General features: G+C 53.8%; 1 protein-coding gene across 3 annotated transcripts; it reads left to right on the forward strand.

Annotated features, from left to right (window-relative positions):
• Positions 1–13584: 13584 nt before the first annotated feature.
• On the forward strand, positions 13585–54519 carry LRFN5 (leucine rich repeat and fibronectin type III domain containing 5). 3 transcript variants are annotated; one of them, XM_071557138.1, is made up of 4 exons: positions 13585–14113; positions 44447–45854; positions 46852–47552; positions 54109–54519. In XM_071557138.1, the coding sequence occupies exons 2-4, from the start codon at positions 44467–44469 to the stop codon at positions 54216–54218; spliced, it is 2199 nt and encodes a 732-aa protein (XP_071413239.1). In that variant the 5' UTR covers positions 13585–14113; positions 44447–44466; the 3' UTR covers positions 54219–54519. The 3 variants fall into 3 exon arrangements, with proteins under 3 accessions (XP_071413239.1, XP_071413238.1, XP_071413237.1); XM_071557137.1 differs by lacking the exon at positions 54109–54519 and having other exon boundaries at positions 13585–14125; positions 46852–50874; XM_071557136.1 differs by lacking the exon at positions 54109–54519 and having other exon boundaries at positions 46852–50874.
• Positions 54520–69939: the final 15420 nt, after the last annotated feature.

The following is a 69939-nucleotide window of genomic DNA, read 5'->3' on the forward strand; positions in this document are numbered from 1 at the left end:
AACATTTACTCTTCCAGCTGCCTCCCAGGGGAAGGCTCCATTCCCACTCAGAGATGTCAGAAGCCATGGGAATGGAGAGCACCAGGTGCAGCTGTGCCTGGAAACCTGCTGGGAGGTGAAGGTGCTCCAGCACCTCAGCCTGACCTGTGGAGCAGCACTGCCACAGCTGGGCATGGGACTGGGAAAGAAGCACCCTGAGCCTGTGGAGGTCTGCAGGGAGAGGAGAAAGCTGGGGCACCCAGCAGGTGGGCACCTGCACAGGCACCCCCGGGCCAGATCACACCATCGGGACCAAAAGCACCACTGGGAGAGAAAGCTGGATGTGGGCACGGACGGGAGCAGTGCCTGGGGCACATCCTGGAGCACTTCCTCACAGCACATCCCCATGGAACATCCTTGTGGCACATCCCTCTGGCACAGCACCCCAGCCCAGCACAGGCAGTCCTTGTCCTCCCCCTGGAGAGGTACTTGGCAAGGAATTCAAGTCCTAGAAGGCTGAGAATGGATGAGTCCCTGTGGCCTCAGTGGCACCTGTGCCACCCTGTCCCTCCCCTGAGGGATGGCAGGGCATTCTGCTGGGCTGTCCTGCCGGGACCATCCTGCCAGGATCATCCTGCTGGGGCTTCCCAGGCTGCAGGTTCTGCAGGAGGGGACTTCCCACAGCCCTCCCACAGCCCCTCACCTCCCAGAAAGCACCATTTATCACATGCAGACACTATTTGAGTTTCCAGCTGGTGACATAATTAATGGCACATGGAGCAAACCATGTATCACATGATACATCATACACACCTGATACACTGCACATGTCAGAGAAATGATTCCTCATTGCAGACCCATCCTTCACATTTCCTAACCCTACAGCCCAGTGTATGAGCCTCAGTCCTGTGGGGTTTGGCCTGTTCAGGTGTCCCCTTCATGATTTATTTATTTTTCCTGTTTTCTATACATTTATTCAGTCTGTGCTGAATAGTTGTGGTTATTATCACTGGACCACCTGATAGTGAGCCCTGCCTGGCATTTGGCTCTCTGGAGCTGCCTCATTTGTCTTGTGCTTGCCTTGAATGTAAGTAATGAGCCACCAGGGCTACTCAGAAACGCCCCATTTTTCTGTGAGGAAAATAATTCTGCAAACTAAACACACAAGTAAGAGTAAATTGTATGGGGTTTGCACGGCCAGGTTTTGGTTAGTGGGGAGGCTGCAGCGGTGGCTTCAGGGAGAGGCTGCCAGGAGCTACTCCCATGTCTGATGGAGCCAATGCCAGCAGCTCTGAGATGGACCCACCTCTGGCACCTGCAGCGTTCAATCCTGTTGCTTCTCTCCTGTTGATGCTAATGGATGTATCTCCACACTGAGCACTGAACAGGATAAAATGCAATTTTCAGGGAAGAAACTGACATTTGGTTTTTGACACAATGAAAGGAGAAATCAAACAGGAGAGAAGGGAGAAGGACAACCTCAGGGCTGGATTTCTTTTCTCTATTAGTGCTGGGGTTTGGGAAAGTGGAAATGATAAACCATCTAAATTTAAGTTTTATTCAACGTCAAACTTCTCACCATCAAAGAACCGTAACAATGTTGGTGGATTGTTTAAATAAACCACAAAATGCCCACAAACTTGCTCTGAGGAGTTAATGGGGAATCTGGTGTTCCCAAGCCATGGCTTGAGAAAAACAAAACCCCAGGGTGTAATAGTGTTTGGAGTGCCATTTGCTTCAGGAATGTTGCCCTATTTGCTTCTACAGGATTTTCTCAGACGTATTTCTATCCTCACCGTCTCAGCCACGGGTCTGAACTGAGATTTTCTCACTAACAAGGAGGTGTCAGTCATTGAATTTGACTTCGAGATTGAAATGCCAGCCCATTCCAGACCCAAAGAAAGCAACTGGAAAGTGAGTGCACAGATTGGTTTTTGTAATGCAAAAAAGATCTTCATAAGGCCTCCAAATGGAAGCCCTCCAGAGCTGTTACACAAGTCTTAAATTCATTATCAACAGTGTAGAACTGCTAATTGCACAATTGTAATGTAGAATTTGGTAATTGGTCACTATACAAACAGTGTAAGGCCTTAGAGAATGTATCTAATTACAGGCTTTTGACAGAAAGAAGGCAGCCCAGGGCTGGTGAAGTGAGTGGCTAAGCACGCTCATGCTAGTGGAGCATTGGCAGATGGAGTTACAAGGCAAGTGGGTCCACCTGCCAGTGCCCACTGAAAGGGGGGACCTTACTCACCCCCTCACACACGTCCTGCTTCCCCTTCTGGATGTGCTGTGCTACTTCTGCAGCAAAGAGCTGAAGGAGATTCCAGGAGGCATCTGCTGGTACCATTTTCTGGCTATAGTGGAGGGTTAACTTAAAAATGAATCCAGGAATTGCTTTTACCAGTTGCATGGAAGCAGTGCTGAGCATTATGGAGTAGCTGTGGGTTGGTTGTTGTGCTGAATTTTTGCTGGGTTAGAGTTCACTTTCTCCCTGGTAGCTGGCCTGGGGCTGAGGTTTGGGATCTGCGCTGGAAGCAGTGTCGATCCCACAGGGATGTGTCAGTCCCTTCTGGGTAGAGCTTGCACATCACCAGGGGCTGTTCTGCTCCTCACCAACTCCACCAGTGAGGGGCTGGGGGACACAAGGAGCTGGTGGGACAGGGACACAGCAGGGACAGCTGATCCCAACTGCCCCAGGGGCTGTCCCAGACCACAGGATGTAATACTCAGCATATTAAGCTGGGTGAAGAAGGAAGGGAACACATTCAGAGTGGTGGTGTTTGTCTTCCCAAGTCACTGCTGTGTGTGCTGTAGTTCTGGGGATGGCCGAACAACTGCCTGGCACAGGAAGCAGGGAATGAATTCCTTGTTTTGCTTTGTTTGTGTGCATGGTTTTTGCTTCACATGTTGAATTGATTTTACCTTGACCCACCAGTTTTCATGCTTTTCTCTTCCCATTCTTTCCCTATCCCACTGGTGGTGATGGGGTGGCTGGATGTGCCGAGCTGTCAGCTGGAGTGAGGCCAGAGCACCACAGGGACTGGCAGCAGCAGGCACAGCCCTGGGTCCCTCTATGCCCAGGCACAGCTCCTGGACCAAGGGACTCCTCCAGCCCAGCCAGCACAGCCCCAACACAGTTCTGGTGCTGGGGGTCAGTGGGAGGGGCCCCAGGGCCTGAGCCCTCACCCAGTCACGCTGCCCTGAGCATCTTCTCTCCAGAGCCCGGGGAGCAGCACGGCTGTGCTTGTCCAACAGGGCAGTTCTACACATTTCTCATCAAACTCATGTTAAATATGGAAATAATGCAGAAAGGAGACTTAATATTTCATGTGTGAGTTCTTTTGCATATTTCAGTGTTTCTCATGTTTGGTGATAAATACAGGATCAAGAAAACTTTCTTCCAGTTTTCTGCTGGAAATGTACCAAGCTTTGCTGAATCGTCATGATAACTTTGCTTTAAAGAACTCATCTAATATGAGGTGGAGTGAACAGAACCTCTACAAATGCTTTTCTAGTCAGATGAGCAATGTAGAAAATTATTTTTTTTTCCTTAAGAAAATTAATTCACTGTTGTTGTTTCAGAGCCAGAGCTCTGCTTGGAATCCTGCTCTCAGATGTGACCAGCAATACAATCCTGCCCTGGACTGTGCCAAGGGGTTGACAAACTGTTTCAGACATGACAAGATATTTGCTGGTCATACATGGAACAGATTATGGGTCCTACTGACTGAGAGCATCTTATCCATGAGTATCTGTAGTTTACCAAAAGGTAAAAAAGCTTTTCTGGCAGCAGTACCCTTTGCTTGTAGTTTCAAACTGGAGAGGGGAGTGATTGAGAGGGAAGTGATGGAGACACAGCACCAACTTCTTTATCGTGTGTGAGATCTTTCCATTGGAATGCTGTGCCTGCCTCAGATGCACCTGTCTCAGATGTGTCTATGCCATCTTTCTGTGGGACCTGGAAACTGGAGCACACTGAGCACCTCTGGGGCTTTACTTAGAAGAGAAATCTAAGGAGATCCAAGAATGTGTATTCTCAAAGCAGAAGAACCCAGGATGCCCCTGGATGTGCTGACAGTCAGTGATCTGGGACCTTCACCCTCTCCCAGCCCCGCGCCGCCCACCCGGGCTGTGTGAGGCTGTCCAGGCAGAGATTCCTGCTCTGAGCACTCGTGTCCCGGCGCCAGCAGCCTCAGCTGCCTCCAGCCCAGAAGTGAGGACAGCAAGTTGGGAGCACGGCAGCTCCTGCGCGGCCCACGGGGAGGATGCTGAGCGCGGGCGGGAGGTGCGGGCAGCGAGGGGTTGGCGGTGCGGGGCTCTCACCGGGCTGCAGCAGCACACGGGGCTGGGCGAGTGCAGAGCCTGAGCCAAGGGCGGGGACACTGGGTGAGGCATTTCTGAAAGGGACAATGGGAGAGGCATTTCTGAAAAGTGCTACCCCAGCACAGAGGTGAGAGTTCCCAGAGCTGCCTTTGGCTTGACGCACAGGGACAGCTGCTGCTCCCTGAAGTTCTGGTCATTGCCACACAAAGGACATTCAGTGGAAATATTTCCTGGATATTTTCATGTTCTGTACACACTGAATTCCCATTCCATATTCATATTGCTCCCGACCTCCCAAGGGCACTGCTGCTTTGCAATCTCACCTCCTAAGGCTGTGAAATAGCTGTGGTGAAGGTTTGGGGTGGTTTATTTAGCCCTTAGAGAACCTGATTAATTGATTGATGTTCACACACCTCCCCCTGGAGAGCAGAGCCAGGCGGCCAGCGCTCTGCTGGGCAGGCAGGGAACAGGACTGGGAGCAGAGGAGGGAGATGCTCAGAGCAGAGAACACGGTGGCAGCTCCAGCCCTCCCTCGGAGCCAGGCTCAGGCCAGTGCAGGCAATCCAAACATGGAACCAGACCTTCAGCAGGGAGGATGGGGCTGATCCCGCTCTGGGGGGTGCAGGGGGTCTGTGCCAGCACGTTGGCACCCCTTTGAGCCCCCAACCTTCTCAGGCAGCTCTGACACAAGGGGAAAAACACCTGATAACAAATTTCTTCCTGTTTTCAGCATTTCTCAACCTGTTCAGATGACCAACCCTGTTTTTGCAGCCACATTTTCTCAAGCCCATATGGCAGTAAAAGTCTTCATCCCTCACTGTCCCATGTGAATTCCCACAGCCAACAGAAGTGTGGCCCTGCAGGGCAGGGGGCTTGGGAGTGGAAGAGAGGAGTTTGGGAAGGGACGGATTTGGGCTGTGGATGGCAGGACAGCTCTCAGAATCCCCTGACCCTCCTGTTAAATCACAGCTACTCCCAGCACAATAGCAAACATCTCCCAGGGCCTGAGAAACACAGGCAAAGAAGGACAACATTCCTCTTTAGGGACTGAATATTAAAAAAGGTAAAAACCCTGTGTTCAAAGCTACAGTGGGAAACTGAAGAGCAGAAGTAAGACACACATTTTTAACAAGGACAGCCAGGCATTGGAGCAACTCACCCAAGGTGCTGATCAAATTCTGCCTATTGAAGTTTCTTTTCTGTAACCCAGCCTGGGTTCATTTCCAGAAGAACTTCAAACAGTAGCAAAACCCATGAGCCTGTGGCTCTTGGCCCATGCCCTGGGGAAGGTCAGAGTGGGATGATGCACCTGCCACCTCTCCTTAAGGAATGAAGCCCTGCAGGACTGTGGATTCTGTCCTTGAGAAGTGACACTGGCAGGAACTGCAGAGCTTGTGTTAACAACAGGACTGAGAGGGTAATTAGCAGTGACAGGTCCTGACCTGGGCGTCCCTGATCTCCCTGACTGCTGTAAAGGAGTTATTAATAAAATACTGCACCTACGTGAGAAACAATTACCTCTAATTACTGCTGAGCCATGGCATCCTGAGACTTCAAACACAGCTTGGAAGTCTCGTGCGATTAGAGACCATCAGGTGACTGTTTAAGGGGTTTCCATGCAGTACATTCCTGAAAATGCAAGATGGTTCCTACTAAACAGGTGACTTTCCATGAGGTTTAATGATTATATAATATTAAAAATACAGCAGGCTGGCAGACTGAGACACAAGCAGGCAGCCTGAGCCCTCCCTTTGCTCCCCTCAAAAACCAGAATAGATGAATAGATGGTGATACCTGGCACCTTGTGACTATTCCTGTGACTCCCACTCAGATTTTGGGTAATCCAGGCCATGGCCCAGCCTCTGTGCACTGGGAGCAGGTCCCTGGGTCGGAGCCAAAGCCCCAGCGTGGCAGGATGTGTCTAGAAGGAGATGAAGGTCCACAATGCAGCCACAGTCCTCCATTCCCACAGCCAGTGCCTTCTCAAGTCTGTTGACTTTTGGGAATAGGACAGAGCAAGCTGGGAGGTGTAATGGTCAGCTCATCCCAACACCTGCTGCGATGAGTGGAACCCACAGCAGTGGAACTGCTGAGGCTTCCCTGCCTCATGGTGTGCTGAAGGGCATGTCTGCTCCGTCAGTGAGGAGGAGGGATGGGCACTCACATTGTGATCTACTCTGCTCACAAGTGTGTGACTTCAGTTACAAGTAATACATTATGCAATCTCTTGGTTTGAGTGGTGAGTGAATTCGTGTGAATCCCTTGGGCAAAGGGAATCGAGCTACTGTTTGTTGTGCTTGTTTGCTGGATCTCTAATGAGCTCATAAAATACAGTGCAATTTACAAAGCACTTTTTCCTGCCCATTTGAGAGATCCAGCGACTGAGATACCTCTGCTGGCTCTTCCTGCCATCTGCCAGCTGTGAGAAGGCATGTCTGTGGCCAGGCAGGACACTGGCTACAGGGAAGCATGTCCATGGCCAGGCAGGACACCAGGGAAGGCTGGAGCAGTGGTGCCTTCCCAGGAGCAGTGGCTGCAGTGGAATGTGTGGGACAGCTGGGAGGGCCCCACCTGCCCAGAGAGGGGCTGCAGCAGCCATGAGCACGCAAAAGGAAAGGAGGGTGAGCACCAGCAGCAAGGAAGTGATTTTTACCCCTTCTAACTCTGAGAAAAGGGTTAAATCCAAGTCTGACTCAGGACCTTGAATCTGGTTTGTCTTATCAACATACATGAGACCCCAGTAGCGAATGTGCTGACCAGAGAGAGGAGCAGATCCTGGGCTGGAAATACCATGTCATGTTAAACCCAGGAATCTGACACTTGGAAACTGTCTCTGCCTTATTAGATTATCTCACTGCTCTTCTTTCCTCCTCTGTAGGGTTCTTTATTCAGAATTTGCTCAATTATTTTCCTTCAGAAGATTTAATATCTCCAAGTGCAAATATCCAAACCCTGTATCATTTTGTAATTTCGTACTCTGTGGTTCTTTCATATGCATATCACTCATTTGCCATCCTTTTGAAGGATGCAGCTTGAGTAATGGAAGTGAAAGAAAACCCATTCAGTGTTGATTTTAATTGAACAAGCTTGGAAGTGGTGGGGATCCATGCCAGACTCCAGTTCAGTCTCTTTTGAACAGTTATTACTAGAATTCTTTTGCTTATGCGCCTCTATTTTTTTTCCAATTAGCAACATCTCAAAAATATTAGTTATCTTATTATTTGCCTGGTTCTGCTTGTTGGGAATGCCTAAGCCTAATCATCACTAAATCTGCTTTCTCCTCCAGTTCCAATGTCATGTTGCATTCCTTTTCTGGGTAGCAACACTGGGGAGCTGCATTCAGGAGTAGGTTTTGGTGCAGCCTTTTCACTTCAGTGTGGTTATGGCAGTGATGTGCTCCTGTGGGCTCTCAACTGTGACTGTAGAGACTGTAAACATTGTAAATTAAGGACTCTAAAGACTGTAAATAAAAGATCATTCTTTCTTCTGTGTATAAATGAGGTCTCTGGTAGCTCCTCATTCTCCTACTCCAGTGAGTTGAACATGAGCCTTCAGCTTGCTGCTTGGATATAAAATAGGAGATGGGACATCCAGAATTATAGTTTGAATTGTTGGACACTCTTCTCCATGAAAAATTTGGCTTAAGGAAAATACTTAAATCAGCAACTGGTAGGAAAAAAAATTCCAGTCTATTATAGAAATGAATTCTGCACATGGCTCTGACATGCTGAGGGAATTGGGGCAGGCTGGGGATGGCGATTCTGCTGTTTTCTACTAAGAAGTCATCTCAACAAAGAGGGAATAAATTATACAGGAAAGAAATGTGAGCAAAGAAGAATTTTAAAAGACTGAGACCCAAAACCCCAACACGAAGAGAGTGCAAGTGTTAAGGGAGCACCTTATTAAAACTCCAGAAGCAGGGAGGAGACAGAGAGCACATCTTTGGCCCCATCCCTGGCTTTAAACAGGTAGGGAGGGTGTGCTGAGCCCTGGGGATGTAGGACAAGGTGCCCATGCTGTTTGCAAGGTGAAGCCCATTCCATATGCAGGACACCCAACATTTCCCTCTGCTGGAATCATGGAATCACAGGATTGTTTAGATTGGAAAAGCCCTCTGAGAGCATTGAGTCCAACCTTTCCTGCAGCACTGCCAAGATTTTCAGTGACAGGAAGACACATTCAGGGCTGGGCAATCCCTGTTCTTGGATCCAGCACGGTTAATCTCACCTCAGGAAATAAAATTGAGAGAGGTTTTCCCCCAAACCAGCTCAATAGATCACAGGACTGCACCACAATGTATCCCCAAGTCCTTCTCTGGGGCACTGTCTTTTTTACCTTCTGTCCCCAGCTGTGTTGGTCTCCTCAAAAACACAAATAAGTCTGTTTATAGATGGAAAAATGGGTTTGCCCGTGGTGTCAGCAGCCACCTTCTCATGCAAGTTCTGCCTCAGCTCCATCCCACCCATCGGTGCTGTGCCAGCTGCAGTGAGACCCTGGCACTGCCCAGCTGCTCCAGTCTCTGCCTGCACTGGGTACACTGGTCCCAGGACCTGGATGTGACAATGACACTGGACAGAAGGAAACAGTCTTTTGTAGGTAATAGAGTTTTTTTGGACAGGCTGTTTTTCTAAATTGTGACTGGGCTTATTCTCTATTTTTGATTCCCAGTCCTGCAATAAATCCCTTTCTTCCCATTTCTTGTGCAAGGTCTCCATCTGCCATATTTTCGCCACCCCTGTATCCAATTAAACAAGTCATGCTCTGGATAAGCTCAGGTCCCCACCAGGTCACCATGGGGGTGAGCAAAGCCATTGTGTGGGGCACAAAGCTGACCAAAGACAGAGCCCTGGGCTCATGTGCTGGCTCCAGGGTGGGCAGAGCCTGCTCATGAGGTCTGGGGCCGAGGGGGAAAAAGCTCTGTCAGCACAGCAAAATTTTCCCAGTTGTGCCTCAAGGTCTTTCCCAGACAAAACTGTGCTCATGGGATGCAGAATTGTGGCAGGTGTGAGGCCACTGCAGGACACCCAGAGGTCATCCATGTTCATCCTCCAGCCCATGTCTAACAATTAAAGCACATCAGGTACCAACTTCTAGAAATCTTCATATACCCATGTAGGAGATTTAAAAAAAAAATCAGTGCCTTATTTTATTCCTTAAAAGGCAAATCTGTTAAAAGATTAATCAAACAGGCTCTACAACTACTGTAATCCTGACTTTAAGCTGTTTTCTAATTAAAAAATGTAAAAAAAGGATGCACTAGAGCTACTAAGTATCTATTACTTGATTTGGTTCCACGTGATGAACCAAGTCTGTCTGAGGATAAACCTGTTGCCAACCCGTCCTGCCCTGCAGGGAGGTCCAATTCACCGGCACTGCCAGTGGTAGGGACAGGCAGCACAGGGCTGGCACAAGAAGGACAGGGAATCAGTCTGTGCCAGGGCTTTACCACCTGCCAATGTACCCTGGGGAGAAATGCCACGCCAGTTTGCCTTAAACAAAATAACTAACGCTGAGGGAGCTGTTTGTCTGGGCCAGGATCAGCACCGCTCACCCAGAGCCTCCCTGGCCACTGAGGCAAGAGCTGGGGGCACCAGGGCAGCTGTGGGGGGTTCTCAGCCCCAGCCTGGTGACAAGGAGATGCAGCACTTGGGAAGGAGCAAGATCAGTCCCTGCTTCTATTTTGTACAATGCAACAGCTCCCCCATCTTACAGATTAAAGAACTTAAAATGGAAAAATATCCCCAGGAAAGGACAACCCAGGTAACTCCACACTTTGCCCCTTCTTCTGGAGGGAGAGACCGGTGTGCACTGTGGTGTTGCTGTGTCCCAGGTGCTCTGGGCAAGGGGAATCCACTGCACGCAGGGCGGCACTTGACACTTGGGGGATTAGGGCAGTGAATTTTCTCCTTCTAAGGACGAATGAACATTGCTGGTTTCAAACACTTTTTGGTGAGGTACCAGAGTCTCTCTTAAGGAGCCCCATGTACCACCTCGACCCTGGTTTGTGCAGGCCTGTCAGAACCTGCAGTGCTGCTCCCCTGCACTGCTGCCTGTCTCCTTTAGGGTGTACACACAGCACACGGTACCAGCACTCGGTGCCTGGCGAGAAAGGACTCCTGTGCCCATGGAAAGCTGCGTGCTTGGTGTGCAGTGACGTTATGCCTGAACAGTCCCTGCTCCAGTACCCGGCACAGCCATCACCACCACAGACACGGGGCATCCTGCTCCTCCTGCTCTGCTGAGTGCCCAGCTCTGCTGCCCCACCGGTCCAGCAGCAACTCCCAGGGATGCTGCGGGCTCCTGTCACAGATCTAGGGATGGCTCTGTGGTGAGTCTGGGGAGGAGATCTGAAGGGATGAGGGGTAAGCAGCCCTGTGACACCATGGGTGGTGTGGGCAGCAGCTGGGTGAGCATGGCACCCCAATGCCAGCCGGCTACAGGGCGGTGGCACTGTACCCAGCCCCCACGTCCCTCCTTCCACAGGTGGCTAAGGGTTAGAAATTGCATAAAAGCAGTTCTGTGTGTTATTTGAACAAAGCACTTTCCTCAAGAAGCTCTTCTTATTGCAGCCAAAAAAAGCAAAATGATGAAATTTTAAAATGATACCTGTGAAAGGAGAAAGATTTCAGGTTAAGGAGTTATCGGCTTTATCAGGAAAAAAGCATTTTAACACTGCTTGGAGGTAAGAGCAAGACAAAAACCCCAGCAAGGGCTTGTTTAGAAGGGTAATGGGGGAGGAGGCTGAGCCCCAGCAGCACTGAGGGTCCCCAAAGCAGGGTGAGTCCTGGCTAGACCTAAGTGGAAGCTCACCTGAGTAAATCCCCAGTGTCAGGGTCATGCAGGACAGTGCCATCCATGGGGTACACTGCCAGGCACTGGGGTAACTTTGCTATGACACAGATCTGTCCCTTTCCAGGGCACTGAGGTTTGTCCCTAAACAGCCCAACCCTGGGCTTTGAAGGCAGTGTTCAGGCACAGACACCCCTACCACAGTGACACAGGTTTGGGTCCAGGGTCAGACAGGCAGGCTCTCCATCCCAGCCATCAGGGAGCAAACCTCCCCAGCACACCCAAAGCTCCCACAATCCCAAACACCCCAGGGAGGAGCAGTTGTCCCACTGGGTACATTAACAAGGCAGTGGTGTCATCTTGGTCTCATTTCATGTCCAAGAGGGACTTCAGGCTGGCAGAGAAGCTGCACCAGCCCTTGCCAAGACCCCTGAGGCCAGAGGGTGCACGACATTGTTGCAGCTGTGAGGATGTGGAGCTCCTGTGCTCTGCTGTACTGGTACCAGTTCAGAATGGTCCTGAACCAGCCCTCATGGTGTGCTGGAAGGTACAAACCATTGCAGCCTCCAGTACACACCGGGCTCTGACACAAGCTTCCACTGAGTTCCCACTAAGCTTCTCCATGTCCCTGTGGCCAGGGAAGCAATACTCAGCTGCTTGCCACCCCTCCCAAGTGATGCCACACCACTGGCATCACTGGCATGCCAGTCCCCTGTTCCTAAGGCAGCAGAGAAGTGACAGAGTAGCAAATGCTTGAAACTGAAGCCCAAGACACTGGTGGACACCAGCCAAGACCATGGATATTTTATCAAGGAGCATCTCCTCTTCTCTCTGCAGAGGGGAACACACTGTGAACGCCGAATCAGGGCTGAGCATGACACTGTGCCCAGCTCCAAAGAAGACCCATGATAGAACAGAGGGTGGGCAGAGCAACGGCAGAGCCCACCCCAGAAAAAACAGCTGACATGAATTTCCCTCAAGAGAGCAGAAGATTTATACTTATTCCGCCCTACCAGGCTGTCTGTCCCCGTAACAGCTTGAACCAGTTCCATGAAATAGCTCCTGTGACTGGAAGATAAGACCTAACTGAAAGGCCCAGCCCAGCTGCCCAACCCTGGGCAGCTTCCGAGACTGCCAGAAGGGCAGAGGATGCTGTGGCTCTGGGAGTTGTGTTCCTCCTGAGACCAGGGCCAGAGGCTGCTGTGGAGACCACAGAAACAAAATCTCTTTCCACTTCAGTGTTCTCAGGTCACATGGGTAGCCCTGAGCCCTGGAGCACTGACGTGTTCCCTCTTCTCACCCATACCAATGCCAGACGCTGGATCCCAAGGCACAAAAACTTGCACCGTGTCAGCAGAGAGGTGTGAGGACTCCCACTGCATCTTCCCTTTTCTGGGACAGGGTTTCCCCCACGTGCATCCCCAGTGAAATGCCGCCGGTGTATCCCAGCAGCATCGCTCCCACTGCCTCCAAGCACGCGGAGCAGTTGATGGTTTCTCCCCCGCACCCTCAGGACAGCGGCCCCACGGGCGGGTTCGGCTGCAGGCAGACCCGGGGCACCCGGGAGCAGCAGGCAGCTGCCTCCCATCCCGGCGGGAGGGCGTCGGGGGAAACGGGCCGCTGCCCAGCGGTGGCACCACACGTGCCACACATCCCTCCAGGTGCGGGATCACTGGCCGCAGACGACGTTCGTTAATTAGCTCCTCTTTCAGTCTCTCCAGGCAGCGCTCCTCTGATTCGGGTCCTGCAACATCCCCAGAATTTTCCCACGAAACAGCGTTAAAGAAGGGTGTTAGTATTCCGTAGCACGAAATGCACTCTCCTCCCCGTTAGAGATTCAGGAGGCAGGTAACGATCCCGAAAAACTCTCCAATTTACTGCCCCCAAAGATGAGCCAGGCTTTGCTTCTCCTGCCGGGATCATCCCTCCCGCAAGTACGCTGCTGTAGCCCCTGTCCTCGGTTCGGGCAAGGGTGCGGACAGCTGCGTGTCCCGGGGGTGGGCAGAAGTCCTCGCCAAGCCGGGCAGCGCCGAGCGGAGCCGCCGCTCCACGGGACTATTCTGACGGTGCATCTGCAGTATCGATCATCAGGTCAAAGCCCCGCGCACCCCTCGCGGCCTCACCGGCCCCGCCCGCTCCGGTCCCGGGCGGAGGCTGGGAGGGTTGGGAGTGCCCCGAGGGCCGGGACCGCTCTCCGTCCCCGGCGCTGCAGCCCGGCCCCGGCGTGCCGGAGCAGGCGGAGGCGTGTCCGTGTCCGTGTCCGTGTCCGTGCTCGCGCCCGTGCCCCTGCCGGTGCCGGAGTCTGGTGCGGGTCCCGCCCGGCGGCGCGCATCCCGGAGCCTGAGCGCATCCCGGAGCCTGCGCGCATCCCGGAGCCCGGCGTTCATCCCGGAGCCTGCGCGCATCCCGGAGCCCGGCGCTCATCCCGGAGCCCGCGCGCATCCCGCAGCCCGGCGATCATCCCGCAGCCCGGCGCGGCGGGGGGCGGCCCGGGCGCACGTCTGCGCGGCGGCGGCCGGGCGGCTGCGGCTCAGCCGTGCGTGCGGCGGGGCGGGGAGGGCCCGACTGCTCCAGCCCGCCCCGGCGCGGCGCGGCGCGGGGGAGGCGGCGGGTGCTCCATGCGGCAGCGAGCGGCGCGGCTGCCCGCGGCCGGGGCCGGGCGGAGGCCGGCGGCGCGGAGGATGGGCGCAGCAGCCGCCGCCGCGGAGGGCCGAGCCGCGGGCGCCGCGCTCCCCGCCCTGCCCCGCCGCAGCGCCCGCCGCCGCGGCTGCTCCGCCTGAGCGCGCCCGGCGCGGAGCGGCGCGGAGCCGCATGGCCCTGCCGCCGGCCGCCCCGCGCTAGCGGCATCCGCACCTGGGAGGCGCCGGCCCGGCGGCGGGGCTGCCCGCGCCCCGGCCACGTCCGTCCATCCCTCTGTCCGTCCGTCCGTCCGTCCGTCCGTCCAGCGCAGCGCCCAGCGCGCAGGATCCCGCAGCGAGGCGCGGAGCGGCAGTGCTTGGCGAGGATTAACCTGGCGCAGGTACACGGCAAGGTCAGCGCCGGCGGGCGCGGAGCGAGGCGGAGCAGAGCGGGCTGTCCGGTGCGGGGCGATGCGGACGGCTGATGCGGGCGAGCTGCCCCGCGCACCGCGTCCCCGCCCGCGCGTGTGTGCGTGTGCCGCCGCCCGCCCGAGGCGCCGCGTGGGGCCGTGCCCGGGCCGCCCTGCCCGCCCCGGGCGCGGGCAGCCCCGCCGCGGAGCCGCGGTAGGATGCGGGTGGTGAGCGCCGGCTCGGGGCGGAGCGGCGGGCAGCCCGCCTGCCGCCAGCGCCCGCAGCCCGCCGGGGCCCGGCCGCGGCCGCACCCGCAGGGGCCGCGCTCCGGCCGCCGCCCGTCCCCGGAGGCGCCAGGTAACGCGGGGCGGGTCGCGCCCGGCACATCTGCATTGCACCGCGGGGCCGGCCCGGGGGACGGAGCGCGGGGGGGGGGCGGCTCGGCGGGTCCCGCACGATCCGGGCAGGGCGAGCCCGCGGCGCGGCGGAGGCGCCGGGACGGGGGCGGCGGCGGCGGAGGGGGGACGCCCCTCCGGGAGGGCGGCGGCCGCGGGGAGCGCGGAGCGGAGCGGAGCGGCTGGGCGGGCACCCCGCGCACGGGCCGGGCCGCGCTGCCGCCGCTGCCCGCGGGACGGCGCCGGCGGCCGCCCGCGTTGGGCTGTGCTGGGCTGGGGATGCTGCGGGGCCGGTGGTGCTGCGGGGCCGCCCGTGCCGCGGCCACCGCCCCCGCCGCGGTGCTGCCGCCGCCGCCCCGGTACCCGCGCCGCTGGCGCTGCGGCGCTACCCGAGCGGGCGAAGGCGCCGCTGTGCCCGGAGCCATCTCGGGACGCTCCCGCGGGGCCGGGGCCACGGCTCGGGGGGTGCGGGGCTGTGCCGGAGGGAGCAGCAACCCCGCGGCTCCCCCCGCCTCCTCCCGCCGCCCCTGCCCGCCACACGCACACCGCACTCCCCCTTCCCCTCCCTGGGGGTAGCCGCGGTCCCCCGCGTCCCGGGATGCGGGTGCGCTCCCTTCCCCTCCGTCTCCTTCGCTCTGTCCGTGGCCAGCCAGCACCGCTGTCTGTGGGAGAGCGAATGTAGGACAGGATGGATCTTCCCTGCCGGAAGGCTCCCGTTGGGGAGATGGCTGAGCAGCGGCGGAGGAGCCGGCGGAGCCTCGCAGCCATGTTGATGTCGGAGCGTCAGCCCTCCCGGCTCCAGGAGCGGATGCCGAACCGCACAGCCCTCCTGGAGCCCAGCAGCAGCTGGCCGCGAGCACTGGGTGCACGTGTAGGCCGGTGTGAGTTGGGCACAGGCACATCTGGGCCAGGAGGACTGGGGAAGCCCCTTCCAGAGCTGGTCTTTGCCAACATGGGCTGGGGAACGCCGGCTCTGCCGTTCCTTTTCATTCCGGGACAGCACCGCTTCCCCTTCTGCACCTTTGCCTCATTTCTCCCTCCTGGTCTGTCACGTCTCCAGGGCAGGGACTGTTTCTCATTACATTGCGTGTCTGTAGCAGAGGAAGGTGGTCCCAGCTGTGGTCATGAACGTGGCCTCACCAGTCCTGGAGACCAGGGGTGGGACAGCAGGTGCCCTCAGCCAAGCCTAGCCCTGTGCAGCCTCCAGCTGGCTGCTGTGGAGCCGGACAGGCCGGGATTCCCTGCCCTTGGCCATCGTGCTGTCGTGCTGGTGATCCTCCCCCCACACTTCCATTTCACATGTTCTGTGTGACACGTGGTGTCAGCTCGTGCATTCTGAGCATCCTCGGGCGAGCGCTGCGTGTCCAGCGCTGCTCCGGCCAACGGAGCCAGGCGGCACAGCACGGCGAAATGCATCCATCCTGGCAGTGAAGCCCATTTGGTTCCAGCTGCACATCAGCAGGTGGCTCTGGCAGCACGGATCCTGGCCATGACTCTGTCTGGGAACTGGGGGTAGAACTGGCCAGAGAGACTGCCCGTGCTGGGACTGGTCTGTCCTGGTGCAGTGGAGCTGCATCCCAGTACACCCAGTACACCCGGTTGCTGGACCTGGGTGCTTAGGAGCACATGTGCTGCCCCAGGGACTCTGCTGGGCACCCTGGTCCTGTGCATGGGCCTCACCTCAGCAGGCTCTGTGGTGCTGCCACAGTCGGTCCTGGCAGGGGTAGGTGTGCCAGTGAGCTCTGGAGCCAGGCCTGGTGATTCTGCTGCTGATCTGGGAGTCAGGTTTGATTCTGCACAAGGAGCGTGAGTGTTCTCAGTGCCCAACACCTTCCTGATCCATGTTTCTATATATATACTGTACTCAAGGGATTATGCATTTGTTTAAATGCATAATAAATGTGCTTAAATGCATAAGGCTGCATCAGAATGAACACAGAGCTCACCAGTTTGGCCTTCAGTTACAAGCCTCACTTAGAAATGTCTCCTGGCATATTAGCTCATTTTTCTGCTTTCAGAAAGAGGAAGTCCCAGTTTTATCATAGCAGGGCAGTCAGTGGAAGCAAATCCTGGATATCTCAAGTGCCCAGTGCAAGTTCAAAGAGGAACTAGTTCACCTGTTCACCAAATACTTCCAGGTGCAGGAGAGGGCTCCAGATTGTCCCATTCCACCAAATGTATTCAGCTGTGGAAGTGAGCTCCAGATTGTCCTGTCCTAGTGAGGGCTGGCAGACTGAGTGCTCCTGTCATCCTTGTGACCAGCAGAAGTGCCAGTCTCGGCTGCAGCTCTGCTCAGAATGGTGTCCCATGGGATTGGTTTGAATTTTTCATACAGCTTTGTTGTCTGGAGAGGCTCCCATTGGCCACTGAAGGTGTGAGTGGTGATGGAGGGAGGAAGGGTGGCTGGTGGTGTGGGACAGAATGGGGGGAACCCGAGGAGAGATGTCATGGAGCAGCATGGCAAGAAGAAACCAAATCTTCCCCAATTTTTGGAGAAAGATTAGAGGAGACACAAAGGCAGGTGCACCAGGAAGGATGGGCCTGGCACATGGGGTGCCTGTCTTGGGAAGATGGAGCACCCTGAGGTGCCTGGAGGGCTCATCCCTCCTCTGAGGCATGTGGAGATAGTTCAGAGGCTGCAGAGCTAATGGCTTTCCATTGCTGATCGATACTGCCTGAGCTTTCAGATGTGGTGATGGGCTCGGTTTTACGGAGCAATCTGCATATTCCCTGTGTGAGCAGCTGGGCCAGAGCGCCGCTCTAATGGCCTTGCTATTAGTGGGCCCAGAGCCCGAGCCAAGCTGAAAAGGCTGTCTAAGTGCTGCTCAAGCGTTTTGGGCCAGGCATATTCCATGCATTAGGGAAGATTTGTACTCCCTGGACCAGACATCACTGAGTGTTGTCTATTTATACACATCTAAATATATCCTCTGCAGTCTTCAGACTTTTCTAGCTAGTAGTAAAATTACTTTTCAATATCACACTATTAAAATGTGCTTGCTGACACTATCTGATGAAGTTTGTGCTAAGAGAGGGCTTTCTGTGTGTTTTAAACAAAAAGTATCCTCGAGGAGGTCACCTAAAATGCTTTGGAAACAGAAGTTTGTTTGCTGTCTGTGTGACTGGGTAGCAGAGAGAAATGTGGTTGAACAGAAGCAGCACTTGAGATGTTCAGGCCTGGAAAGCCAAATCCAAACCTTATCCAAAGTATAAGGTTTTGTTGCTGAAGAATGAACCATTCTTTCTAGAAATATGTATCAAATAATCATGTACTTTGCAGTGAAATAGAAACATTTGTTTCAAATTAGTCAGATACACCTTCTGGTACCCTGGAGTTTGAGATATCACTTTGAAAACAAAATGACAAATCTCGAAGAAGTAACTTTGGTTACAGAATTCCTCAGTGAGGTGCCCAGATCCAGGCTGTCAAAAGTGTTCCCACACAGACCTGCTGCAGGGATAGGTCTGTGTCCCTGGGTACCTTTATCTGAAGCTGGCTGGGTCTGGTGGGGCTCCCAGGGAGGGATGGAGACTTCTGCTACTTCCCCAAGTGACTCCCAGGCTTTCTTACTGGGTGGTGGTGCCAGTGATGACCAGCTGAGTGTCTGCAGCCTCACATGGGATAGTGATGGCATCAGTTTGTCTGCTGTGGAGCTCTCAGTGTTCACTCTTGGACAACTGGGAACTGCAGAGGAAGGGAGAGGGGTTGATACCCAGTGGGGAGGAGGTGGGTTGAGGAGAGGTGAATGCAGAGCTCTTGGAGAAGTCCCTGGCCTGGAGCCCCGCAAGCCAAGGACAGGTGCTGAGCCCCTGGGCCACCCCTGGTCCCTCAGCTCCAGGAGCTCCAGGAACCAAAGGTCTGTAGCACAGTGAAACTGCACAGTGTCAGGAGCCTACCCTGACAAGGACTGTGGGTGCAGGTATAACTAGCAGCTGCTTTAGCTGCCCAGTTATCCCCTTATTTAGGTGTGTGAGGGTGTCTGTGGTGTCCAAGGGCTCCCTGCCCCATCCTGGCTAACTTGCTGGCCACTGAGGTGCAGGCTGGGCACCCTGTGCCTGCCTCCTGAGCCAGGTGGCAGCTCTTGTGTTCCCATGGAATAAAAGGCTCTGCAAGTCATATTTGCCCCGAGCAGACAGGATAATGCAGAAGGGGATTTGTCAAATGGCTAATTGAGGCAGTAATGGGAACCTCAGTGAATGCCTGTAATTGCACAGCACGTGGCCAGCAGGACCTTGGAACATTTGAGCCAGTTCCCAATGCTGCAGAGCCTGTGTCCAATGCTGTACTTTTGAGGTTGCTCTTTGAGATGAAGCTTCTCCCCAGGAACTGTCTCTTGGCAAAAACATTTCCATAAAAACACATGATTAGGTAACTTTGCTTTAAAGTGGAATATCTTTATTCCCTTGAAGTTTTTGTTTAGACTTCTCTGTCAAGATCATGTTGGAATTCTTTTGGATTGGAGACAGATTAAACTCTTCAGTTTTTGTTGGCTCAGCATTGTTTCATTGCCAGATAGCTGAAGTTCCCTGTGTATTTATTTCTAATTCTTTGTACTCGCTGGTCTCTGTAAGTGGGCACGGGGGACAGAGGAGCAGGAACCCACCATACTGAGCTGTGGCAGTTCTGTGCCTCCTGCAGCAGGACTGACCACCTGTGGGACAGCAGCTGTATGAGGAAAACACAAACAAGGAGGAAAAACTGCAGTGGAGAAAGTCACATGCCGTGGAATCCCCAGGATATGTTGTCAGTCCCTTGGTGACAGCACTGCTGGTCCAGGGATCGGGATGGGATTGCTTTAACACCGCTCGGGAGTCACGCAGAGATGTTCTGCTGCATGTGGGCGAGGTGTGAGTTAAAACTTCTCTGGGTTTAAACCAGAGTTAAGACTTTGCCTGGGATGTGAAGTCACTGCCTGGGACAGGAGGGCAGGTGCTATGGGCACAGAAAGGCAGGTGCCATAGGCATGGGAGGGCAGGTGCCGGTGGCACTGGAAGGCAGGTGCTGGTGGCACAGGAGGGCAGGTGCCGGTGGCACAGGAGGGCAGGTGCTATGGGCACAGAAAGGCAGGTGCCATAGGCATGGGAGGGCAGGTGCCGGTGGCACTGGAGGGCAGGTGCCGGTGGCACTGGAAGGCAGGTGCCGGTGGCACTGGAGGGCAGGTGCTATGGGCACAGAAAGGCAGGTGCCATAGGCATGGGAGGGCAGGTGCTGGTGGTGCAGGAGGGCAGGTGCCCTTGGCATAGGAGGACAGGTGCCGGTGGCACTGGAAGGCAGGTGCTGGTGGCACAGGAGGGCAGGTGCTATGGGCACAGAAAGGCAGGTGCCCTTGGCATAGGAGGACAGGTGCTATGGGCACAGGAAGGCAGGTGCCGTTGGCATAGGAGGACAGGTGTCGGTGGCACAGGAGGGCAGGTGCCCTTGGCATAGGAGGGCAGGTGCCGGTGGCACAGGAGGGCAGGTGCTGGTGGCACAGGAGGGCAGGTGCTGGTGGCACAGGAGGGCAGGTGCTATGGGCACAGAAAGGCAGGTGCCGGTGGCACAGGAGGGCAGGTGCTGGTGGCACAGGAGGGCAGGTGCCGGTGGCACTGGAAGGCAGGTGCTGGTGGCACAGGAGGGCAGGTGCTATGGGCACAGAAAGGCAGGTGCCATAGGCATGGGAGGGCAGGTGCTATGGGCACAGAAAGGCAGGTGCCCTTGGCATAGGAGGACAGGTGTCGGTGGCACAGGAGGGCAGGTGCTGGTGGCACAGGAAGGCAGGTGCCGTTGGCATAGGAGGACAGGTGTCGGTGGCACAGGAGGGCAGGTGCCCTTGGCATAGGAGGGCAGGTGCTGGTGGCACAGGAAGGCCAGTGCTGTCAGCAGTGCTGCCAGGGCTCTGGGAGCTGCGTTGTTGTTTTTCCTCCAACACACTTGTGAAACCCTTGATGTAAAGCTCCCTGATAGGGCTCGTGGGAGCGGGTCTGAGTAAGGCGAGCGGGATTTATCGCCCTGTCAGCTGTGAGTCAGTGGTGCCGCCGGGGACGTGGTGTTTCACAGGGAGCCTTCTGCTGCCGGCTGTGATTCCGTGCAGAGCTGACGTTGCTGTGCTGTGTGTGCTGTGGGCAGCTTTGGTGTTGCTGTGGGCAGGTTTGGTGTCGCTGTGCTGTGGGCAGGTTTGCTGTGCTCGCGGCTCCTGTGACACGTCAGCCTCGTGTCTCATCTCTGCTGGTGCCCGGCTCCAGTGATGCTGCTCCTGGGGACCAGGCTCCAAACAGCAGCTCCCGAGCAGTGACTGCGGCTCTCCTGCTGCCTCTGAGCCTCAGCTTTGGCTGTGGCTGCCTTTGGGGACAGTCAGCTGTGTTGCGGGCATGTGGGAAGGGCTCCGCACACCGAAGGCACTCGGGTCAGGAGAGTGGCAGGGTCCTGAATGCCATGACTGAGCCTAGGCAGACTGACCTGGACAATAAAGCATCTTCCACTGCTATGGTGTAAAGAAACAGGACAAGGACAGCACAAGCCCCAGTCCTCTCTCCAGTGGTGTTTGTCAGTGCCCAGTGGCAGAGTACCCTTGCACAGAGTGTGCAGGTCCTTGGCACATCCTGTTGTGGGTTGGGGATATGCTGCAGATGGACCCAGGTGCTGACCTGTCCTTGTTGTGCCACTTGTGAGTCTGGCAGCACTCAGGCTCTGTGGGCTGTGCTGGGGACCGGGGCTGGGGGTGCACGTGGAGAGAACTGGCCCCCCTGGTGATGTGTGGCTGCAGAGCACCCACACAAGGACTCCTCCATGGGCTGCTTGTCACTCACTGCCCTGGGCTGATCCAAACAGATGTGTCCTTTTCCCCAGGCATGTGGCAAGGATTGCACTTAGTGACTGGTTTTGAGGGTGCAGCCTCCTTTCCGGTACTCCATGTCCTTTGCACAGAGTCCCCCTTTCACTGCAGCTGGACACTGCAGATGTCCAACGTAAGCCTCCCTTCTCTGCATCCCCACACTGGCAAGCAGCAAGAAGCCCTCCATCAGGGTCTACTGTGTGCTGGAAGTACCCATGGGGATGTGGTTAGTGCCCCATGGCAGCTCTTTGGTTGTCTAAGGCTCCTGTTCCTGACAGAAGGAAGAGACTTCACCCCATGGTCTGGTCAGCAGCAGGACAAGTGTAGCCAGGAACGTGTGTAGTGGTGGGTGAATTCTGTGAGCAGCTCAGTGTAAGGGCTGACCCTCGCAGCTCTTTGTGCAAGTTGCAGAGCAATGCTTTTGTCCTGGCCTGGTGGTGTAAAGCACTCCTTTTTTTTATGAGTTTCTTCAGAAAACTTGAGCAGCCCAGGCTGTAATTCTGGTACCCCCGTGCTATGGAGTTCAGCCCTGCCACTGGAGCCACTGTTCCATGGTGCAGGGACTGAGCGTGGCTCCCTGTCCTGCCCTGTCCGTGGTGAAGTGTCTGGGCACTGCGGTCCTGCTTCCAGATTGGCACTTAACGTGCTTATATTGGCTTAGCTGGTAGGTCACTAATCCCTCTGCAGTTCACAGGGCTGTTCACACGTTCTGGGGTGCTCCAGGCTCTGACTGTGCTGTTGCCCTCCTTACCACAGGTGACTCCTGTCATGGGGCAGCACCGCCCACACAGAACATGCGTGTGCCTGCGTAGCTGTGTCCCTGCTGTGGTGCTGCCCAGGGTGGGGACACGGGGCATTGTCTGGAATGGAGAATCTCCTGGAAATATCAGAAGGGTTGTGCATGGAGTTGTGCACTGGCTTTTAAACATTTCATGGAAAGCCAGAGCAAATGGCAGTGCCCAGTGGTTCCTTGCATGGGCTGGGAACCTCCCAGGAGAGGTTTGGGCTTCTTTCCATGCCTGGTGGATCTGTAACATGGTCCCAGGCCTGAGGGGTGTTGTCACCTGAGCAGGCAGCGGATGCCCTGGCCATGCCCGGAGCAGGATCCACAGTGGCCCTGCCCTGATGGCAGCTGTCCTTGGGGCCTACCTGTGGTGGGCTCTGCCAGTGCTGGGGCTGTGATGGCCCCACCACCATGGTCCTGGGGATGAAGAGAGGGGTCCAGGAGAGCTGCTGCCTGGGCAGGTGTCAGAGGAGACACAGCTGTGACTCTGGAAAGCAGAGCCCACCACAAGCCAGGCACCTCCAGCTCCACTGTGGGATGTTTTGTTGCCTAAGGCTGAGGTTACTTCAGGGTTCCACCCCACCTTGCTGCAGATGTGGGGTCTTGGGGTGTCCTCTCTGACCTGCACCAAAGTTCTGGGCTCCAGGGAGCCTCTGGGGGATGGGGATGCCAGAGCTGCTGCCCTGCCTGCCCTGCCATGTGCCATGCTGTGGTGCTGGGCTCTCCCTGCCTGCCCTGCCGTGTGCCATGCCGTGGTGCTGGGCTCTCCCTGCCTGCCCTGCCATGTGCCATGCTGTGGTGCTGGACTCTCCCTGTCAAGCCTCTCAGGGGCTGCTTGCTCTGTTTGCTGGGCTTTGGGTAATAGGCCAAGCACACACAGCCTGACCTACAGTGTTCTGACACAGCTGAAATGGGAATGTGCCTCCCTCTGGGCTGGTATTCCTGTTATGTTCATTATGGCCCATTCCTGCCCTGGGTCAGACATGCCATTTCTAACCTGTGTTATTTAAGAAGCATTCAGCAAACACACACCTTCTGTGGATTGAAGCAATCCCCATGTCCTTCCATGTTCTAGAAGGAAAACATGATAAATACCCTGGCAAAAGACACAGGATGGATGGTTACAGCTGCTGCTCCTGCCGGATGAGGACTGTGTTAATTCCCAAGGGAGCAGATCAGGACAATAGTTTTTAAATGAGCGTTCCTGGATAGCATTGTGCTGTGTATCCAGAGGGCACCAGCAGACCTGCTCTGGTGAATGCCCTGTGATTGCAGGGCTGCTCAGTCCCAGGCTCAGCTCTGTTTGGCACCGTGGCCTCTCGGTGCTCCCACGCCGACTCTGCCAGGGCCTCCCACCGTGGCAACGTGAGGCACAAAGGGCTGAGCTGAATAAGCTTCATTCCTTCTAAAGAGCATTAAAGAAGCCAATGTACAGAGTGTGTGACTACCTTTAAATTCCATCTGGAAAGTTGAAATAATAACAATAAATAAAGAACAGTAATGAAGAGTGAAATTGTGGCCAGTGGGATGTGAGACTTGTAATGGTGGGGAGAGGCTGGACATGCTCCTCGCCAGCCAGAATTCAGGTCATGGGTGAAATCAGATACCCAAATGGTTCCCCAAGGGTCAGTAATGCTTTCCTGGTTTGTATTGAGGATATGAAGAAAGGTGAAGGATAAAGGACGAAAGTGAAGGGTAACAAGGGCACAGTGTGTTGTTCCTGTGATACCAGGCACAGAAAATCAAACCCAAACATCTGGGGAGCAGTGCACACATTCCTGGCAATCCAGGTGTCCTCATGCAGCAGAGATGGCAGAGAGAGCATGGAGTCTGTGGGGTCCCAGCTGGAGACTCGTGCACTGCCCCATCCCCTCCAGTGTGGCCAAGTGTGTGCCTGTGCTCTTTGTCCTTGGCATGACCAGCTGGAGCAACACTGCTGATGCTTCAGATGCCAAAGTGTTTTTTTACCAGCAGAGGCTTGATCCTGAGCTAATGTGTGTGTGCATGGGGTGGCATGGAATAGGATACCTGCATCCTGCTGAGTGCGGTTTCCCTCTGCCAAGGCTTCTCTGCCTGCCCTTCTGAAGTGTGCTGAGTTTCAGGGACATGGCTCTGGTCTACGTCTATGTTAGCAAATGGTATGGAGCAACAGAAGGGGATTTCTAGGGTGAGCTGATGTGGGAGAAGGACACACACATCACCTCCGTGTGTGTTTGGGGAGTCAGATGGGATTGTGTTGGCAAGACCTGATGGACCAAGTGCAGACAAGGGGCTGGAGGCACTGGGGTTTGCAGTGCTCACCTGCCCCTGATGTTGTGCCTGGAGGGGCCCTGGGTACCCTCTGGGGCAGTTCTGTGGTGCACACCACAGCAGGTGGGTCACCTTGCACACCTCTGATGGAGGGGGCTGTGGTGCTGGGGGACAGGGTCTGGCTGCTGGCTCCTGCTGCTTGTGGCAGCTGCACAGCCCTCAGAAGTGGTGCTGGGGTGCTGGTGCTGGATGTGCTGGTGGTGTGGAGCAGAGCACAGTGCTCGCTCAGCTCCATTGCCAGCTCAGTCCAGAGCCGACCGCTGGCATATGACACTCCTTATCTCTCCAGCTCAGAAACAGTGCTCAGGGCATCCTGATGGATTTGTGACACTTCCCATGGGACTCTGTGCTCATAAACCAATTAAAGGATTACATCGTTGTAATGTGCAGAGTATTCTTTGTTTATTAAGTAATGCAGGTATAATTCAATTAGTGACAGGCTGACCTGCTGATGTCACATGTGGGCACCAGCCAGGCTGGACTGGAGTTGTGCTCTCCAGCACAGTGGGTTGTGGAGGTCACCTCCAAACCGGAGTGGCAGGAGCTGAGAGGAGCAGTTGCCTCTCCTGTAGCTCCCCCTGCCTGGCACAGAACCGTGAGAGTTGTTGTGGCTTTTTCTGCCACGTTCCCTTATAGAATCGTAGAATCTCAGGATGGTTTGGGTTTGAGGGGACCTTAAAACTCATCTCATTCCATGCCCTGCCATGGACAGGGACACCTTCCACCAGCCCAGGTTGCTCCAAGCCCCATCCAGCCTGGCCTGGGACACTTCCAGGGATGGGCCAGCCACAGCTTCTCTGGGCAACCTGTGCCAAGGCCTCACTGCCTTCACAGTAAAGATTTTCTTCCATAGAAATGAGATGGTTTATTATTATGAAATGGTTTGGGGCTGGGCTGGGCTGGGCTGGGCTGGGCTGGGCTGGGCTGGGTGTCTGGTGCTTGTTGTGGCTCAGAAAGCACTGTTTCACCCAACAGTGTCCAAAGCATGGTCTGTCTGAGGGCATGGCCTGTGCCCCCACATAGGTGACTGTGAGTGGCCATGCCGCCCTCTGTGTCCCCAGCTCAGGCTGTGCCTTGGGGTCATGGATTAAGAATTGCCCCACGTTCCTGTGGCACTGTGGTGTGGGCTTGGGCACTGCTGCTGGAGCGCACGGTGTGGATAGGGCTGGAGCATCTGCTCCCTTCAGTGTGGTCCTCAGTGCTGTGACTCCTGTCCCCAGGGCAGCCCCCTGGGCTGGGCTGTGGGGAGGCACAGTGCTGCAGGTGTTTCTGTGGTGGTTTCCTGTCCCTGCTCTGCCAAGTGGAGTTCAGAGGCTTGTGGGTGACTTGCGGGGCCTCGACTTTGGAGCAGAGCACTGGCTGGGCACCCGTCTTTCAGCAGAGAGGGGAACAAACAAATGTGTGAAATACCCTGTGCAACAGTGAGGCTGTGCAGGAGTGACTTTGGGGTAGAACAGGGCTGATTCAGTGGATTTGGAGATTAAATTAAAGTTCAAATCTTAGGGGTGGTTTGCTCCCAGGTGAGAGACACAATGCAACCTGACCAGCACAACTCCAGTGTGTAGCTGGGACAGGGTGGGTGCAAAAGGTGTTGCCAGACTGCGAGAACTTTCCAGAAAGACCAGTAGATTCCAGTGTCCCAAATAACAAATGCTGCTTAGAAGCCCACTGTGGTTTTCCATGCAGTTCCATTGACAGCACTATGCTTAGTTTGCAGCACAGATCAAGCAAAGCTTAACATGTTGAATGCAAATATAATGCAGAAAAGCGGGATCTGCACACGTATGGGCTAATAGAGACACGAAAGTAGCTTGTGTAGCCTGGCAGTGCTGGAGGAACATAAGCACCTGACAGCAGAATTATCTCTGAGGACCACAGACTGACTTGTAAACCCTGGAATAAATTGCTCTTATTTTGTAGCACTTACTTGCTCGGCTGCGCTTTGCAGGAGTTTGCTTGTCTGGCAATTCCTGTTCCTCAAGAGGAAACCCCAGACTGCCAGGGGCTGGCAGCTGGTGAGCTCTTAGCTGGGTAGAGGCGACAGGAACATCCCCAGCAGTGAGGTCTTATCTTGCCAAAAAAGTAGCAGCAGAGGGGGGTGGGAGATCAGTCTTGGGGGCAGTGGGGCAGAGGGGCTGAGGATGCTGCAAGGGGGAGCTGTCCTGGCCCCCACTGCCCTGCCTCCCTGGCCCCTCTGCCCTTGCCCACCGTGGTGCAAGGGAAGCCCTGCCCTGAGTAGACTGTTCTGCCCTCCCAGGGTATGAGGCCTCTATTTCCACCCTGCAGGGTGGTGAGATGCTGGATGGTTACACCCTTGATCTCCCAGACAACACCCATCCTGGAGGGAGCAGGTACTTTTTTTGGTGCTGGGGGGAATTAATGCAATTGCCAGCTGCCAGGCTGTGGCACCCATGGCACCTGGACTGCAAAGGGAAGGGGTGACAGCCAAGGTTCCCAGCTTCAGTATCCATCCTTTAAGCACCTTTCCCAGGAGCCTGGGTATTCTGGGGAGCAGTGGGATTCAGGGCTGGCCCTCTCCCAGGTGTTGACAGAGGCAGCAGAGCTGCCCAAAGGACAGTGCTCACCACAGCAGCCTTGTCCTCCTGGGGCTGTCACCTGCATCTGCCCTGTCTGTGATGCCATGAAACCTCTCAGGTGCTGCTTCTGTCCAGGAAGCTTAGGCAGCTTCTTCAAATCCTTCCTGAATGACAAGCTTTGGTGGGTGAAAGCTCAGGATGTCCATGCTCAGTCACAGGCTGGCAGCTCTCCCAGCCCGCTCGAGCTGGCAGTGATCTGCTCTCCTGATGTGTTTCCTGTCTCCATCCTGGTGTGCTGCAGTCTGACTTTCTGTTCACCTGTGCCCTGCTGTTCCTGGGAGTAGCTGGTTGGGGTTGCCATGGCATTCCAGCCTGTGCACGGATTTGTGCACCAACTTGCCTCAGTCATGGTGTCGTGGGATGGAACGTTGGTCCTTCGAAACGTCCGTTTGTGTTGATACACAAATGCTGTTTCACTGCGAAATTAATTGCAGGTACAGCACCTCTGGGCATCTGGGAACAGCAGTCACTGCCGTGCTCCCAGTTCCCAGACAAGATAACGGAATATGAAGGGGTTCCTGGTAACTGGAGGGGCTGAGGGTCGGGAGTACCAGTTAATGAAGGGGAAAGAGAGAGTAAAGGGAAGTCAGTTGCCAGCACGTGAGGGCAGGAATGGAAACAGCAACACTTTATGTTAGGATCCTTTGCAAATGCTGTCTTCCTCTGTGGGTTTGTGGTGTCCTGTGGTCCTGGAGGGCAGGGTCCCCATGCTCCTGGAGGCAGGGCTGAGCAGCAGGTTCAGGATGATCCAGACGTGTGCTGATGGATGGTGCTGGCTCCTGGCAGGTGGAATGACATTCATGGCCCTTCTCAAGTGCAGTGCTGCTGGGCTGCTGCTGAGAGTGGGGGTCTGAGGCTGTGGGGAGGGGGAGAAGGAGGAGGAGGAGTGCTGTGGGAGTGCCCTGGTGGCTGAAGTGCCCATCTGTGTGATGTGCTCCTGTGTTCCTACCCTGCTGGTGCTGGGCCAGGGCACATCCTGTGGGAAACCTTCTGTTTGTCAGGCTACAACATCTCATGGCTGCTGTGGAGGTGACAGTGCCCGTGTCACACACAGGGCCTGCTTGTCACATTGTATCAGAGTATTCCCACATGTTATCAGAGGGGACGGAGCTGATGGCTGGATCCTTCCTCTGTAGGTGTGGGCCAGGCTGCTGTTCCATCAGCCTTGGTTTTGAGAGGCACCAGGCTTTGAATGGGACCACTTTGCCTTGTGAAAAATCTTTCTCAGGATAATTCCAGGTGTGCTGGTGGGTGTGGGTGTGGAGTGTCCACGTGTCAGAAGGAAATCACACTTGAAGAGTGGCTCAGAACACTGGGAGGATGCAGTGGGGACAGTCAGATCTCATTCGGATGGTGTGAAGGAAAGGCTGCCTGGGAGCGAGGAGATCCTGCTGCAGGAGGTCCTGCTCTAGGAGACCCTCCTCTGGGGGACCTGGGAATTGGCTTGTTTGTTTTCCTTTCTGCATCTGTAAACAAGATTTTAACTGCTGGCACATAGCAGAGTAGCACATTCCCTAATTTAAGTGGGTGAAACAGAGTGAGGCATTGCCACATCCCTCTCCAGCGGTGGGAGCTGTCCTGTGCTGTAGCTGTGTGACACTGCTGGATTGGAACTCACTGTCCCTGTGTTGTCCCTCGGTGCCAGAGCCAGCAGAGGAGATGTCCCTGTGCTGCTCTGCTGGGCTGGGGTGCAGGCAGCCCACCTGGGACTGCACCCACAGCCTCGGCTGGGCAGGGTGACAGTGGGGTCCTGTGGGATGGCTCAGGCACCCAGGCAGGTTGCTGGCACATAGGGTGGAAGGTGTTGGCTTCCTTGCACTCCCTCAGTTCAGAGAGGGATTTCATGCCTTAGAGGCCTCTCTCCTGAGACTCCTGAGGGTCTGTGTTTCCCAAGGCAGTGCTCCTGGCAGTGCTCCTGGCAGCTCATTTGCACTGTCTCTGGTACAGAGTTGTGGCTGTGTTCCTCCCAGCAGCTCGTGGGTGGTCCTGGTGGGTTTGGGCAGTCCCAGACCTGTCTGATGCCTCCAGGTGCTTTCCCTGGTCACAGTCATTCTGAGAGTGGCTTCATGACACCAGGATATTTCACTTTTGGCAAATTGACTTTTGCCCTGAGTAACCTGGTGTAATGGAAGGTGTTCCTGCCCATGGCAGGGGAAATGAACTGGATTGTCTTCAGTGTCCCTCCTAAACCAGACCTTTCTGGGATTCTGTGGTATTTCTCACAAGTCCTGTGCCTGGGAGCTGTGTGAGGTCACTGTGCCCACAGAACCAGCAGTGCTGGAGCTGCCGAGTGGTGAATGAGCTTGAAAATGAGTCAGTCCTGTGAGCACTGGCAGTGCTGCCCAGGGCATTGCTTTACTCTGTCCCCTTGCTGGAACACTGAAGTGCTTTGGTTTTCTCCCCTACTCCATTCTTAATTACAAAATTAAAGAAGGCGACCAGACAGCAAAAGAGATTGCCAAGGGAGAACTTTGATAGCAAAGCTGAAAAATTTTTAGAAAAAAGTTTTGGATTCCTTAAAATAAATTCTATTTTCAGTGTAAGGCTTTTTTATTAAAAGAAATTGAATTGGCATCTGTTCTTTGCAGCTCAAATTAAGGACAGAAGAAAGTATTTATGTATCTCACAGCCTCCAGCGCAGTGGGAAGAACGTGATGCCTTTGCTTTTCTGTTGTTTGCTTTGGTATAAGAAAACTTAAATGAAAAAAACATTAAAAAAAATCAGCAACAACAGGTGAAATGTTGGCAAGTTTTTTGGTACTTGTGTGGCACCAGGACCTGCTCCAATGTCTTCCTGCACTGCACCAGGCCCTGTCCCCCAGACCCCATCCCAGAGGTCACCAGATCCATGTTTTAGCCGAGCTCAAGCCTCTGGGTGTTTCCTGCAGGTGTAACCAAGGGGCAGCCCCCTCTGTGCCAGGACATACTTAGGAAGTTTCCTATTTAAGTTTCTCTGCTGAAAAATGCAAAGTGCTCTGCTCAAAATCTTTCACATTTGATGGCTTTTCCTTACACCTGGGCGCAGTTTGGGCATGGGCTGCCTGGAGTGGAGTTGTGTGTGTCACTGGGGTGTGTGATCTGTGCCAGAAATCATCCCGTGGGCGCTGGGGATGGCACTGGGGACGGCGCTGGGGACGGCGCTGGGGATGGCACTGGGGACAGTGTGGGGTATAGCACTGGGGACAGCGCTGGGGACAGTGCGGGGTATAGCACTGGGGACAGCGCTGGGGACGGCACTGGGGATGGCGCTGGGGATGGCACTGGGGATGGCACTGGGGACGGCGCTGGGGACGGCGCTGGGGATGGCGCTGGGGACGGCGCTGGGGACAGCGCTGGGGATGGCACTGGGGACGGTGCTGAGGATGGCACTGGGGACAGCGCTGGGGATGGCGCTGGGGATGGCGCTGGGGACGATGCTGAGGATGGCACTGGGGATGGCACTGGGGACGGCGCTGGGGACGGCGCTGGGGATGGCGCTGGGGATGGCACTGGGGATGGCGCTGGGGATGGCACTGGGGACGGTGCTGAGGATGGCGCTGGGGACAGCGCTGGGGATGGCGCTGGGGATGGCGCTGGGGATGGCACTGGGAACAGTGCTGGGGATGGCACTGGGGACAGCGCTGGGGACGGCGCTGGGGATGGCACTGGGGACGGCGCTGGGGACGGCGCTGGGGATGGCACTGGGGACAGTGCTGGGGACAGTGCTGGGGATGGCACTGGGGACAGTGCTGGGGACAGTGCTGGGGACGGCGCTGGGGATGGCACTGGGGACAGCGCTGGTGATGGCGCTGGGGACGGTGCTGGGGATGGCACTGGGGACGGTGCTGAGGATGGCACTGGGGACAGCGCTGAGGATGGCACTGGGGATGGCACTGGGGATGGCATTGGGGATGGCACTGGGGATGGCGCTGGGGATGGTGCTGGCGACGGCGCTGGGGATGGCACTGGGGATGGCACTGGGGACGGTGCTGGGGATGGCACTGGGGACAGCGCTGAGGATGGCACTGGGGACAGCGCTGGGGATGGCACTGGGGACAGCGCTGGGGATGGCGCTGGGGACGGTGCTGGGGATGGCACTGGCGATGGCGCTGGGGATGGCACTGGGGATGGCACTGGGGACGGTGCTGGGGATGGCACTGGGGACAGCGCTGAGGATGGCACTGGGGACAGCGCTGAGGATGGCACTGGGGACAGCGCTGGGGATGGCGCTGGGGACGGTGCTGGGGATGGCACTGGGGACGGTGCTGAGGATGGCGCTGGGCACAGTGCTGGGGATGGCGCTGGGGACAGCGCCCGTGGTGCTGAATCCCTGCAGTCCTCGGTGTTCAAACACCCCAGGAGAAACTTTGTGGAAAAAGATGGATTCTTGATCTATTCAGAGTGAAAAAAAAGTTAAAAACTCCAGTGACATCTCCCATCATCCTCTCTGTTTGAGTTTGTCTCTCTCTTTCTCCTCACTTTTCCCCCTCTTGATGAAAATCCAAGGAGTGTTTGATCAGCCAGAGTGGTTGTGGAGTGACTGGGAATGGTGTCTGTGCTGCTGGTGGCACCTGGGGCCCTTCCTGCCTTCTGGAGCTCAGAGCTCCTCCCTGTCTCCCCTCTCCCCTTCCTGCCAGACCTGCTGGGGTTGGTGGGTGGGATGTGACAGGGACACATCACACAGACACACCTTCCTGTGCTGTGGAGTCAAGAGATGAGCAGCAGTGATGCCTTTTTAAAAAGGACATTGTAGGGAGGGCAAAGTCCCAGCTCTTCTCTGGGCATAATTTGAGTATAACTCAATTAGCTGCAGTAAAGTCACACTAACTTACCTGAGGTAAGAGTTTGAGGTTCCTTGTTTCTACAAGCTTTTCCCTGCCTGATGCTGCTCTGCCTCCTTTTGTGAGAGGGGAATGGTATGCTTTTCCTGATGTTAATTAAGATAAGAGAGAATTATGCTAAAATGTATTCAGTGGAAAATAAATAAGTTTAAAACATACCTGAAGTGCAGATCCCTCCCTGGCCTGGCTGCTGGCACAGTGCCAGCACCCTTAAAAGTGGGGCTCTGTGGGGAGCAGGTGCAGGGGCATGGAGGGGGATCCACCTGGACTTCATTTTCTTTTGAAAGTCGTGGTGAGTGGGGAAGGCTCATGCAGGGAAGGGATGCAGCAGGAGGTGGCTGTGCAGTGGTCACTGGGAGCTGAAGGGGTCTGTGCTGGAGGTCTGGCCTTGTCTTCCCGCTGTGCATGTCCCGGGGCTGGGATGATGTGGGAAAAGGTCCTCAGGAACTAAGCCACGGTCAGGATGTGAGCTGGAAACTCCCACAGCACAGCTGCAGGTGTGCAGGGCAGTGGGCAGAGCCTGGCGTGGTCTTTGCCAGTTGTTGTGCTGCTCCTGCACAGCTGGCCACAGCTGGACTGTGGTGTGAACACAGTGCCCTTGTGAGACTTCACTGGGACTTTGGAGCAGCATCAGCCTCAGCCTGCTGTGGCTGCATTTGGGGTGTGTGGGTGTCCATCCATTGGCATTTGTTCCTCAGATTCCATGGAAATCTTGCCACAGCAGTACAGTTGATCAATTTTTGAAGCAGCAATTAAAATCTAAACTTCTTTGCCAAAGCATTAAGTATGTCTCTTATCTGAAATGCTCAGACTCTTTGCTGAGTTAAGAACATTAGGACCAAGAGACCCATTAAATTTTTTGGCATAGAATAGGGAGATATAAATCCTGCAAACTGATGGGCTTGCATGCAGCAGATCTGATGGTATCTGCTCCATGCACTGAGATGTAGAAAAGGAGGGAAATGACCTTTCAGAATAATTCTGGGCTAGAAGTTTTGAAAGCAGCTAAGGATATCTTCTTTTTCCAAGAATCTGTGTAAAGTAGTTTTGATCTTTTCCAGCTGAAGGAAAACCCGTTTTATTTGCTTATATTACTTTTTCTGTCCTACAAGGTGTTTGATCTGCATTTTGGAAGCAGAGCCGAGCGGGTCACACCATCTCTGGTGGGCATGTTCACAGACTGTTCAGAACTGTGACCCAGAGGTGTGTGAGGTCACGGTCAGTCATTGCTCACCTTCCCCTGGTGTCAGTGGTGCCATCTCTTCTGCTAAGCCGGGGTCTGTGAGTCTGGAGCTGTGGTTCATTAGCAGGAATAGCCCCGCTTGGCTGCAGGCTGTGCTTGTTAGCCAAAGCTCTGAGCTTAATGACCAGCAAACACTGGTGTTGGCACTGCCTGAGTGGCCCTGACAGTGGGGCTTGTTAATGTAAGGTGACAGGAGATGGAGAAGTGGCCAATTAACAGAAGAAGTAAGGAGGCTCTTGCTCTGGCGGTGACTTTTAAAGCTGCGGGTCCAGAGCAGCTACCAGGTTGCTGTAGGCACTGGAGCTGGGGGGCTTTTGGGGTGCTGAAGGGGCCAGGATTGCTGCTAGAGCCCCTGTCTTGCCACCCTCTCATAAGGCACATTTCTGCCAGACCACAGAATCACAGAATTCCTGAGGCTGTCAAAGCTCTGCCAGTCCCTGGAGCCCACCCTGTGCCCTATGCCCACCTTGGCAAAGCCCTGCCAGCCCACAGAGCCCACCCTGTGCCCGATGCCCACCTTGGCAAAGCCCTGCCAGCCCACGGAGCCCACCCTGTGCCCGATGCCCACCTTGGCAAAGCCCTACCAGCCCACAGAGCCCACCCTGTGCCCGATGCCCACCTTGTCCCCCAGCCCAGAGCACTCAGTGCCACGGCCAGTCCTGCCTCGGGCACCTCCAAACCTCCCTGGGCGGCCCCTTCCAGTGCCTGACCACCTTTTCCATGAAGAAATTCTTCCTGGAGTTCAACAGTTTTAATTTTTTGCCCCATTCCCCAAAATGCTTCATCCCACTGGGAGTGTTTTTTTTGTGCCTGAATAGCTGTCTTTTGAGATTGGTGGAATTTTTCTAATTGAAATGTTCAATATCCTTGGGTCAGGTTCCAGGTGCAGGAGAGGAGTTACATTTGAGATACAAACAGAAGCCTGTCACAAGGCTGGACCTCAGTAGGCAAAGCAGGGAATACATGGGAGTGATACAGAAGTTTTCTGTGATTATTTCTATTTGCCCTTTGCAAAGGAGCAGCAAAATGCAAACTCATGGCTGCTATTTTCTACTGCTACAGGAGCTAAGAAAAAGGTTAAAAAGTGACAGTTTAAGTAAGGCAGTTTAAAAGTGGCAGAGCTGGATAACTGGTACTCAGGAGTATTAAAATAATTGGCCAAGGGGCTCCCTGAGACAGTAACAATTTATTTTTAACAAATCCTGGAACGCTGTGGATGAAGCAGAGGCATGGGAAAAGGCTAATGAAAATTGATAGAAAAATTAAATATGATTGGGTCCGGAGGGAGCTGTGCCATCACCCCCTCCTGGGACAGATCCCTCTTCTACTGGCTCTGCTCTCCTCCCAGTTACATCCCTCACCATTTCCACCACAGGCTCTTCCCACAGACCTGGCCATGAAGAGCAGCAGGATCTCCTGTCCTTCCTGCTTCTGTTGGAATGTGCTGCTGGGATGGCCCAGCTGTGCTCAGACCCTCTCCCACCCTGTCCTGGCACATTTGATGGGTTGGCAGTGGTTTGGCTGATGCCTTCAGAGTCCATGTGATGGATACAGATCCTGGACACTGGTCCCATGGGAGCCATGCAGCTCCTGACTGCTGCTGCTCCCAACAGCCTCTGGTGTCCCCAGCCTGGGAAGTGCCCCTGTGGGATGTGACTGTGTGACAGTACAGTGGCAGGTACTAACCCAGCAAACAACCAGTCCCTGTCCCTGAACATGACTGTGGTTCAGTGTTCCTGCATCTCCCAGTCTCAGCTCACCCATCCTTGTTCCAGAGCCTTTCATAGGCATTTCATGGGTTTCTGAGGGTCTCTTGTCTTTATCCTGCCCCACACAGCCTTCCTTACATGTTTCCTTGTATCCCAAGACCTCATATCATTTCCAAAACAGGTTTTTAAGTCCTGAGGCATTGTTTCTCTTTTGCTCTAAGCAGCACAGTTGATCTCAGGCTCACTGTGATTTCCCCATCACAGGACTGAGATTGGCCTCGTGACTTTCTGGTGCATCATCTCATGTGCTCTGCAAATTTGTTGCTCACTCTTTCTGGGAGGGTCAACTCCCCGAGTGTGGAACCCAGCAGAGGTGCAGTGAGTTACACTGTGTGTCACCCAAGGGAGCGACGTGCAGGGTCCTGCCAGGATGCGGCTCCCAACAGCAGCTGTCAGTCATTGCAGCCTGTGAGCTGGAGCTGGGCCTGGGGACCCCTGCAGACCCACCCGAGCATCCCTGTGTTTGAGCATCCCTGCGCCTGCCCATCCCTGCAGGTGAACATCCCTGGGGCCCAGCACTCCCGTACCTGAGCACCCCTGGGCTCTCCTGTCCCATCCCTTGCCAGCAGCACTGCCTGGGGTACAGCTTCCTTTCACTCCTGTCTTCCCTCAGCTCCATCACTGGTCCAAGTTTGCTCTCTGTCCTGGTGCCAGAGCTCTCTAATATTTCCTGCAGCTTATCATTAGTTTCTTCTGTTCTTATTCCCTATATCAGGAAACCATAAATATGTATTTTAGAGCCATCAGTTTTTTAGAGTGTGCAGAGCACAGCCTCCTGAAAAATCCCAGCAGCAGATTTTCAGCCAAAGGGAAGATTGCAAAAATAGTTTCTCCCTTATGGCACATTGAAAGTTTCTCTTTTAGGCAAAATTGCCCAACCCTGACAGATGTATCTGAAGTTTTAAAAATTATGAGTCCCAGTATTTCACTGAAACTGTCATCCCTGGTAAAGGAAAATATTCCTTTTAGTGTTCCCATTGATTTCCTTTGAATTTAAATACAGACCAGGGTTCATCAGGTTCCTGCTGCATCTGCATGGTCAGTGAGCTCCGTGTGTCGAGCAGCTGTTCCAGGCTGGCTCTGTGGCCAAAATCTGCCCTTAGTCCTGTGGGCAGCTGGAGGGACTGCCCAGAGCCCTGTCCCCTTGCCAGCCCTGGACACCAGTTGCCTGCACTGGGATGTGGAGCCCCTTTGTCATAGACACTGTGGATCAGCATTAGGAGAGGCAGGGAGGGTTCTGCTCCATGATGGCTTTTGCTGGGGACTGTATCTCCCTCATTTCTTCTCCAGCCTTCAGCTGAGGGGAGGCAGCACTGCTGCCCATCCTAGGGTCCCACTGAGCAGCTGCTGGGATAGGATGTGTGCTGCCTTCCCTGCTCTGGCTGTGTCACCAGCACCTGTGGAACCAGGCTGGGGCTGGGGCTGGCCTGGCACTGACCCTGGCCCCACTCTGTCCCTGCCCCTGGTGCCATTGGTGCTGGCACAAGCCGTGTGTGGTGGTGGTGCTGTACACGACTGTCAGGGGGTTTTCCAGGTGTTGGCCAAGTTGTGAGGTGCTCCCACGTCCCAGGTGTTTCCCATGCACTAGAAGTGTTTTGAATTCACTCCCAGGTGGGTGAGAGCCTTTTCCAGGGGCTTATCCTTCCCCTGGGGAGCTGCACGTGGTGCTCCAGCTGTGGCACCATGGCATGAGGCCCTCAGGGGCTGGAGCAGCTTTGGGGTGGCCATGCCAGGGCAGCAGGTCCTGCTGATGCTCCCTCTCTGGGGTGGTCTCTGCCTTGGTGTTGGTCTCCTCAGTGCTCTGGGGCACCCTGGGGGCTGTGCTGGAGCTGTGCCAGGGGCTCTGTGGTCAGTGCCTGTCCCGCCAAGCAGGATTGCCTGTGTTTCCAGGCAAGATAATGCAGTGGATTAATTAGATAGTAAACTGGTAATAGGGATTGAGAAGAGGTGTAGTCGCTGTGTGCCCCAAGTTTGGATTTATTACTACTCCTTTCTGTACGGCCTATTAATTTTTGATGAGTTTAGATAAATTGCATTCAGCCTGAAATAAATTAAAATAAGTGCATATAAATCATGTTCTATTCTTGGCTTCTGCAAAACAAATTTCCATTTCATCTCTTGTTGTCCTTCCTTTATTACATGTATCCTGCTGGCGCATGTCACCCGTTATTGTGATGGAAGTGTTTTATCTCCCTGAGATTCCCCGGGTTTGCCTTTGAAGTGTCAGGGCTGCTGTAGACATGGCACATCTTAGATCATCTCAGGAGCTAATTTGGCCACATCTGTTCGATTTACCAGTTAACAGGCCAGACCTAAATACTAAATAGATGTTCTTCCATGAGAGGGATCTACAGTTTATACCTGGTGCTCGTTGACATTAAATTAAACTTTAGAACTTAAATCCAGCTTATATTTTATGATTCTCATCCCCAAGTGATGTTCAGGCAAGTGTAGAGGGAACCCTAATAAATGCCCATCTGGCTTTAGATCGTTTAATTTACTATATGTTTATGTAAGAGTACAGTGACTAAGAAAAGAATTGGCCTCAGTTAATGCTGTGACGATTGCAAGATATTATTATGCAGATAATAAATGTCCATCTGGAGTAAATTACTGTTAGTTTACTTCTCATTTAATTCAATGAGCTGTGCAAAAGTGAGGTTCTGGAAGGAATGAGTTATTTTTGCAGTGCTTGATAAAACCTATGAACTGTTCAGGCTTGGATATCTGTTTATGGTTAAGCCCCCAGTTTTGCTCTGATGTGCTGACCATTCCCTCTTTCTTAGTGCTGTTTCCTCTGCTTCTGATTTCCCCAATTAAACTGTGTGTAGTTGGTGGCCATGCTTTTAGCCCCTTTGCCCCTGTTCCCCTTCCACTGTCCATTAGGGAATGAGGGTGTTGGTGCATTAAAAGTTTCAGCATATGTTGGTAAAGGAAATCTTAGGAATAATTTTATTCATAGGGTTGTAGAATCCCTGAAAGGTTTGGGTTGGACAGAACCATAAAACCCATTTTGTTCAAACCCCTGCCATGGCCAGGGACACCGTCCACTAGACCAGGCTGCTCCAAGCCCCATCCAACCTGGCCTTGAACACTTCCAGGGATGGGACATCAGTCACCACATTTTTACATTATCACATGTTTATCACAGCAGTAAGTTAGAAAGGGCCAGTGCTGGGTGTCCTGTGCTGCTGTAGGGGGTCTCAGGGATAGAGAGTTCCAGGGACTTCCAGGGGTGAGGCAGGTCTTACATCCACTTGTGTACTCTGTCTGTTCCCCATTTCTGGAGTAACTCAGTGCCTTGCTCATCTGTGTGTGCCATCCCTGCTCCCCTCAGCACCTTTGGCAACGACCCCAGCTCTGTGGTGTGATCAGCACCTGGAGGGAAGGGATGGCATCCCAAGGGAGCTGGACAGGCTGGAGAGGTGGGACTGTGTGAAGCTCAGCCCCACACAGCCCCACCAGCCTCAGGCAGCACCAGGCACTGCTGCTTACCCAGTCTGGGAGCAGCCCAGTGGGACAGGAAACTGCTTGGACAGGAGCCCTGGAAGTGGGAACGGGCACAAGGTCACAGCCAGGATGTGGCTGGGGAATGGTTTGGCTGTGCCAGAACCTGGAGCAGCTACTGCCCTTCCCACCCCCACCACTCATCCCCTCTCCCAAATCCCCTCTCCCACGGAGGGGCTGTGGTGCTGACATGGGCAGCCCTGGCAGCTGGCACTCTCTGGGTGCTGGTGGCTGTTTGACAATAATAGTGAAGTCCTGGATTTCCTCACGGTGTGACTCGACAGCACATGGAGCGATGCTGTCGGAGCAAGGCTGTGGCACAGGAGGCAAAAACAAATACTTTCACATTTGTGTTGTGTTTTGATCTTGCAAAACCACTTAGTTTTGAAAATGCCACAATACTCCAATAAAAATGTTTTGATAACTTAAAAGCTGCTTTGTTTAAACAGTTACTCACTTAGGCCTGCTCCTGTTGGAAGCTGCACAGCTGATCCCGATGTTGCTGTCAGTGTCTGGCATATCTGTGCAGCATTTGGTGCAGCGACTCCTCAGGAGCTGGAAAGCTCTATACAGAATTTCTGCCCCATGGAGCAGGAGGATACAGTGAAAAGAGCCCAGACAGGCTCTTGGCTGTGCCTGCAGAGCCCAGGGTGGTTACACAGCTAAGAGAGCTTGCTGGGTCTGACAGTGGGTGAGGTGGGAGTGCGGAGATGTCCCTCTGAAATGGGAGGGGATCTTTCCATTTGTATCCCAAGGTGTTTCTCAGGAGCTGCTCTGACTTGTGCTGGGTTCTGTGTCCCTGTCCCCTCTCCCTGGCAGAGCAGCAGGACATGCCCCATCTCGGCGTGTGGGATCTCCCGGCACAGTTTCCACTTGGCACAGCTGTTAATTCCTTATGGAGCTGCAGTTTGCTCCTCACTGCTCCTTGACTCATCCCATGGATCAATGTGGGCTCCTGTCTGTGATCCCAGGGCCTGATGTGCCACCTCCACTGCAGTGCTGTGTGTCCTGTCAGAGCCACCCTTCTGGCTCAGCCTTTATTCAGGGCTTGGCAGGTGTGCCCAGCTCAGCTGGTGGTGGCAGGAGCAGAACAGCTGCGTGCTGTGGGCTCAGCACCACCCCAGCAGCAGCTGGGCAGGGAGAAGGCTGGAATTGTGCAGGAGCAAAAATCCAGAAACAGATTTTGAGGAAGAAACACACATTATGCCAGTAGAGGCAGCACCCCAGTGTGAGCTGGAAGTGCTGCCCCTGGCCCTTACTTTGGGCCTGAGTCTCACATGGCTCCTGCTTTTAAGATTCCCAGAGGTCTGAGGTGTGTGGCTCTGTTTGTGCCTGTCTGAAGGCCTTTAACAAAGATGGAGGTACAGGATTTCCCAGTGGCATCTGCAGGGATTCACCTGTCTGGTCCTACAGCAGGGGTTGCAGGTGTAGAACGTGGTGGCTTGTGGTCCTGGCTCGCAGTTCTGGCTGGTGCAGCAGTGGGTGGCAGGCACAGCTCCCAGAGCAAACCTTTGATCGAAGTGTTTGTTTTCTTAGGTACTTTGTTTTCAATTCAACAAAACACTCCAGCATGTTTACAAACCATTGACCTTTGTGAAACTGAAGCTCCTTGTTCCCCACTTCACTGGTACCAGCACCTGAAATGCCACAGATCCCAGCATCTCCATTTTGTGCTGCATTTCAGCGTGGCTGTGGGGTACTTGTGGTGACTGGTGCTGGAATTTCCCTTCCTCTTCCCAGCAGGTGAGCACTGGCAGCTTCCAGACTTTGTTCCCCATCACGAAACTGCATTTGCAAAGACCTTGAGAATCCCAGCAACTGGAAGGATGGGAAGGGCAGTCAATAGGTCTGTCATGACTTTGGTGATGATGGTGATGTCTGAGCCGGGCACTGAGCTGGCAGCTCCCAGTGTGTGCAATGGGCATCCCTGGCACAGGCTGTGTGTGACACCGACCATCCAAACAGGACTTAGATGCAGTGGAAAGCATTTACTAATTAATTACTGTCTCCTGGCCCCCACTGCTCCCATGTGTTGTGTGATCCACAATATGTAAATGACCTTTGGAGCACTGGACACATTGGCAGATGCTGCACTTCGTATTCCAAGAGAAGGGGGCAAAACCCCCAGCAAGCAGCACGTCAGTCATGAGGAGCCATTGCAGCTGAGTATGTGGTGTTTCAGTCCCAGGGCCCTTGGATCCATTCGAGGCAGGAATTTGAGATGCATTCTGCAGCCAGAGTCACAGGGCAGTCCTTCCCATGGCATGCTGCTGATCGGCTGCCAGGGTGGCAGGCACTGCCCCTTGCCCCGTGGTGCTGGTGGGGGCTCTGGAGTGGCCATGCCCAGCACAGGATGGGGTCGCTCTGGCTGTACCCCAGCACCTCTCAGACTCCAGGTTTGTGGCTGGGGTCTGTCCTTGGGAAGTGCTGGCCGGAGGGCTCTGTGTGTGCCCAAGGGAATGCCACAGCTGCTGCCCTCTGACAGCAGCAGGTGGCTCCTCCGGAGGGTGTGAGCTGCCCTTCCCCTCCAGTGGGTCTCACAGAGCCGCGTGCGGTGCTGGGGCTGGAGTGTGCCCCAGATGTCCCAGCACCCTGCCTGTGTGTGGGCTTGGCACCAGGCAGGCTCGGTGTCCATACTGGAGTGCAGCCCTGGGTGGAATCACTGCTGGGCTGGGGCTGTTGCAAAGCCCAGGGGTCCCATGAGAAACACCTGTCAGGGGAATGGACACCAAAGTGGCACTCATTGTGGGGGCACGTCCCACCTGAGAGTGCCCAGGTGGGTAGGGAGGTGATGGTGCAGAGGGTTCCTGCACCCATGAGCCCAGGCCCTGCCCAACCACTGTCAGACTCTCCCTGCCTGGGAAAGAGGTTTGAGGGAAGGAGTTGCTCTGCTCTGAGGCAGGAGCAGCAGTCTGTGGCAGATGCCCATGGTCAGTCCCCTCTGGCCAATGGGGGGACACAGCAGGGTCTCCCAGCCCCTGGCAGTGTGTGCCAGGACTCAGAGGTTCTCTGCTCCTCAGAGACACAGGTCCCACTCTGTGTGGCTATGTGCAGCCCATGGCAATTTGAACTTAGTTTTTATAGACAGTTGAATCACTCAAAAATATCAAAAGTAGCAGCAGAATAGATTTGAAGATTAGTGTATGAGAGGTTTTTTTGTGAATCCCAAAGTGACGTGAGCAGCTTGACAACACCTATCCTGTTGCAGGCACCAAGTAGTAAGTGAGCAATGCCCACTGTCCTTGGAAATTGGCATTTGTTTTATGTAGGAATGTACCTTCTTTTCCTTTTTTAAAATCTTTTAACCAATTAATGAGAATCAGATAGTGATTTGCTCAGTTGATGTTTTCTGCAACGAGCTGTAAGCCACGTCAGTGCTGTTCTCTCCTTTATGGGGAATGAGGTGTGCTGAGAGAGGAAGGGCCATGTTATCAGGCTGACTTTCAGCAGATGTGTTTGTCAATGGCTGTTCTTCTAAGCCACCAGGTCCTGTTGTCTTCTGGGATATCTTGGTAGTGGGGCACAGCCACAAGACTGTGCTGACCACCCTGGGAGGAAATGCTCTGTGCTCTTTCAGTGAGGAGGTGAAACATTTGTGCTGCCCCTGTGGCGAGGGGGTGATGTCCAGGCTGGGGACAAACCTGTCCCTGTCCATGTGCAGCCTAGGGCACCATCTTCCTCTTGTAGATCCACATATGACTTTGCTGTTTTCTATTAGTTGAGGCATCCAGGTGCAGAATTGCACTCAGCAGTGGTGGCTGCCCAGTGCTCTGATCCACCAGGACCTCTCTATAAGCACTCCATGCCCCCAGGGAACCCCTTCCTCATAATTCAGTGTCATTGGCAGGTGTATATGGGGGGCACTCACCTTCCTGTCCAGGTCACTGACAGAGACACTGGGGAGGACTGTCCCTAAACTTGAGTTCTGGGGAACAGTGCTAGTGACTGGCCACTGGCTGGTCTTGCCCCATTTACTGCAGCCCTTTGAGCCTGACCCTGCAGCCAGCTCTGGACATGTGCTGGGCATTTGTCCAGTGGATACTGATAGAGACAACAACAAAAACTCTCCTAAAATAAAAAAAACCAACCTCTGCTGGTGGGTAGCCTCACTGTAAACCTTGTCATTCTAGCGATTGTTTTAGTAGTTTCTTCTTTTAACAGTATTTCCAAACTTGTAAACTTGCTGATTTGGGTTTCATCTGGTATAAGTCTTGTGTAGTTCTTCAGATGGACTTGGCCGAATCCAGGCACGTGACTTTAATCACAGCCACGAATCTAAATTAGCAGCATGAAGTTCTCAAATCTCAATGAGTGTGGTACTCCCAGCCCAGGCTGTCTGGGGGCCCTGGTGGCCCTGCTGCAGATGCCCTGGACTGCTGAGCCCGTCCCAATCTGGTACATGCCAGATGTAGATTAAAGGGCAGGTGGCAGCCCCTGGCTGTGACTGCAGCTGCCAGGTCAGGAGGTGGCGAGCAGGTGACACCAACAGGGTTTGGGGGCTGCACCAGGCACCCTCCTCTGCTCCTCATCACCATTCTCCTCCAGGTCCTTGTCACCTGCAGGGCCACCCCAACCTGCAGTGCTGGCATGAAACTGAGTCCACAGAGCATACCTGATGCTGCTGAGACACTTTGCTTTCTGCCACAGCTAATGGCAGCAGAACAGTGATGGGTATACTGGTTATGGGAGCAGCTCCCAGCACTGCCCACAGCAGCAGACTCTGATGAGGACATGGTAATGTAATCTTTTATTTTTCCAACAGGGACTCAAGAGTTGAAGCCAGTAGTCCTGAATACCTGCAGTCCTCAGTAGTATCAGGAAAAAATACATTGATAGTGCTGAAAAGCAGGGCTTAGGCTGGTATTCTCACTCAGGCTTTTCGTTGCCTCCTTGGCTTGCGTGGCACCACGGATGTGTTATGGATGGACTGGACAAGAAGAGCAGTAATTGTTGTTCTGACGTTAAATGGCTTTAAATATCGATGACGACTCAAGATTCCTGCTCCTGGCTGGCTGTGAAAGTGTATTTTAGCTGAGCTTCATTAATGCATCTCTGGGATGATAATGGGGCTGAGTAATCCCATCCGAACATGTGTAATTGTGCCAGTCCTGACGGGAGCCAAGTGCTTCATTCCCAGTGTGGAGCCCCTCTGAGCTCTGCTGCTCACGATGGCACAAGTTCCCTCTCAGACATGCGTCTCTTTCTCCACGGGACCTCCATGGTGCTCCCACCTGCTCCGTGGAGGAGCATCCCCGGCCCTGCCGCCTGCCCGTGCCACGGAGCCTTTGGCGCAGTCACTGCTGGATGATGTCAGTGAGCTGGCGTGGGCACTGTGCTGGGGCTCTGTTCCCACATGCCGTGAGGAGCCGGGGCTGGCGCTGGAAGTGATGAGGATAATTGAGCCACCGGCATTCCGGGGGGAGCAGCGGCGGGCGGAGAGCTGCGAGCCGCTAAAATTAGCCCACGAGCCAATTTTATTTAGATCCCTGTTGTGGGGGCTTTTCTTGGGTTTTGTTTTATTTTTTTTTAGTTGCATTTTTGGGGTTTGAATGACTTAAAATTAGCTCCTTCTGAGTTTATTCTGAAAATAGCATTAAGAGCTTAAACATTCAGTGGGGATAGCTGTAAACCCATAGAGCTGCAGCAATTTCAAGGCTACTGGGACTTTCAGCTTAGCAAGTGAAGCACACATGAACCACCCCTCATTTTCTACACCTGGATACTTGTCAAGCATCCCCAGCCCAGGAGGTCAGGGGATCTGTTGGGATACGGAGGTGCACTGTGGGGTGGGATGGGCTCTAACAGGAGAGGCCTGAGAGGCCACATGTGCAGAGACACCAGTGGCTTCCCAGCCATTCTGTCCCGTGTATGTAAGTGTCTGGGTGTGTACCTGTGTGTTTGCAAACATACCTGCCTCTCAGTTTTCTTCCTGGCAGGCAGTACAGGGACTCCTGTGTCAGGTAACACAGTGAGAGTGGCACACTGCTACCTGAACCTTCATGGTTTGACCACGGGCTGTCTTGCCTTTTTTATCATGTCCTGTGGCTATCTCACAGAGTCTAACCACTGTTTGCTCTCCCTTGCAGGCTCTTGAACCTGATCTACAATGGAAAAACTGCTTTTGTTTCTCCTGTTCATTGGCATAGCAGTGCGAGCTCAGATCTGCCCCAAGCGCTGCGTCTGTCAGATCCTGTCTCCAAACCTCGCCACACTCTGTGCCAAGAAAGGGCTCCTGTTTGTTCCTCCCAACATTGACAGGAGGACCGTGGAGCTGCGTCTGGCAGACAACTTTGTTACAAACATTAAAAGGAAAGACTTTGCCAACATGACCAGCCTGGTGGACCTGACACTGTCCCGGAATACAATCAGTTTTATCACACCTCACGCGTTTGCCGACCTGCGCAATTTGCGTGCTCTGCATCTGAACAGCAACCGATTGACTAAGATCACTAATGACATGTTCAGTGGGCTCTCCAATCTCCACCACTTGATACTGAACAACAACCAGCTGACTTTAATTTCTTCCACAGCTTTTGATGATGTTTTAGCTCTTGAGGAATTGGATTTGTCTTACAACAATCTGGAAACCATCCCCTGGGATGCCGTGGAGAAGATGGTCAGTTTGCACACTCTCAGTCTAGACCACAACATGATTGACCATATTCCTAAGGGGACGTTCTCCCACCTCCACAAGATGACCAGGCTGGACGTCACGTCTAACAAACTGCAGAAGCTTCCTCCTGACCCGCTGTTCCAGCGTGCTCAGGTGTTGGCAACCTCAGGAATTATCAGCCCCTCGACGTTTGCGCTGAGCTTCGGCGGGAACCCCTTGCATTGCAACTGTGAGCTTTTGTGGCTGAGGCGCCTTTCCAGGGAGGATGACCTGGAGACCTGCGCGTCTCCCACGCTGCTGTCCGGCCGGTACTTCTGGTCAATCCCTGAGGAGGAGTTTCTCTGCGAGCCCCCGCTCATCACGCGGCACACCCACGAGCTGCGGGTGCTGGAGGGGCAGCGGGCAGCCCTGCGCTGCAAGGCCCGGGGCGACCCCGAGCCAGCCATCCATTGGATTTCACCCGAGGGCAAACTGATTTCCAACGCCACCAGGTCTGTGGTGTACGACAACGGCACACTCGACATCCTCATCACGACGGTGAAGGACACAGGCTCCTTTACCTGCATTGCTTCCAACCCAGCAGGGGAGGCCACGCAGACAGTGGACCTGCACATCATCAAACTCCCCCACTTGCTGAACAGCACTAACCACATCCATGAGCCCGACCCGGGCTCTTCAGATATCTCCACGTCCACCAAGTCGGGCTCCAACACGAGCAGTAGCAATGGGGATACTAAAGTCAGCCAAGATAAGAAGGTGGTTGTTGCAGAAGCGACTTCCTCCACTGCTCTGCTGAAATTCAATTTTCAGAGGAATATACCTGGGATACGTATGTTCCAAATCCAGTACAATGGTACTTACGATGACTCCCTTGTTTACAGGTAAGGCAGCCCCAGTCTGCCTGTGCAGTCCATGCTGGGTGCTTGGTGCTGATGGGTGGCCCCTGGGCTGAGCAGCCCCTCCACTGGAGTTCCTGTGCCATGCTGTGTTGGCCAAGCAGAACCTGGTCCCTGGCAGCTCATGGTTGGAGCCTTAGGATGGACTCATGCCATTTTCTACTCAAGGATGGGGAAATTATCTTGAATGGTTTTATTTTTAGATAATCTAAACAGACCTGTAATCCTCTGAACCCATCTGGGAAGGGTTGTCAAGGTAGATGGATTAAATGGATCTTAACGTGCTCGGCTCTCTAGAAGCACAGGGAGGACAGTGTCTGTGACTGCTCTTCGTGGTGCTTTGTGGCAGTGTCTGTGCTGAGGCAGTGCAGGGGGGCTCTTGGGGACTCTGTGCTGCTGGATGTGGCTGTTGCACCCTTCAACACTGTCTTTGTTTGGGCATTTCATCTGTGAGTTTCTTTGTCCCATTAATAGGACAGGGGGTGCTGTCTTTAAACTGAAAGAGGGTAGATACAGATCAGATATTGTGAAGAAATTCTTCCCTGGGAGGGTGGGCAGGCCCTGGCACATGGTGCCCAGAGAAGCTGTGACTGCCCTATCCCCGGAAGTGTTCAAGGCCAGACTGGATGGAGCTTGGAGCAGTCTGGGCTAGTGGAAGGTGCCCTTGCCCATGGCAGGGGATGGGACCGGATGATCTTTAAATAATCCTTCCAACCCAAACCACCCTGAGGTCCTGTGATCCTGGTGTTGATATGACTGGGGGCTAATGGAGGCTCTGCCACACCGAGCTGTGCCGTGGGACTTGGTGGTGGTTGCTGCCACATCAAACCCTGGGCAGCAGATGCTGGGGAACAGTGATCAGACTTGTGAGGGTTGTGGCAGAGGCAGGACAGCCAAGCCATGGTGCTCAGCATGTCCAGAGCTGCTGGGAGGTGGCTGAGTATCTGCCAGAGTCATTCATGCTGGTTTCCTTGTCCCCTAGAATGATACCTCCCACAAGCAAAACCTTCCTGGTCAACAACCTGGCCGCGGGGACAGCGTATGACCTGTGCGTTCTGGCCATCTACGACGACGGCATCACCTCGTTGACGGCCACCAGGGTCATGGGCTGCACACAGTTCACCACTGAGCAGGATTATGTGCGCTGCCACTTCATGCAGTCCCAGTTCCTGGGTGGGACCATGATTATCATCATTGGTGGGATCATCGTGGCTTCAGTGCTCGTGTTCATCATCATCCTCATGATCCGCTACAAGGTGTGCAACAACAACGGGCAGCAGAAGGCCACCAAGGTCAGCAACATGTACTCGCAGACGAACGGGGCGCAGATCCAGGGCTGCAGTGGGGTGCTGTCGCAGTCCCTGTCCAAGCAGGCTGTGGGGCACGAGGAGGGCATCCAGTGCTGCAAGGCCACCAGCGACGGCGCGATGCAGTCGCCGGACACCGGCTCCAGCCAGGACTCGGCCACCACTACCTCTGCTTTGCCTCCTGCCTGGACTTCCAGTACTTCCCTGTCGCAGAAGCAGAAGCGAAAGTCGGGGCCAAAGCCCGTGCCCGAGCCGCAGGGCGAGGCCGGCGGCAGCGCCGAGCCCCAAAACTCAAACAGGAATAACTCCACGGCCCTGCAGCTGCCGAGCCGCGCGCCCGCCGCCCCCACGTACAAAAGAGCACAAGCCAAGCCAAGTAAGTTCCTCACGCTGCCGGCAGACACATCCCGGGCCAAGCGCCGGCGCTCGCTGGGCGGGGAGCTGCTGGAGCCCCGCGGCGCCGGCGCCGCCGGACTGCGCTCCAAGCGCAGCTTGTCCATGAATGGGATGCTGGTCCAGGCGGACAGCGCCGGGGCCGATAGTGGAAAAGCAACTTTCTCCAGTTCTGAGTGGATATTGGAAAGCACTGTGTGACCTGCTTTTTTTTCTTTTTCTTTTCTTTTTTTAATTTTGTTTTAATGGAAAACAAAACACCAAACGTTGTGTGAAACTCCCTCTCCCGGGGAATTGGATTTGGAAGTCCACTGCTGTCTTGCTGATTAATGGCTTGTTCATTTGGGGTTCTGTATAAGCCACCCAGCACACACAGGAGTTTATTTAGTTTTTATTTGGTTTTATTTAATATCAAAATCGAAGGCAACATTCAGAGATTAAAAAAAAAAAGAAAAAAGTTAAAAAAAGATTAAGGGGTGAAAAAAAGCACGAAACAGCACCAGTGCCTTCCCTGCTCTAGGACTGGCTTCCTGGTTCTGCAGTAGCAGAAAACAAAAGAGAGAGTTTTCACAGAAAAAGCCTTTTATAAAGGAAATGCAATTTCCTCCAAGCTAACAAATAACCACTTCTGGATCAATCAGTAAAATGATATTTTTTAAACCGGTCAGACTGTACATTTCTTTTCCGTGACAATGGTGTTGCCTTTGTTTTTAGGCAGATGCTGTACAGGAGCAACAACTCTGTGTTGTTATGTTGTGTACAATAAAATATTCACTCGGTACCCAGCCAGCCTTGCGGTGACTCCCCGCAGCGCTCTGCAGGTCCCACCATGGGGCTGGGAGAGGGACGAGCAGGGCGCCGGGGTGAGGGGTCCACGAGGAGCAGTGGGGTCCCAGCAGGTCTCCCCAAAAGTCAGCCCCGAGCACCCACATCCCATGGCACAGGCATCACACCTGTCCTGGGACTCCTGGGGCGCGGCAGAGCCAGGCAGGGGCAGCACACGGGGCTGGTGGTGCAGACAGGGCTGCAGCAAGAAGGCACGTGGCTGTTCAGGGCCTCAGTGGTGATTGATTGGGAAGATGATGGTCATCTTCTGCTGGCCTAAGACTTTTGGGTGTATTTCTGGTGAACTTCCTGGTTTGTTGCAGTTCTCTTCAGTTCCTGAGCGCAGTGAGATTATGGTCTCAGCTTTAACCTGCTGTTGGTTGTGGAGTCTGTGAGATGGAGTGATTTTGGGCTGCTCTGTGGGGACAGAACAGAGTGGGGCAGTGGGGGACAGCAGGTGCATACCCACACTGGGCAGGGGGCAACCCGGCATTGCTGCTCTGCTGCTGCAAAGGCAAGCCTGCAGTTAATATTAATTAAACTCATATGGTCATCACGTCCAAATTGCGACAGCTTAACTCTGACCATTAGTGCATTATGCATTCTCAGATGCCAAATAATAGGTTTGAGATGGGCTTTGCAGCCATTAAAGTGAAAGAATAGTTGAATTTTACACCCTCTGTCCTTGTTCTTGGGGGCAGCATAACCCAGAGCAGGTGCCTGAGGACAGCCTGGCGCTAAGCAGGGCAGCAGCTGGCCCCAGGCAGATGTGAGGGGAATGTCCCCTGGTATCCTTGTCTCTGTCTCTGGGACTCTGCAGTGTGCGGCCATCGTGGGTTGCTCTTGGCCATCGTGGGTTGCTCTGGGTGATTTTATTGCCCATCATGGAAGAACAAAGTCTGGATGAAGGTGGTGTAGAGGACATAAAAAGAAGGAGCTTGTTTCTTTTTTAGAAACCCTTTCTGCTTCCTTTGGGAAATGCAGAGACCAAATAGGAAACGAAGCCTCAGAATGAGAAAACCCACTTCCTGCTGGGAAAGTTAGAAAAAAATATAATAAATCTCTCCTTGGATTGCTCTGGCAGCCCACGTGTTCCTCGAGGGCTGCATGCATAGAAGGGAGCTGGGAAATAAGGTACTGCCAAGGACGGGGATGATGTGTCCAGGATTTGGCAAAATGATGGTTAAGGCTTTGCCCAGCATGGAACAAACACGGGGATCCAAGCCCTGGTGAGGAGCACAGGGAGAGTGTCACAGGTTTGCTGCTGAGGAGCTGAGGTTAACTGTGCTTTTTAAAAGCATCAGATGAAAATGCTTTATATGTTGTCTAATGTTGGACCTAAATGTGTCTGATATTTTGTGAAAGTGCTAAAATATTAATGGCTTCTTGTGTTTTAGGGAAGTTTATTTTTATATTTTTAATTTTTTACTCAAAGGAATCATTTTTTTTAGCACTACAGTTGATGTTCTGTCCACGGTGCCTCTGCATCAGCAATGCAGAGGGACCATATGGACCTGTGTTCAGTTTGATCCTCTGCTGATAGTGCAGAAATGCAGACCTGGGCAGCCATGGGTTCCTCTGGTGCCAATTCCTGTCCCTGGCTGAGAGGCGCATCCCTTGGGAATGCCTTGGGATGAAATTGGCTGTTGCCACTGGAGTGACTGTGCAGTGGGACACTGTGTTTTATTCAGGCTTGATTCAAAGTGTGGGAAACCTCATAGAGGTGGAAATTCTCTGTCCTTTCTGTTCTGCAAAACCAGAGTTTGCCAAGAGTGTGAGGCAGAAAATGTGCTGAGATGCTCATGGATCAGAATAACCTCGGATCATCTCCTCAAAACTGGAATAACTCATCACCACTGGAGGTGATGGGTGTGAACACATCAGTCAGTTTGGGGGTATCAGGGGGATGGGGGGTGTGATGCACTGTGGCCCCAGTGTCACCCTCAGCTGCAGAGTGGTCTGCAGGGACATAAGCCCATGCTGCCACCCACAACTCAGATCCATGTGCTCCTGCTTGGATAAAGATTGTCTGAGGTTTTAGCTGTGGGAGGGTCTTTATTCACAAGCACTGGGGGAGGAAAAACTGCTTCAGAAAGTTGTTTGTTCTTACTGAAATGGCTGATACACATACCTGGGTCCAGGCCTTCAGTGGAGATGGTGCTGTGTTAGAGGCTGGTGCAGCCATGCCTGGGTGGAGGAGCAGGGTGTTGCGTTGTGTCTGTCATTTCTTTGCTGCTTTCCCTCTGTGCCCAGGCATGTCCTTACCGTCAATATATGGTGCTGCTCCACTCTGGTGCCAACGTGGCTTTATTTCTGCAGCGTGTCCCTGTGTGTTTGCCAGCCATCTGTGTGCCCACGTGGCCCTGCAGACAGGGAGGGGGAACTGGGAAGCTCAGCCGTGTGTCCCATGCCTGGAAGAAAGGACATGGCTCCTGGGAACCCGTCATTCTGGCTGGGAAGGGCCCGCCACTGCCAGGACATGCTGCCTGCCCAAGGGCTTCTCTCGAGGCACTGGCCTGAGGTGGTCTCATCCCTGCTGGTGGCAAAGCTGCTGGAGGCTGGAGGTCTGATGCCAGGAGCACAGGGATGCTCCTGCCTCTCGGGCACCATGACAGGCTCACTGGGAACTGCTCTGGGAGCATCCCGGGCCAGTGGAGTGACACTGAGCCATGACAGGTGACAGTCCCGTGCAGCTGTGTGTGCCCTCAAGAAGGTGCAGCAGGGCCCTTTCCGTGCCATGGCAGGACTGTGCCCAGACCCACAGTGGGCACCTGGCACAGAGAGGGGCACAGTGCTTTCCCAGAGATGGCTTCAACCAGGAGTAACAGCCACAGCTGCTACCACAACTGCTTCTCTTCCCATCAGCTAAGGGGAAACGGAGCCTCAGTGGTACTGAAGCCTCAGCTGTACCAGAGCCTGAGCAGCAGTGGAGCCTTGGTGGTACCGGAGCCTGAGCAGTACTGGAGCCTCGGCAGTACCAGAGTCTGGGTGGTACCGGAGCCTCAGCAGTACTGGAGCCTGGGCAGTACCAGAGTCTGGGTGGTACCGGAGTCTCAGCAGTACTGGAGCCTCGGCAGTACCAGAGTCTGGGTGGTACCGGAGCCTGAGCAGTACTGGAGCCTCGGCAGTACCAGAGTCTGGGTGATACTGGAGTCTCAGTGGTACTGGAGCCTTGGTGATACTGGAGCCTCGGTGGTACCAGAGCCTGAGCAATACTGGAGCCTGAGCAGTACTGGAGCCTCGCTGGTTCCGGAGCCTCAGCAGTACAACTCACAGAATGGTCACACCTCTCTGCACTTTGATCTCTCAGGAACAGCCACCATCCTGTTCCACGTTGCTGCTGCCCACCCGGGGTGCACCATTGCTCTCCTGAATCTGCATTAACAGCAGCCACCTGTTTGCACACTGTCTTCCCTTGGCAGTAATTTTATTGTTGGTCAGAGTTCTGGTTTAAAAGCAGCAAACTGTGGCCAGTCCATAGGGTCCTTATGGAGAATGTGGGTCCCTTGTTTTCCCCCTGTCAGGGTGTCCCTGTGTGCCTGGCTGTGTGTCAGTGTGCTGGGCCTGGGGCAGAGCTGGTGCTGCTGGGTCAGCCCATGCTGGGTCAGTTGCCCACCACAGCTCCTTGGCCACCCCAGGGCTCCCCACAGGCCAAGTGCTGAGTCCCCTGCCAGTGGCTCTGTGGTGCTGCACCGCCCATGGCTGCTGAATTGTTCCAGGAGGCACCAGGCACCACTGAGAGGTCTGGCTGGTAGCAGTGCCAGCCATGGGCAGCACGCGGCAGCAGCACTGAGTGCCAGAAGAATCAGCTCTGAACAGGAGCACTCGTGCCCTGTGCTGTCTGTCGCTGGTCTGGATGTGGTTGAGGACTGGAGAGTGGCTGAGGATTGGAGAGTGGCTGGGGACTGGAGTGTGGCTGGAGACTGGAGAGTGGCTGAGGACTGGAGAGTGGCTGAGGATTGGAGTGTGGCTGGGGACTGGAGTGTGGCTGAGGACTGGAGTGTGGCTGGGGACTGGAGTGTGGCTGGTGTCTGGCACAGACTCCAGGGAACAGGAGCATGCCAGTGTGTGGGGTGGCTGTGGTGTTGGTTACAGCACCTACACCCCACACCACTAATACAAGCTCAGCAAAAGGTGAATCTTACTGGTCCTGCTGACTGGGGACTTTTAACGCAATGATTTATTCACAAGAGCTGGTGTGAAGGCTGCTGGAGAGAGAGAGAAGTTTGTCTGGGAAGGAAGGAAGGAAACTCAAAAGAGCAAACATGGCTGGCTGCACACCCCAGGCTGGGAACTGTGTCTGCATGAAAATGGCCAGAACAAGCTCCTGGTTTGGTAGTGCTCTGTCATCTCAGGTCGTTTCAAGCACTGCACTTTTTAAGCATCCAAGTCAGGAATCTGGAACATGAGTCCAGGCTGGTGTGCCTGGCTGGGCCAGAGCTGGTCTTCCTCCTGCACTGCCCAATTGCTGCCCTGGAGGCACCCGCCATACTCTGTGCAAGTTGTGCCACCTCTGCAGAGGAAATACCAATTGGGAGCAGAATGCAGCAAACTGATCTGGGTTGGGGCCCAGACCCCTCGGTGGGCACACAGGGACCTCTGCCTGACCCGAGCCCAGGTTCCCCATGGCCAGTTTGTAGTCTGGGGGTTGTAACCCGCGGCAAACCAAGGATGAGTTTAACATGGTGCCTGGCTTGTACTTGCAGCGGCAGCTCTGCACTCTGAGGTAAGTGGAGCCATTCTGGGGCAGCAGGAGAGGCTGGAGCAGTGGGACCAGGCAGGGTGGTGGCACAGATGCCATGAGGGCTGTCCTCATGCTGTGGGTTGGTGTGGGGGCTCAGGGCAGGCCAGTGACACACGGCACGTCCTTGCTGTGGTGACCTTTCCTTGTGCATGCAAACCTCAGGAAGGCGAGTGCCGTGTCCGTGCCCACCCGCTGTGCTGCTCCACTGTCCTCAGCTCTGTGTGAACCCCTGGCACTGTGAGGCGTTGGGGTCACTGCCATGGGCAAAGTCTTGGCCTTGGCAAGGGCAGAAGCAAATCTAGAACCTGGAGAAGTCTTTGGTTCTGGAACAATGAGCTTTGCTGGTTCTGTTGGGGGATTTGGGAGTTGTTTTGTTAGTTGGATTTTCCCTGCAGCAGCAGCAGCAGCAGCAGCAGCAGCAGCAGCAGCAGCAGCAGCAGCAGCAGCAGCAGCAGCAGCAGCAGCAGCAGCAGCAGCACTGTGCCAGCATTCCTCACTGGTGCTGAAGGTGTTGGCTGAGCTGTGGGCTGGGGACACTGTATAACATTATCCCTGTCTCCACTTAGCCCTGTCTCCCCTTAGCTCAGTCTCCCCTCAGCCCTGTCTCCCATCAGCCCTGTCTCCCATCAGCCCTGTCTCCTGTTAGCTGCCACCACACTCCCCGTCATGCCCCAGCCCCCGTGGTGCTGGGGGCACCGAGACAGTGGGTGCTGGGGCCGAGGGCAGGCTGTGCTGCTGCTCCCTGCCCAGGCTGGCCCTATGGCAGCTCCTGGGACCCTTGGTGTGAGGCCATGCTTGGAATGGCCATGCAGCAGCTCCGGGGACCATCAGAGGGTGTCATGCCCACCAGAGTGGCCCCGGGCAGCTCCAGAGCTGTCCATGTGGTCCCACATCGGTGCGGCTGCAGCCACAGGACTGGCTGATGCTGCCCCTCGTGCCCTCACTGTCTCTGTTCTGTCTCTTTGCGCAGAAGCCGTGGCCTCTCCGCAGGACACCAGCCCTTCTCCACTCCCTGAAAACGCTGCCGCCGATGTTCCTACTCGGCAGAAAACGATACGGTTCCAACTCTCCAAGGACTGACACGTCACACCGCACTCACCCCACTGAAACCTTTACTTGAAGCTGCAGCTGAGGCCTCGTCGAGGTCAGCTGCCTCGATAAACTGTCTTCCCCCCTCACAGGTTGCCCATCTCCCATCTGCCACTTGAAGTCTAAAATACCTTTTTTTCTGGTGTCCAAGTTTTTTATAACTCAAAATTATGACGCAGAATCTGGTGGAACAGCTGCAGTCCCAGGCCATGGTCTGTGTCGCCAGTGGTGAGATCACGAGCTGTAAACATGGTAGCTTCTATCACCTGAACAAATAAATGTTTTACTACAATGGCGTGGGCATGTTGGTTGATCCGTGGGGTTGTTCCTGGCAGGCTGGTTGATCCAGAGAGGCTGGTGGTCAGTGTGAGTGCAGGACCCTGTACCATCTGGGGGCATCCATGCCCATGGAGGGTCTCTGTGCTCCGCAGGGTCTGTGCCCGCAGAGGGTCCCTGTGCCACCCAGGGTCTGTGCAGCCAGCTATGCTGTGTGGGGTCAAGCTGGGCACTGTGGCAGGTGGTGGTGGAGGCTCCCTGTGTCTCTGAGTGGGAGCAGTGAGCTGTGCCCAGCCCCAACCCCAGCTCATGGCCACTGGTGCCACTGGTCCAGGATGACCAGCTGGTTCAGACACTGATGCTGCAGGAGAGTTGCCCAGCATTGCCCCTTGGTGCTGGGTGATGGCACGAGCTTTGGGCAGAGAGAGAGCCCTGTTTGCTCCTGGGGGAAAGCCCTGGGGCACCAGGTTCTGCTCCACAGAGTCCACCTCCTCTGCGCCAGGTGGGGAGTCTGGGCCGTGCTGGGTGGTGGCACCACAGGCTGCTCCAGCTCCAGCACCATGTGCCAGGAGTACCATGGAACAGGCAAAGCACCAAGCACAGTGTGCCAGGAGCTTTGGTGCAATGTCTGCCCTAAGGGGACAGCCTGGGTCAGGGGGACAGCTGAGGACTGGCATAGGACTGTCCCCTCTCATGCTGCCCCAGCCCAACATAGCAGCAGCTCTCCCCATCTCATCTTGATCCTCAAAGAAGACCAAGAGGGTTTTTTGTTGTTTTTTTTTTTCTTTTTCTTTTCTCCCTTGTCAGCATCCCATCTGGCTCACAGATAAAATTAGAATATCCTCAGAACCTCAGTGAGTCAGCCACGCTAACACAACTTCAGGAGAACAGATCCCAGCTACAGTGAGTGTGTTTTGTCAGCTGGACTGGCCTCTCAGGGGCTGTGCCAGGAGCCGGGGCTGCCTGGACGAGGCTCCCCCTGGCCCCCAGTCCTCCCTGAGGGGAGCCAGTCCCAACAGTGGCCTCTGCTCTGGATTTCAGCCCAGGCAGCCCATGGCTTGTCCGTACCAGCAGAGACAACATCTCCCCAGGACAAGGCAACCCATGGAGGAGAGGCTGAGCTGAGCCAGGAGCCTCACCCTTTGGGTCTCCTCTCATGCTGCAGAGCCAGGATTTACCCCGGGGTGTTGGCAAGGGACCTCGAGCTTGGCATCCAGCACTTGTGCCTGTGTGACAATTCAGTGCTGGGCTGGCCCCATGGACCCTGGGACAGACCATCCAGTGCACGGAGTGCCACGCTGAGTGGAGAGTTCCAGGGGAAAAAACATGGGATTTGATCAGGAGTTGGACTCATCACTGTCATTCTCACAATGACTGAGCGGGGATCTTCTGGCTCTGCACACAGTCTGGATTTCCTGTGGATTATAGTGATGGTACTTATTGCTCTTCCCTTGCCTTGCTGTGCAGTGTGACTGGGGTTTGAATTCAGGAAGAGGATGAGCCCCATATAAATTACTTTTCAATAAAGTGTTTAGTGGACATTGAGTCCACAGACCTATCCCCTCTCTTCCTGCAGTCCAGAGTGACTCCCCTGGCGAAGTTCAGGACAACTGACCTTTCTCAGAGCAAGTAGCTGGCACTGAGGTCTGTGACACAGCTGGGCAGGGCCAATCTGTGACCCCGACGTGTGAGGTATGGGAATGGCTGAGGCTGCAGATTCCTTCTGGCATCCCAAATTTGTCTGTGCTCCTGCCAAAACACCTGTTACACCAACACACTCCAAGCTCCTGCTGCACAGAGCCCATCCATGCTCAGGATTTCGTTCCACATAATTATCACGTTATTCCCTCATTCAAAGGCTCCGATTTCAGGCTTCCTTGAACAGAGCAAAGCTGCTTTCCCCTTGCTGGTTCCTTTCTGTACCCTTTTAATTAATTATGAAGGTAAGTTCCTGCTAAATATCAGCTTGGTGTTGGTTGGAAATTCAGCTTTCATGGGCTGAAATTTGCTGAAGTTGTGAATCAGATTTGGGACAAAAACCTGGAAGGTCTATGGAGCAGAGTGAGCCATCTGGATGGTACCAGGAATTTTCTTCTTTGTGGACCAGAGCTGCACGGTCCTGGGTGGCTTTAGTGGTGTCCCATTCTGAAAGGGTTTAGAGGAATATCACCGTAACAAGTAACTTGTTATAACACCGAGAACTTGGGGCTTACTGAGCAATCGTGTAAACCATCTCAGCTGTAAAACTGAAGGCAACTCTGGCCCAGAAACAGCACCTAAACCTCAGCTCCTGGTGGGTGCTGCACAAGCATCCTGTGCCAGCTGGGACCATGGATGGGTTCCTTGCTCTCTGGGATGCTTTGGGGTCTTCCTCAATGAGTGGCCCCATGTCCTGACCCTGCTCAGGGGTCAGTGACTCACTATAGGATTCATATTCAGAATTCTTTTCTTCATAGGTTGACAAAGGTCAGGAAATGTGTCTGTAGGCACTGAGGAGCTGGTGGCCAGTCAGGGGGCCAGGAGAGGCCGATGGAATGCAGCACCCCCGGCTCCAGCAGCCTCCTGGGGAGCTCAGGCAGCCTGGCATGCTGCCCACAGGGTCTATGGGGTGACCAAATGAGGGTATGTGATGGCTTTTGCCTTGTCATATTCCAGAGCATCCTCGGACAGAAAAAGCTGGACATTCCAGCCCACCAGCATTCCTCATTGCAGCATGCACTCAGCCCTTGCAGTCCTGCAAGCCACCAAAGAGAGCTAACAGGGAATTTCCAAACTAAACCTTGTTTTCACAGAAATACACAGATTTATCATGGTCTAGTTCTGGTTTTGTGGGTTTTGGTTTTTTCTTTTTTCAGTGGGGGAAAATTAATTGAAGAAAAACTTCCTGTTCAGAGGCAAATGACACTCCAGAGCATCCTGAGGAGCATCACCCTGGGAAGCAGGAACTTCAGATGGGAATGGATTTGCAGTGGGGATGTGAATCTCCCTTTCCATGTCTGATGCAAATGTCCATATTGACAGACACTGCTGACAACTTCCTTGGTCTTTTTCATTTGGGTTTTTGGTTGGGTGGTTGTTTAGGGGATTTTTGTTTGCTTTTTATCTCCTGGAAACTGTAAGAACAAAGAAGCACTTGCAAGTGGCACATCCCAGATGTTGAGGACTGCCAAGTCCCGAGGCAGCATGGAGTCAGCTCCTCTGGGATGTTCCCAGCTGGGCAGAGGATGTGATTGTGTGGGAGCTGTGTTTGCTGCACACTGGGATTTCCAGAGGCATTTTCATGGAAATCTGATAAACAGATGGCAGCAGAGACCCCAGCCAAGGGTGAGGTCCCTGCAGGGCACTGAGGGGGCTCAGGGGATGGAGAAACTGCTCAGTTGGGCACATCTTGCTCAGTGTGAGAGAGCACATCCTGGGAGAGCTGGCAGTGACCTTCCCAACAGCACAAGGAAGCTGCGGACACCCAGAAGGTGCTTCCTTGGAGCAGTCCCACCGTGTGACCGTGGGCTCAGGGTCCGGGTCAGGAGCTCTCTGCTGTCCGAGTCTCTGGGGCTGCCCAGGACCTGCCCAGACAGAGGCAGGTGAGGGCACCCCTGGGTACCTCTGGCAGAGATATGAGGGGAGTTTTGGGGCCAGTGGGAAAAGCCCTTAATCTTTGATTTTGGGCTACCCTTTAAAATATCAGTTTCCTTTTTTTTTTTTTTCCATAAATTCCTTTGTGTGCACAGAATCAGAACTCACCTGGCTCAGCGTTGGGACATGCCATTGGATCATTTCAGTCTCCTAAAAGAGACCTTCCTTGGCTACCAGGCAGGAAAAGTTAGGTGAGATATATAGGACGTCACCACTCTGTTGTCATCTTCTTACTGGCACAGCAATCCCTTTTTCCCATTATCCTGGAAATGATGTAGTCCTCTGGAATTATTTCAGGGTGTGATATGCACCACCACCCCTGTGCTCACACTGCTGAGGGCAGTAATTACACAGCTCTTAAACACTCATTCTTTTGAAGTGGTCTATTATTCATCTTCATTATTTAGGAGTGTTCATCCCTAGGAAATTGTCTGACCCTTAAAGTCCTAAAACTCTACAGAATTTTCAAATAGGTGGAGTCTAATCTGTGCCTGTCCTGTTGCTGTCTCAGATGACAGATCTGGATAATTTGTTGTTGGAGCTGAAGCTTCCTGGAACATTAGGGAGATGAACAGGTTTTTGTGCCACGGTATTTTGTGCCAGAGCTCTGGATGAGGCATGGGAGAGGTAGGACCCTGGTCCTGCTGCCTCTCCAGCTGCTGATGGAGAGGCTTGGGCTGGAAGTGGGGAGAAGCCTCCCCTGTGGGAGTGGAGCAGGGAGGACAGCCTGTGGCACCTCTGTCCATGGAGGTTTGTGAGAGCTAAGGGGGTAAGGCCCTGAGTGACCCAGTCCAGGCCCTGAGCAGGGACCAGGGCAGAGACTCCCCAGGGTCCTGTCCCATCCAGGCTATTCTGAGTTTCTGGGATTCAACCTGGAGTAAGGGAATGGGAGTCACACAAACCCCTGCAGAGGAAGGGACAGCAATGCCTTTGGGAGCTGAGCCCTGCCAGGGGAAACACATGTGATGCTCGAGAGATCTTCCAGATACCAAACTTGCATGTCCTTTCTCTCCAAGGGTTTCACACCACCTGTGCCTTGTCCCAGGGTGATGGAACCTGGTGCCAGTCAAGGAGCTGTGCCAGCTGCAGCAGGAGAGTTGAGGGTGATGGGAGTCACCTTCCCCATTGCAGAGCAGCCCGTCAGCCACTGGTGTGAAACTGCCCTGGCTGGGGCTCAGGAGGAAATCGGGACATGAGGAGGAAGGAGGGGCTGCACCTGGTTTTCTGGATGAGGCTGGGCCAGGAGCAGTGCCAGAGTGAGCCCACCAACTCCACCCTCCCTGCAGCTGAAAGGCATTTGCCTGCTTTGCTGGGATGAAAGGGCAGGTTATGGCAAGGAAGAGACTCCAGCCCTAAGGCTGATCAGGGTTGGCTTTCTCCTGAGAAGACGATGAGGGCCCTGAAGCAGTTCTGCCTGTGCCAGGGATGGATGGCAGCCCCAGAGGGTGGCTCTGTCATGGACAGGTGGGTGCAAACAGGGAGGTGCTGCTGCTCTGGATGGGGGTGTGTGAACAGCCTCCAAGGGAACATTTCCTTCCCTGCAAAGCTTGTTCTTTGTTGTACAGTTCACTGACACCTGAGGAAATTTAAAGTCAAGTACATGTGTTCAGTGTTTTTATTGTGTTGAAAGCACTTAACAGCAGATGAGTGGAAAGCAAATGCTTAAAGAACACTTATTTTGTGGTTACACTAAAAGTTGTTCTTGAAAGAAAAAGAATCGGTTGTAGGTTTCTCAGAAGGCTTCTCACTGCAACCCACCCAGCCTGGGTTCAGGCTGATCCAATGGTCTTGTGGCAGCAGGACACAAAAACTGTCACCAGAGCACAGGAGGGCTGGAGGACACCATGGCTCTTGGGCTGGTGGCACTTCTGGTGGGATGCTCTGCAGTGCCTGGCCAGTGTGGTGCTGGGGACCTTCTGGACTCCTTGGCAGTGGCTGTGTCTGACACCACAGCTGGAGTAGTCTCTGGTTAAAAATGGTGCTGCAGAGCACAACAGGAGCACCACTGCCTTAGAACATACTGTTGTTCCTTTTTTCTTTCTTGATGAACTTCTGTCTGGAGCTCTGCAGAGTCTCAGTGCTGCTTCTTAAACAGGGTTGAAATACATTTGTATATTTTTGCTGATGTCATAGATAAATATGGGGCACAAGTGTCTTTTCTGTCCCCATTACTCCCTCACATTAACTGAACAAATAACCAGTCAAGCTTGGCTGGGAGGGTGCCTGTTGTGTTTCTGAGTGATGAAGTGGGGTACAAATCACAGAGAGCATCTTGACAGGCTGCAATAAACCGAGCTTAAAAAATTCCTGCAATATAGGAGAGCTGGAGCTGGGATTCTGTTTCTCATTTGGAAGCAGAGGAAGGTTATTAATTCTGTGCTGACATTGTCAGAAGGACACGGTGTACTCAGTTGGCAGCAGTGAGAGTGCCTGTGGCAGAATTCCCAGAGGTGCAAGTGCCTGCCCCTTGTCGGAATTCCCAGAGGTGCAAGTGCCTGCCCCTTGTCGGAATTCCCAGAGGTGTGAGTGCCTGCCCCTTGCTGGAATTCCCAGAGGTGTGAGTGCCTGTGTCAGAATTCCCAGAGGTGTGAGTGCCTGCCCCTTGTTGGAATTCCCAGAGGTGTGAGTGCCTGCCCCTTGTTGGAATTCCCAGAGGTGTGAGTGCCTGCCCCTTGTCGGAATTCCCAGAGGTGTGAGTGCCTGCCCCTTGTTGGAATTCCCAGAGGTGTGAGTGCCTGTGTCGGAATTCCCAGAGGTGTGAGTGCCTGCCCCTTGTCGGAATTCCCAGAGGTGTGAGTGCCTGCCCATGTCGGAATTCCCAGAGGTGTGAGTGCCTGCTCCTTGTTGGAATTCCCAGAGGTGTGAGTGCCTGCCCCTTGTCGGAATTTCCAGAGGTGTGAGTGCCTGTGTCAGAATTCCCAGAGGTGTGAGTGCCTGCCCATGTCGGAATTCCCAGAGGTGTGAGTGCCTGCCACTTGTCGGAATTCCCAGAGGTGCGAGTGCCTGTGTCGGAATTCCCAGAGGTGCGAGTGCCTGCCCCATGTCGGAATTCCCAGAGGTGTGAGTGCCTGTGTCAGAATTCCCAGAGGTGTGAGTGCCTGCCCATGTCGGAATTCCCAGAGGTGTGAGTGCCTGCCCCTTGTCGGAATTTCCCAGAGGTGTGAGTGCCTGACACTTGTCGGAATTCCCAGAGGTGTGAGTGCCTGCCCCTTGTTGGAATTCCCAGAGGTGTGAGTGCCTGTGTCAGAATTCCCAGAGGTGTGAGTGCCTGCCCATGTCGGAATTCCCAGAGGTGTGAGTGCCTGCCCCTTGTCGGAATTTCCAGAGGTGTGAGTGCCTGTCCCTTGCTGGAATTCCCAGAGGTGCGAGTGCCTGTGTCGGAATTCCCAGAGGTGTGAGTGCCTGCCCCGTGTCGGAATTCTCAGAGGTGTGAGTGACTGCCCTGTGTCAGAATTCCCAGAGGTGTGAGTGCCTGTGTCGGAATTCCCAGAGGTGCGAGTGCCTGCCCCTTGTTGGAATTCCCAGAGGTGTGAGTGCCTGTGTCAGAATTCCCAGAGGTGCGAGTGCCTGTGTCGGAATTCCCAGAGGTGTGAGTGCCTGTGTCAGAATTCCCAGAGGTGTGAGTGCCTGCTCCTTGTCGGAATTCCCAGAGGTGTGAGTGCCTGCCCCTTGTTGGAATTCCCAGAGGTGTGAGTGCTTGCTCCTTGTCGGAGTTCCCAGAGGTGTGAGTGCCTGTGTCAGAGTTCCCAGAGGTGTGAGTGCCTGTGTCAGAGTTCCCAGAGGTGTGAGTGCCTGTGTCGGAATTCCCAGAGGTGTGAGTGCCTGTGTCGGAATTCCCAGAGGTGTGAGTGCCTGTGTCGGAATTCCCAGAGGTGTGAGTGCCTGTGTCAGAATTCCCAGAGGTGTGAGTGCCTGTGTCGGAATTCCCAGAGGTGTGAGTGCCTGTGTCGGAATTCCCAGAGGTGTGAGTGCCTGCTCCTTGTTGGAATTTCCAGAGGTGTGAGTGCCTGCCCATGTCCAAATTCCCAGTGGACTTGAGTCCTGTTCCTCTCTCCCTAAAGCAACCTCTGGCCTGAACAGGGCAGGAAGGGGGGTGGTCAAACAAGAAGGGTCTCAGAGGGTTCATCTCAGGAAACCTTTCAAGGGTTAAATATTGGTCCTGGGGCCCCTTTATAACACAATTAAACATTGGTGACAGTCAGCCTGTGACACTCTGCTGTTGGACTTGTGGTTACCACATGGCTTGCTCCCAGCTGCTGGACTTCTCCAGGCATTTCTTCTGGAGTGGCTGAACTGCACTGGGCTGTGCCAGCCTGGTGGCTCCAAGTTTCCCCTGCCCAGGAAGCCACCCCTGCTCTCTGTGCTGTCCATCCATCCCTCCACAGTCCAGGTCAGCATGTGGATGCTCCAGCAGGGAGGGACTTGCTGGTGCCTCAGTTGCTCTTCCCGTTTGGTTCTGACGTCAATAACAACCGTGCAGCCAAATTAAATGTCCTTGATGGGCTCTTGTGAGGATCTGCTCAAAAGGCATTTGCAATTCTTCAGGCATTTTCCTTCTTCACATAAAGTGCATTTGTGGATGGAACAGGGATCAGAGACTGTCCCTTAGGATAAAATCCTCATTGCCATTCACAGTGGCAATGCCAAGTGCAGAGAGTGGTGGGTGCTGAGGGGATGCTCCATCATGATGGTTTTCTTTCACCCAGCAGTCTTCATAGTGGAGCTGCCCAGGACTTCTCTTTTAGCAAGCTCCCTCTCTCCCCTTTGCTAGTGCCTGGAGGAGAATTCCAGGGGGCTTGTTGTGTCTCCAAGGCTGCAGGAAGTGCAGTCCAGCTCTGGCAGCAACCTTGCCTTGGCAGCCCAAGCCCTAGGATAGTGCCCTCAGTGCTTGCTCCCTGTTGTTCTTCTCCTTAGATGGCTGGGATGGAGGGGGCCTCTGGAGAACCCAAACACAAGCACTTCCTTCAACAAAATCAAAAAGCTCAATGTTTTTGTAAAAAGGAATGGATTGGAGTTGAGCAGAGCTTTGGAGAGGGTTGTATGCTGGGGGGGTGTGTTTATTTATTTAGAGGAACCAGGGATGGAGTAAGGAGGGTTTTTCTGCTGGATTCTATCATTGCATAGTGAAATAGTAAAAGCCAGTCCTGTTCTGACCCAGGCAAACACCTTCCAGTTCCCAAATATGTACTGATGCTTTGAAGGAGATAAAAAAGAAGAGAGGAAGGGAATCCACAACACTTATAGCATATTTTCACATTCTATCTTCTTTATCCCCCCGGGGGGATGTGACAGCACTTGGTTTGTCAGCTGTGCACAGCTGGATGCTCTGGAGCACAGCAAAGCCTGGAGAAACCCGGGATGGCCTGGCAGTGCCAGCAGGAGGGTGGAGGGGCTGGAGGTCCAGCCCAAGCAGTGCAGGGTGTCCAGGGGGTGTCACAGGGAGGTTGAGGCCCTGCTGTGCTGGATCATTGGAGCATCCCTGGACTGTTGCCCCAGGCAGGTGCTTCTGTGAGCTGTGGTGCTTCCCTTTGCCAAGGCTGAGGGGCAGCGATGGGGAGACCACTCACATCCCACCCTGCTGCCCCCAGCATTTTGGGGCATTGGCTTCCTGCTGCCCCAACTGCACAGCCCAGAGCAGGAAGCAGCTTCTCCCCAGACCCTCCTCACCAACAGCTGCCATGAAATATCTGTGGCTCTTCACACTGAGCCCCTTCCCCTTCTCCCTGGGCTGCATGGCCGTGTCTGCTACAGCTGTAAAAACACTCAAGAGTTAACAGAGTGAGCGTGAGGAGCTGGTGTTTCCTTCTGTTTTCCCAAATTACCTTTATGGGGAGTGTGACTGTTTGATGTGAACAAAGAAATTGCCTTTAGCAGCTCTTTTTCATCTCATCTGTTGGGTTTTTTTTTACCTCCTCTCAAAAAGATTTACTTTTCTCAATTTGGTATCTCTGCCTTTGCTTTAAATTTAGTCTCAATGTCATTTGTCTTTACCACTACTCAGAATCAATGACGTGGTGAAAAAGGCAAAGTTTCTGTATTTTAGCAAGTATAGTTGGAGCTGTTCCCCTGACAATGGGCTCCTTTCAAAACTGGGATGACCACCAGGTCTTTGGTGGGGTGTTTTGGTTGGTTTGGTTCTTGAGATTTTTTGTTGTTGTTTTTTGAGTGTTTTTTTTTTTTTTGCTTGGGTTTTTTTGGTTTTGTTTTGCTTTGGGTGTTGCTTTTGTTGGCTTCAGTTTTTGGTTGTCTTGGTTTTTGTTGGGTTGGGGTTTTTTAAGAGCCTGCTTTTCCCCCAGCCCCCTTTCTGTCTGGGACATCTTCAGTTCTCATGTTTCCCACTGTTCTTGCCAATACCAAAGTCATTTCAAATACATTTTTCCCATAGAAATGTGCTAAGAAAACAAATCACCTCTGAAATGCTGTTTTATGTTTGGTGGTTCCACTAAGCCAAGTGAGGTGTTCCCCAGCTCCTTTCCTGGTGAGAGGAGACTCAGACCTGCTGAGACTGGCGATGGGTGGGAGACACTGAGCACTCTGAATGCGTCACCTGCTCTGTCAGTGCCACCTGTAGTCTCTGAGGCTCCCTGGCATGGGAACTGGGCTGCTGGTACCTGGGCATCAACAGTGAGCTCCTGGTGAGAGCTGACTTTCCATGACTTGTTCTTCATTTCTGGGGAAGGCACCACTTTACTTCTAATATTCTAATAAAGGGATCAAACAAAGTCACTGTTGCTGGGCCTGTTATTCTGCACAGCCTCGTCTTTTCCTGCTACATATGAGCCTAGAAATAAATCCTGTGCCTTCAGTTGCCACCTAATGCCAGTATTGGGGCAGGTGAGTGCAGAGGGAGCAGCTGGTGCATCCCTGGATTCAATGCCATGGGAATGACGGCGCATGGCTGAGCTGTGGCTGTGTCTGGGTCATTGACTGGCCTGAGGCCTCACGTGGCCTTGGATCAAATGTTCTTCTGGGCTGCAGATTGTGATGGATGACTTCAATACTTGTAGTTCTGCTCAGAGACTTTGGGCAGTCCTGCTGCTTGTTACGGATATTTTGCTGTAAAACACTGAAAATGCTGCGCCCTTGGCATTTGCCCATAAACTTGGACTAAAGAAGTTTCCTGATCTTGAAAGGGTGAAAAAACCAGAGGCAGACAAATACATCCCTGAGAGGTTTGAGAAAGTCATAAATCCAAGCTGGAATGAGAAGTAATTCAGTCATCCCTTTAGAGTTGTTTTCCATAAGAAACTATGTATTGAATATCAAATTTGCATCCAGTTGCTTTGATATTGATGGTATGAGAGAGTATGAATTTCTTAAAAGATAAAATTTGAATTTATCCCCTCTGCCTGCATCTGTGGATAGCCCAGGGCCACACTGGCAGCCCAAGCTGGGATTGGAGAGGGTTCCTCCAGGCGACTCTGAAGGCTTTGCTTGGGATGCAACAGGCTGGTTTGCAAGAGTGTGGTTTTTGAAATGCTGCTGCCAGAACTGCTGGGCCAAAACTAGAAATATGTTGTATTTGGAAGGTTCTAAACCAAAGCAAACTCTTAATTATTCCAACAATGAGCTCATGTAGGAGACACAACTCTGGAATGCCCTGGGTCAAACCATCTGACCTCCTGTTCTCATCCAACAACACTCAGCCTGTTGTTTAATCATTACCTACCATTAATGGTGGATAAATCCCTGAGGGTTCCCTGAGGTCAGGGAGCTGACTGGTGCCTGTCACACTGCCAGGCCAGGGATGTCCTTGTTCTCCTGTGCTGTCCCATGGCTGGTGCCCATCACACTGCCAGGCCAGGGATGTCCTTGTTCTCCTGTGCTGTCCCATGGCTGGTGCCCGTCACACTGCCAGGCCAGGGATGTCCTTGTTCTGTGCTGTCCCATGACTGGTGCCTGTCACACTGCCAGGCCAGGGATGTCCTTGTTCTGTGCTGTCCCATGACTGGTGCCCGTCACACTGCCAGGCCAGGGATGTCCTTGTTCTGTGCTGTCCCATGGCTGCTGCCTGTCACACTGCCAGGCCAGGGATGTCCTTGTTCTCCTGTGCTGTCCCATGACTGGTGCCTGTCACACTGCCAGGCCAGGGATGTCCTTGTTCTGTGCTGTCCCATGGCTGGTGCCCGTCACACTGCCAGGCCAGGGATGTCCTTGTTCTCCTGTGCTGTCCCATGGCTGGTGCCCATCACACTGCCAGGCCAGGGATGTCCTTGTTCTGTGCTGTCCCATGACTGGTGCCCATCACACTGCCAGGCCAGGGATGTCCTTGTTCTCCTGTGCTGTCCCATGGCTGGTGCCCGTCACACTGCCAGGCCAGGGATGTCCTTGTTCTGTGCTGTCCCATGGCTGGTGCCCATCACACTGCCAGGCCAGGGATGTCCTTGTTCTCCTGTGCTGTCCCATGGCTGGTGCCCATCACACTGCCAGGCCAGGGATGTCCTTGTTCTCCTGTGCTGTCCCATGGCTGGTGCCTGTCACACTGCCAGGCCAGGGATGTCCTTGTTCTCCTGTGCTGTCCCATGGCTGGTGCCCATCACACTGCCAGGCCAGGGATGTCCTTGTTCTCCTGTGCTGTCCCAGGTTCCCCCCATGCTGTGGGGCTGTGGAGGGCAGGGATGAGCAGTCTAGAGCCTGGAAAGAGCTGTGTCCCAGCCCTGCCTGCACTCACAGTGAGGAGCAGATTCACAGGGGGCTCTGGAGGGTGCCTGCCCTCACCCCAGCCACTTTTGGCATCATCCCATGGGAGCGGTGTCACATGCAGGACACTTCCCTGCTTCCAGCAGAAATCAGGATGGGGATGGTGGGTATGGCTCTGGGCCAGCTGGTACCTCTGGCTGTCGCTTCCCGGGTGCCTCCTCCTTCCCTGAGCATCTTCCCTGGTATTTTATAATGGCTCAGCTGTTCTTGACATTTTCCCTCACTGATTAACCAGCCAATATCTCTTTATCTTTAATTCTGCCTTTGCTCAGAGAGCAATGTGGGCTCTGTGCCGACCAGGAGGTCTCATCCCAGCATTGGCTCTGAGCTGGGGGCACTGGTTTGTACTGGGGCAGTGACTGACACTCCTGTGTGTGGGCTGAACAAACCTGTGCTGCCAGAGTTTGTTTTGGCCGCAGTTTAACTTTCCTCATTAGCTTAAGCAAAGGATTCACTAAACGTCCCTGCTGGGTGGTGCGACCCACTGTGACCTTGCAGTTAATAGAGTGTGGTGTGGAGTGCGAGGGGGCAGGAGGGGGCCAGAACCAGCACCAAGAGCTCCTCCTTCCAGAAACACCAGGGAGTTCACTAAAGAGGTTTTAGCTGTATTTTTAATGAACTTTTAAATAATGATTAGCTAATTTGGAGTGTGTTACTGCTGCTGTAACAGGACTAATAATAACTGCTGCTCATATTTCGATGAGGCTGGTGAAACGTTAATGGGAGCAGCAGCAAACCCGAGCCCTCGGACTGGGCTGCCTCTGCCCCTGACACGAGCCAGAGTGGAACAAATGAGGTGCATATACTTTTATGGCAAGCCATAACACTCCCTTTGAGGTATCTTGGTTTCCACTGGATGATTCCAGCTAATTGTCCTTGAGCTCATTATTGAGGAAACTCTCTGCTGTTATTTGAAATGATGGAGATTTTTAGGCAGTGAAAGTCACTGTTCAGTGGTGATACCCTGCCAGACATCCTTATTGCTGGTCCAGGGTTGGACATCTTGGCATTCCTACATTGTTCCTGCTAATGAAGGCAGGAATTATTGCTACTCTGTCATCTGCTGGAATGGGGCTTGTCTTCTGACTCCTCTTGGTGAAAAACTAACTGCATATGGTGCCATGGGAACCCACTCCCTACCAGAGCTATCCAGCTGCGTGGCCCCAGAATCCTTGGAAGGACAATTCTCTTCAGTCCACAGCAGCTTTTGTTCATAATTCCCACTCCATTCCCTGAAATTATTTTGCAAACATGTGAAAATGATTGTGATTATAAACACACATGGAATAAACAAACAAAAAACGAAATTTGCAGAGGCCAGTGAGACACCTGCACTGGGGCCACAGCTCTTTGAGATGCCTTTTTTTTCCCCTTCCTTGTTGGTATTTCAGTGAAGAAAGGATTTAAAATACAGCACATTTTAAGGGTATGAATAATCATTGTTATTGTCTGATTTATGTTAACTTCTGTAAAGACTGAGCTTAGGAAAGTCATTTGTCACCTAAAAGTGTTTTATCCTGGTTTTGTGGAAGGTCTTTTGTTAGGAGAACAGATGCAAAGCAAGAACATGCAAGGAGCAGACACAGCCACTGAACTGATGTTTGGGAAATCCTTTAAAACTTTCCACTCCTGTTGATGTGAACCCACGATCAGACTGCACCAGACTGGCACAGATCGGTGCCATCTGGTTCTGTTGGGAGCACAAGGGAGGCACAGGGAAACAGCAGAGTTCTGGTCCCAAGGATAGGGCGAATTAATGGTATGGTCTGTGGGACCCCATGTTTACCCTGCCCTGGGAATGCTGGTGGGGCCGTTTGCATGGAGTGACTATTGGATAGTCTGGATGGGGTAAAAGAAAAGGGGCAGAAAATGCAGCTCCCTGGCTGTGCCAAGTCCCTGCTTAAGGGTTGGTGTGGGAACTTCTCTGGTGCTGCTGCTGCTTTGCAGGTCTCGCCTCTGAACCAAACAGGACTTACCTCAGCCTCAGGTATCTTCATCCACCTTGGCTCACTGACAAAGCAGAGCACTGTCCCAGCCTGGGCAAATTGACAGCCCAGTGTGGGCAAAATGCCATTTTTTGGAAACATCTCTCTGCCTGCAGAGCCATAACGTGACACTTCTCACCAGATTCAGTCTGTGCAGAGGCTGCCCCTGGCCTCCATCCTCCCAGAACAGCCCTGTTGTCTCCAGAAGTGGTCTTCATCCTGATGTGCAGGACACCTGTTTTGTAGAAATTGATGAAGAAGTTCTGTCTCCATTAATATAAATTTTGCAGTTTGGTTTAAAGAGCAATCACTAACTTGGTCCTGTGTTGGCTCAGATGCAAACTGTCACTTTGGAGCATCCTGTGTCAGTGGTTAGTTGCTGTTACCATGAGGAAAAGTGTTTTCCTCTCTCTCTTGGAAAAGCCTGCGGAAGAAACTCACCATAATGGCACAGGGGATCAGACATCCTGCCCAGACAGACAAACATGGAGCATTTCTGGAAAATTAATTGATTTATTGGGATCTGGGCACATGGTACTGTATGGGTGGGGAGGGAAATCTCTGCTGAGCCTCTGGGAACCTGCCCTGGGCAGCCTTTGCCATAGAGAAAGGGCCTCTGACCCAGCTCAGGGGGCTCTGTGAGGGTCCTGCAGGTGGTGAAAAGGTGACTGTGAAGCACAGCAATGTCACCAGCACTGCCCTGCTGGCTTTATCTCCACCTGGAGACCTCTCTCACTGCTCTGCCCTGCCCGCAGCTCCTGCAGGAGCTGCTGGTGAGGAAAAGTGGGGCTGGCACAGAGAGTGGCTCTGCAGGTTGTTTCCACAGGGGTACTGGGTCTGAATTCCTGTATGAGGCACATCAGGAGCGAGCAGTGAGCCTTGCTTACTCCAAAATCATGCCCTGTGCTTGTGTGGGAGTTTAAGGTCCTTCTCACTCTCTGTCTGGGAAGCTGCCTGCTGAGGCTGGAGAGGGCCTGGCTCCGGGCAGGATCAAGGGCATTCCTGAAACAAACACTCCGGTGAGCTGCCGGGCTGCAAGCTCAGCGTATGTGAAAATAAATCAATGAACAGCCTGAGCTCTGCAGGGCAAGGCTGTTTCTGTCTGTGCAGATGGGAGG

This window comes from Pithys albifrons, chromosome 6, assembly GCF_047495875.1.
Source record: "Pithys albifrons albifrons isolate INPA30051 chromosome 6, PitAlb_v1, whole genome shotgun sequence".
In the NCBI taxonomy this organism is placed as follows: Eukaryota; Metazoa; Chordata; class Aves; order Passeriformes; family Thamnophilidae; genus Pithys; species Pithys albifrons.

Coding starts and splice junctions, on each gene's coding strand:
- LRFN5 (XM_071557137.1), top strand. CDS start 44,467: ATGGAAAAACTGCTTTTGTTTCTCCTGTTCATTGGCATAGCAGTGCGA. Junction 45,855..46,851: donor GATGACTCCCTTGTTTACAG/GTAAGGCAGCCC, acceptor CTTGTCCCCTAG/AATGATACCTCCCACAAGCA.